The sequence below is a fragment of the Tachyglossus aculeatus genome, chromosome 5, assembly GCF_015852505.1.
Source record: "Tachyglossus aculeatus isolate mTacAcu1 chromosome 5, mTacAcu1.pri, whole genome shotgun sequence".
NCBI classification, from domain to species: Eukaryota; Metazoa; Chordata; class Mammalia; order Monotremata; family Tachyglossidae; genus Tachyglossus; species Tachyglossus aculeatus.
Genome location: NC_052070.1, coordinates 34,529,170 through 34,600,456, shown reverse-complemented (window position 1 = coordinate 34,600,456; position 71,287 = coordinate 34,529,170). Strand labels below are relative to the sequence as shown.

General features: G+C 51.3%; 2 protein-coding genes across 4 annotated transcripts in view; both read right to left on the bottom strand.

Moving 5' to 3' along the window:
* The window catches only part of LOC119928755 (vegetative cell wall protein gp1-like), a 16,809-nt gene extending 3,495 nt beyond the window's left edge, over window positions 1-13,314 (bottom strand). The window contains exons 1-5 of the mRNA XM_038747270.1: window positions 13,117-13,314; window positions 9,413-9,555; window positions 7,786-8,888; window positions 4,018-4,133; window positions 3,369-3,549 (exon numbers count right to left, since the gene is read on the bottom strand). Coding sequence (XP_038603198.1) covers window positions 3,369-3,549; window positions 4,018-4,133; window positions 7,786-8,888; window positions 9,413-9,555; window positions 13,117-13,314 — 1,741 coding nt within the window. The remainder of the gene's footprint in view (window positions 1-3,368; window positions 3,550-4,017; window positions 4,134-7,785; window positions 8,889-9,412; window positions 9,556-13,116) is intronic.
* Window positions 13,315-17,978: 4,664 nt separating this feature from the next.
* Window positions 17,979-67,239, bottom strand: SLC2A1 (solute carrier family 2 member 1). 3 transcript variants are annotated; one of them, XM_038746947.1, is made up of 10 exons: window positions 67,142-67,239; window positions 58,199-58,291; window positions 32,780-32,940; window positions 28,851-29,091; window positions 23,106-23,268; window positions 22,803-22,990; window positions 20,857-20,961; window positions 20,079-20,180; window positions 19,723-19,926; window positions 17,979-18,824 (listed from the first exon to the last, which is right to left on the bottom strand). In XM_038746947.1, exons 1-10 carry the CDS (start codon window positions 67,157-67,159, stop codon window positions 18,627-18,629), a joined length of 1,473 nt encoding a protein of 490 aa, XP_038602875.1. In that variant the 5' UTR covers window positions 67,160-67,239; the 3' UTR covers window positions 17,979-18,626. The 3 variants fall into 3 exon arrangements, with proteins under 3 accessions (XP_038602875.1, XP_038602874.1, XP_038602876.1); XM_038746946.1 differs by having other exon boundaries at window positions 58,199-58,294; window positions 67,142-67,236; XM_038746948.1 differs by lacking the exon at window positions 67,142-67,239 and adding an exon at window positions 60,610-60,650.
* Window positions 67,240-71,287: the final 4,048 nt, after the last annotated feature.

Here is a 71,287-nt window from a genome sequence, read left to right as displayed (position 1 = left end):
TTAGCTTCTCTGTGCCTCGGTTACCTCATCTGGAAAATGGGGATTAAGACTGTGAGCCCCACTAGGGTCAAGCTGGTCCCATTATAGCCGCCTCCAGCGCTTAGAACAGTGCTTTGCACATAGTAAGTGCTTAACAAATGCCATCATCATTATTATTCTTGCCCGGGCCTCAGTTCCCTCATCTGTAAAATGGAGATTAATACAGAGAAGCAGCGTGGCTCAGTGGAAAGAGCCCGGGCTTTGGAGTCAGAGGTCGTGGGTTCAAATCCCGGCTCCACCAACTATCAGCTGTGTGGCTTTGGGCAAGCCACTTAACTTTTCTACCAATCGTCAGCTGTGCGACCTTGGGCAAGTCACTTAGCTTTTCTGTGTCTCAGTTACCTCATCTGGAAAATGGGGATTAAGACTGTGAGCCCCACTTGGGACAACCTGATCCCCTTATAGCCGCCTCCAGCGCTTAGAACAGTGCTTTGCACATAGTAAGCGCTTAACAAATGCCATCATTATTATTATTCTTGCCCGGGCCTCAGTTCCCTCATCTGTAAAATGGAGATTAATACAGAGAAGCAGCGTGGCTCAGTGGAAAGAGCCCGGGCTTTGGAGTCAGAGGTCGTGGGTTCAAATCCCGGCTCCGCCAACTATCAGCTGTGTGACTTTGGGCAAGTCACTTAACTTTTCCACCAATCGTCAGCTGTGCGACCTTGGGCAAGTCACTTAGCTTCTCTGTGCCTCAGTTACCTCATCTGGAAAATGGGGATTAAGACTGTGAGCCCCACCTGGGACAACCTGATCCCCTTATAGCCGCCTCCAGCGCTTAGAACAGTGCTTTGCACATAGTAAGCGCTTAACAAATGCCATCATTATTATTATTCTTGTCCGGGCCTCAGTTCCCTCATCTGTAAAATGGAGATTAATACAGAGAAGCAGCGTGGCTCAGTGGAAAGAGCCCGGGCTTTGGAGTCAGAGGTCGTGGGTTCAAATCCCGGCTCCGCCAACTATCAGCTGTGTGACTTTGGTCAAGTCACTTAACTTTTCCACCAATCATCAGCTGTGCAACCTTGGGCAAGTCACTTAGCTTCTCTGTGCCTCAGTTACCTCATCTGGAAAATGGGGATTAAGACTGTGAGCCCCACTAGGGTCAAGCTGGTCCCCTTATAGCCGCCTCCAGCGCTTAGAACAGTGCTTTGCACATAGTAAGTGCTTAACAAATGCCATCATCATTATTATTCTTGCCCGGGCCTCAGTTCCCTCATCTGTAAAATGGAGATTAATACAGAGAAGCAGCGTGGCTCAGTGGAAAGAGCCCGGGCTTTGGAGTCAGAGGTCGTGGGTTCAAATCCCGGCTCCACCAACTATCAGCTGTGTGGCTTTGGGCAAGTCACTTAACTTTTCCACCAATCGTCAGCTGTGCGACCTTGGGCAAGTCACTTAGCTTCTCTGTGCCTCAGTTACCTCATCTGGAAAATGGGGATTAGGACTGTGAGCCCCACTTGGGACAACCTGATCCCCTTATAGCCGCCTCCAGTGCTTAGAACAGTGCTTTGCACATAGTAGGTGCTTAACAAATGCCATCATCATTATTATTCTTGCCCGGGCCTCAGTTCCCTCATCTGTAAAATGGAGATTAATACAGAGAAGCAGCGTGGCTCAGTGGAAAGAGCCCGGGCTTTGGAGTCAGAGGTCGTGGGTTCAAATCCCGGCTCCACCAACTATCAGCTGTGTGACTTTGGGCAAGTAACTTAACTTTTCCACCAATCGTCAGCTGTGCGACCTTGGGCAAGTCACTTAGCTTCTCTGTGCCTCAGTTACCTCATCTGGAAAATGGGGATTAAGACTGTGAGCCCCACTTGGGACAACCTGATCCCCTTATAGCCGCCTCCAGCGCTTAGAACAGTGCTTTGCACATAGTAAGCGCTTAACAAATGCCATCATTATTATTATTCTTGTCCGGGCCTCAGTTCCCTCATCTGTAAAATGGAGATTAATACAGAGAAGCAGCGTGGCTCAGTGGAAAGAGCCCGGGCTTTGGAGTCAGAGGTCGTGGGTTCAAATCCCAGCTCCGCCAACTATCAGCTGTGTGACTTTGGGCAAGTAACTTAACTTTTCCACCAATCGTCAGCTGTGCGACCTTGGACAAGTCACTTAGCTTCTCTGTGCCTCGGTTACCTCATCTGGAAAATGGGGATTAAGACTGTGAGCCCCACTTGGGACAACCTGATCCCCTTATAGCCGCCTCCAGTGCTTAGAACAGTGCTTTGCACATAGTAAGTGCTTAACAAATGCCATCATTATTATTATTCTTGTCTGGGCCTCAGTTCCCTCATCTGTAAAATGGAAATTAATACAGAGAAGCAGCATGGCTCAGTGGAAAGAGCCCGGGCTTTGGAGTCAGAGGTCGTGGGTTCAAATCCCAGCTCCGCCAACTATCAGCTGCGTGACTTTGGGGAAGTCACTTCACTTGTCCACCAATCCTCAGCTATGCGACCTTGGGCAAGTCACTTAGCTTCTCTGTGCCTCAGTTACCTCATCTGGAAAATGGGGATTAAGACTGTGAGCCCCACTAGGGTCAAGCTGGTCCCCTTATAGCCGCCTCCAGCGCTTAGAACAGTGCTTTGCACATAGTAAGTGCTTAACAAATGCCATCATTATTATTATTCTTGTCCGGGCCTCAGTTCCCTCATCTGTAAAATGGAGATTAATACAGAGAAGCAGCGTGGCTCAGTGGAAAGAGCCCGGGCTTTGGAGTCAGAGGTCGTGGGTTCAAATCCCGGCTCCTCCAACTGTCAGCTGCGTGACTTTGGGCAAAGTCACTTCACTTGTCCACCAATCGTCAGCTGTGCGACCTTGGGCAAGTCACTTAGTTTCTCTGTGCCTCAGTTACCTCATCTGGAAAATGAGGATTAAGACTGTGAGCCCCACTTGGGACAACCTGATCACCTTATAGCCGCTTCCAGCACTTAGAACAGTGCTTTGCACATAGTAAGTGCTTAACAAATGCCATCATTATTATTATTGTCTGGGCTTCAGTTCCCTCATCTGTAAAATGGGGATTAAAACTGTGAGCCCCCCGTGGGACAAACTGATCTCCATATAGCCACCTCCAGCGCTTAGAACAGTGCTTTGCACATAGTAAGCGCTTAACAAATGCCATCATTATTATTATTGTCTGGGCTTCAGTTCCCTCATCTGTAAAATGGGGATTAAAACTGTGAGCCCCCCGTGGGACAACCTGATCACCTTGTAACCTGAGCAGTGCTTTGCACATAGTAAGCGCTTAACACGTACCATTATTATTATTATTAGGGGAGACCCCGCAGATTCTAGGAGAACCTCTGGTCCCAGCCAAAGGATGAAAAGAAGGCACATACTCAGGCGTTTGAAGATGCCTGGGGCTTCTTTGCTCTTGCAGACGGGCAGGAATTCGGGTGGCAGGGAAGGGTGAGTGCAGACGGACAAGCCGGCGGTCCGGCTCTGCAGCTGGGCACCGGGGGCCTCCAGGAGATCAGCCAGCTTCTTCACGGCATCCAGTGGAAACTGGAAACCACTGTCCTGAGCCCGGGAGAGAGAAGATCTGTCAGGTACCTGGACCCCAAAGCCTCAGGATTTGGGCCTTTCACCAGTGGGGATAATGGGATGGGATGGGATGGGGTGGGATGGGGTGGGATGGGGGCCGGGTGGAGTGTGTCAGCCAATTTAGTGATGGCTTGAATATGTGGGAGGAAGAAGAGAGAGGAGTCAAGGATAATGCCAAGGTTATGGACTTATTCATTCATTCATTCAATCGCATTTATTGAGCGCTTGCTGTGTGCAGAGCACTGGACTAAGCCCTCGAGAAGTAATCAGAGGCCTGTGCAGTCTGGCTCAGAGTGACCACCCGCCACTCTGCTCTAGGAGCCACTCCGACAAATGTGCGTTTTCTAAGGGACATTTTCCATAGGAATAATGGTTTCAGCCAGATATTTCAGGGGCGAGCCTTCCGAGTGGACCCCGGTGTTCCTGCCTCCCAGCCGTCCCCACGGGCCCTGACGGATCGCACTGCGCCGACCGGATTGCCAGGCCCTGCCAGCCTTCTTCCTCTGCCCGGTGCCCACCCTGGGGACCCTCAGGGCCCTTCAGGGTGACGGATGGGGGGGCTAAAATGGATGCGGGGTCGGGGTTGAGGTGGGCAAGGGCTGGGACAGTCTAACCTCCTCACTGGGCCTCGTTCTTGCCTGTCATTCACTCATTCTATCGTATTTCATTCATTCATTCATTCAATCATATTTATTGAGCGCTTACTGTGTGCAGAGCACTGTACTAAGCGCTTGGGAAGTGCAAGTTGGCAACATAATAGAGACAGTCCCTACCCAGCAACGGGCTCACAGTCTTGAAGGGGGAGACAGACAACAAAACAAAACATGTGGACAGGTGTCAAGTTGTCAGAACAAATAGAAGTAAAGCTAGATGCACGTCATTAACAAAATCAATATTCATTCATTCAGTCAGTCACATGGATTGAGCGCTTACTGTGTGCAGAGCACTGGACTAAGCGCTTGGGAAGTACAAGTTGGCAATATAATAGAGATGGTCCCTACCCAACAGAGGGCTCACAGTCTAGAAGGGGGAGACAGACAACAAAACAAAACATATGAACCGAATAAAATAAATAGAATAAACATGTACAAGTAAAATAAATCAATAAATAGAGTTATAAATAAATAAAAGGCTGGGACGAACCCTTAGTTAGAAGTGGAATCCCTGCTACAGTCCTAGAATCTGTAAACTGCCAGGGTCCCATGGGAGTAAGTGAAATTAGGCACCTCAAACAATAATATCAATCAATCAATCAACCGTATTTATTGAGCGCTTACTGTGTGCAGAGCACTGTACTAAGCGCTTGGGAAGGACAAGTTGGCAACATATAGAGACAGTCCCTACCCAACAGCGGGCTCACAGTCTAGAAGGGGGAGACGGAGAACAAAACCAAACATATTAACAAAATAAAATAGAATAGAATAAATATGTACAAATAAAATAGAGTAATAAATCTGTACAAACATATATACATATATACAGGTGCTGTGGGGAAGGAAAGGAGGTAAGATGGGGGGGATGGAGAGGGGGAGGAGGGGGAGAGGAAGGAAGGGGCTCAGTGTGGGAAGGCCTCCTGGAGGAGGTGAGCTCTCAGTAGGGCCTTGAAGGGAGGAAGAGAGCGAGCTTGGCGGAGGGGCAGAGGGAGGGCATTCCGGGCCCCGGGGATGACGTGGGCCGGGGGTCGACATATGATAATAATATAATGATAATAATGATGATAATAATATGACATTAGATAGAGCTTCCCTTCCTTCCGTCCATGCCAAATTTTCTGTGACTGATTTCAGCTCTCTTCCTCCCTTCAAGGCCCTACTGAGAGCTCACCTCCTCCAGGAGGCCTTCCCACACTGAGCCCCTCCCTTCCTCTCCCCCTGGTCCCCCTCTCCTTCTCCCCCATCTTACCTCCTTCCCTTCCCCACAGCACCTGTATATATGTTTGTACAGATTTATTACTCTATTTATTTATTTATTTTACTTGTACATATCTATGTATTTTATTTTGTTAGTATGTTTGGTTTTGTTCTCTGTCTCTCCCTTTTAGACTGTGAGCCCACTGTTGGGTAGGGACTGTCTCTATATGTTGCCAATTTGTACTTCCCAAGCGCTTAGTCCAGTGCTCTGCACACAGTAAGCGCTCAATAAATACGATTGATGATGATGATGATGATATGATTTTTCGCCAGTGTACAGTCTGATGGTTAATTATTGAGCGCTCACTGTGTGCAGAGCACTGTACTAAGCGCTTGGGAAGTACAAGTTGGCAACTTAGAGAGACGGTCCCTACCCAACAACGGGCTCGACCCCCGGCCCACATCCTCCCCCTGGCCCGGAATGCCCTCCCTCCGCCCATCCGCCAAGCTAGCTCTCTTCCTCCCTTCAAAGCCCTACTGAGAGCTCACCTCCTCCAGGAGGCCTTCCCACACTGAGCCCCCTTTTCCCTCTCCTCCTCCCCTCCCTCTCCCCTACCCCCTTCCCCTCCCCACAGCACTGCTGTATATCTGTACAGACTTATTACTCTATTTTATATGTTGCCAACTTGTACTTCCCAAGCGCTTAGTCCAGTGCTCTGCACACAGTAAGCGCTCAATACGATTGATTGATTGATGATTAATGATGTGTATATACCTATAATTCTATCGATCTATTCCGATGGTATTGACACCTGTCTACTTGTTATGTTTTGTTGTCTGTCTTCCCCCTTCTAGACTGCGAGCCTGTTGTTGGGTAGGGAACGCCTCTATCTGTTTCTGAATTGTTCTTTCCAAGCGCTTAGTACAGTGCTCTGCACATAGGGAGTGCTCAATAAATACGATTGAATGAATGAATTCATTCTCCCCCTCCTCCCCCTCCCCATCCCCCCGCCTTACCTCCTTCCCCTCCCCACATCACCTGTATATGTGTATATGTATGTATTTATTACTCTATTGATTAATTTTACTTGTACATGTTTATTCTATTCTATTTTATTTTGTTAATATGTTTGCTTTTATTCTCTGTCTCCCCCTTCTAGACTGTGAGCCCACTGTTGGGTAGGGACTGTCTCTAGATGTTGCCAACTTGGACTTCCCAAGCGCTTAGTACAGTGCTCTGCACACAGTAAGCGCTCAATAAATATGATTGAATGAATGAATAGGAAGCGTTCACTAAATACAATTGAATGAATGAATTATAGGCGGGAGTGAGGAGGTGGGGCTGGGATGGGTGGGACTTGGGGGCAGGGTTGGTGGGAGGCCAGGGCTGGGATAAGTGGGAATAATAATAATAATAATAATAATAATAATAATAATAATAATGGTATTTGTTAAGCGCTTACTATGTGCCAAGCACTGTTCTAAGCGCTGGGGGAGATACAGGGTGATCAGGTTGTCCCACGTGGGGCTCACAGTCTTCATCCCCATTTGACAGATGAGATAATCGAGGCACAGAGACTATTAATGATGGCATTTGTTAAACGCTTACTATGTGCCAAGCACTGTTCTAAGCACTGGGAGGGTTACAGGGTGATCAGGTTGTCCCACGTGGGGCTCACAGTCTTCATCCCCATTTCATTCAATCGTATTTATGGAGTGCTTACTGTGGGCAGAGCACTGTACTAAGCGCTTGTTTCACAGATGAGGGAACTGAGGCACAGAGAAGGAAGTGAGTTGCCCAAAGTCACACAGCTGATAAGCGCTTAGTACAGTGTTCATCCCCATTTCATTCAATCGTATTTATGGAGCGCTCACTGTGGGCAGAGCACTGTACTAAGCGCTTGTTTCACAGATGAGGGAACTGAGGCACAGAGAAGGAAGTGACTTGCCCAAAGTCACACAGCTGATAAGCGCTTAGTACAGTGTTCATCCCCATTTCATTCAATCGTATTTATGGAGCGCTCACTGTGGGCAGAGCACTGTACTAAGCGCTTGTTTCACAGATGAGGGAACTGAGGCACAGAGAAGGAAGTGACTTGCCCAAAGTCATACAGCTGATAAGCGCTTCGTACAGTGCCCTGCCCACAGTAAGCGCTCAATAAATACGATTGAATGAATGGCAGTGTCAGGATTAGAACCCACGACCTCTGACTCTCAAGACCAGGCTCTTCTAGACTGTGAGCCCGCTGTTGGGTAGGGGCCTTCTCTGTATGTTGCCAACGTGTACTTCCCAAGCGCTTAGTACAGTGCTCTGCACACAGTAAGCGCTCAAAAAGTACGATTGAATGAATGAATGACCCACGCTGCTCCTCAGGCTGGAGGGAGGCGAGGCTGAGGCGGGAGGGGCCGGGATTGGTTGATCTTGGGGGCGGGGCTGAGGCGGGCGGGACCGGGATTGGTTGATTTTGGGGACGGGGGCTGAGGTGGGCGGGGCCGTGATTGGTTGATCTTGGGGCGGGGCTGGGATTGGCGGATTTTGGAGACGAGGCTGAAGTCGGCTGGGCCGGGATTGGTTGATTTTGGGGGCGGGGCTTGAGGTGGGCGGGATTAGCATTGGATGACTGGCGGCGGGGCTGAGGTGGGCGGGGCCGGAATTGGTTGATCTTGGGGAGGGGCTGGGATTGGCGGATCTTGGGGACGGGGCTGAAGCGGACGGGGCTGGGATTGGTTGAATTTGGGGCGGGGCTTGAGGCGGGCGGGACTGGCGTTGGATGACTTTGGCGGCGGGGCTGGGATTGGTTGATCTTGGGGACGGGACTGACTGAGGTGGGCGGGGCTGGGACTGGTGGATCTTGGAGAGGGACTGAGGTGGGCGGGGCTGGGATTGGTTGAACTTGGGGCGGGGCTGGATTGGTTGATCTTGGAGAGGGACTGAGGTGGGCGGGGCTGGGATTGGTTGATCTTGGGGAGGGGCTGGGATTGGCGGATCTTGGGGACGGGGCTGAAGTGGGCGGGGCTGGGATTGGTTGAACTTGGGGCGGGGCTTGAGGCGGGCGGGACTGGCGTTGGATGACTTTGGCGGCGGGGCTGGGATTGGTTGATCTTGGGGACGGGACAGGTGGGCGGGGCTGGGATTGGTTGATCTTGGAGAAGGACTGAGGTGGGCGGGGCTGGGATTGGTTGAACTTGGGGCGGGGCTGGGATTGGCGGATCTCGGGGCGGGGCTGAGGTGGGCGGGGCTGGGATTGGTTGATCTTGGGGAGGGGCTGGGATTGGCGGATTTTGGGGACGGGGCTGAAGTGGGCGGGGCTGGGATTGGTTGAATTTGGGGCGGGGCTTGAGGTGGGCGGGGCTGGCGTTGGACGACTTTGGCGGCGGGGCTGAGGTGGGCGGGCCTGGGGTTGGTTGATCGTGGGGAGGTACTGAGGTGGGCGAGGCTGGGATTGGTTGATCTTGGGGACGGGGCTAAGGTGGGCGGGGCCGGGATTGGTTCATTTTGGGGCGGTGCTGGGATTGGCGGATTTTGGGGACCGGGCTGAAGTGGACGGGGCTGGGATTGGTTGAATTTGGGGCGGGGCTGAAGTGGGCGGGGCTGGGATTGGATGATTTTGGCGGCGGGGCTGAGGTGGGCCGGGCTGGGATTGGTTGATCTTGGGGAGGGGCTGGGATTGGCGGATTTTGGGGACGGGGCTGAAGTGGGCGGGGCTGGGATTGGTTGAATTTGGGGCGGGGCCTGAGGTGGGCGGGGCTGGCGTTGGATGACTGGCGGCGGGGCTGAGGTGGGCGGGGCTGGGATTGGTTGGTTTTGGGGATGGGGCTGAGGTGGGCGGGGCTGGGATTGGTTGATCTTGGGGACGGGGCTGAGGTGGGCGGGGCTGGGATTGGTTGATTTTGGGGCAGGGTTGGGGGTTGGTGGATTTGGGGGACGGGGCTGCGGTGGGCGGGGCCGGGATTAGTTCATTTTGGGGCGGGTCTGAGGTAGGCGGGGCTGGGATTGGTTGATCTTGGAGCGGGGCTGGGATTGGCGGATCTTGGGGACGGGGCTGAAGTAGGCGGGGCTGGGATTGGTTGATTTTGGATTGGGGCTGAGGTGGGCGGGGCCGGGATTAGCGGGGTTTTTAAATGGGCGTGGCTGGAGGCGGGGCGGGAGCAGCTCCCCAGCTCAGCGTCCCTCGAAGACCCGGGCTTCTCTGAGGAGCTTCCGCTGAGGAGCTACGTTCCCCTAGCCGGGCCCTCCGACAGGATCCCGCGCTGAGGTGAGGCCTCGCCTACGTTCTTCCCAGCGCTTAGAACAGTGATTTGCTCGTAGTAAGCGCTTCACAAATACCATCGTCCTTATTCCCTCCCTCCGGCCCCTACCCCGGCTCCCCGCCGCGCTCGGGCGAGGCTGGAGGAGCCGAGCGGGCGCGCGCCCCCCACCCCGCTCACTGATTGGACAGAAATTAGGGGCGGGGCTTGTCAGGGCCAATCGGCAGGTGGGGCACCGCCCCCCGCTCCCTGATTGGACAGAAAATAGGGGCGGTGCTTGACGGAGGCAATCAGCAGGCGGGGCCGAACGAGCCGGGGAGCCGAGCGAGCGCGCGCCTCTCCCCGCTTTCTGATTGGACAGAAATTAGGGGCGGGACTTTCCGGGGCCAATCGGCAGGCGGGGCCGAACGAGCCAGGGAGCCGAGCGAGCGCGCCTCTCCCCGCTTCCTGATTGGACATAAATTAGGGGCGGGGCTTGACGGAGCCAATCGGCAGGCGGGGCCGAACGAGCCGGGGAGCCGAGCGAGGGCGCGCCTCTCCCCTATTCCTGATTGGACAGAAATTAGGAGCGGGACTTTCCGGGGCCAATCGGCAGGCGGAGCCGGGGAGCGGAGCGAGCGCGAGCCTCTCCCCGCTTTCTGATTGGGCAGAAATTAGGGGCGGTGCTTGCCAGGGCCAATGGGAAGGCGGGGAAGGGAGAGGGCGGGCTCCACACTGCCCCCTTCAGGCAACCTCGGAGACGGGCTGGGCCACCCGTTCATTCATTCATTCAATCGTATTTATTGAGCGCTTACTGTGTGCAGAGCACTGTACTAAGCGCTTGCCCACCACCATCACCACCACAAGGAGCCCAAGACTGGTCATGGCAGCCGTCCTCCTCCTCCCTTTTTTAATAACAATAATAATAATAATAATAATAATAATAATGATGGTATTTGTTAAGCACCTACTATGTGCCAAGCACTGTTCTAAGCGCTGGGGGAGATGCAAGGTAATCAGGTTGTCCCTCGTGGGGTTCACAGTCTTAATCCCCATTTGACAGATGAGGTCACCGAGGCCCGGAGAAGTGAAGTGACTCGCCCCAAAATCACACGGCTAAGTGGCGGAGCTGGGATTAGAACCCACGACCTCTGACTCCAAAGCCCGGGCTCTTTCCATCGAGGTCCGCGCAGGGTCAGGCCGCCGGAAAGACCAGCCGGACTGTGAGCCCACTGTTGGGTAGGGGCCGTCTCTATATGTTGCCAACTTGTACTTCCCAAGCGCTTAGTACAGTGCTCTGCACACAGTAAGCGCTCAATAAATACGATTGATTGGTTGATTGATTCAGGGGCTACCGACGTGGTGGCACCGTCTCCTCAGGGAGGGTGGCGGGTCTGAGGGATAGGCCTGTTCACTCAGTCACAGGCCTGCCTGGGTCTGCCCACCCTCCCTCCACCCACAAAGGTCATATTCACCCTCCATTCATTCATTCATTCATTCATTCATTCATTCAATCGTATTTATTGAGCACTAAGCGCTTGGGAAGTCCAAGTTGGCAACATATAGAGACAGTCCCTACCCAACAGCGGACCTACAGGTTGGTTGGTCACAGTCTTTTAGACTGTGAGCCCACTGTTGGGTAGGGACTGTCCCTATATGTTGCCAATTTGTACTTCCCAAGCGCTTAGTACAGTGCTCTGCACACAGTAAGTGCTCAATAAATACAATTGATGATGATGATGGTTCCCCCTGCTTAGTGGGAGCCAATCTCCCTACGACTCCGATCCCCCAGACCGTCTCTAGATGTTGCCAACTTGGACTTCCCAAGTGCTTAGTCCAGTGCTCTGCACACCGTAAGCGCTCAATAAATACGATTGATTAATTGATTGATATAGAGACGGTCCCTATCCAACAGCGGGCCCACAGGTTGGTTCCCCCTGCCTAGTGGGAGCCCATCTCCCTATGACTCCGATCCCCCGGACCGTCTCTAGATGTTGCCAACTTGGACTTCCCAAGCGCTTAGTCCAGTGCTCTGCACACCGTAAGCGCTCAATAAATATGATTGATATTAATTGATTGATATAGAGACGGTCCCTACCCAACAGCGGGCCTTACAGGTTGGTTCCCCCTGCCTAGTGAGAGCCAATCTCCCTACGACTCCGATCCCCCGGACCGTCTCTATATGTTGCCAACTTGGACTTCCCAAGCGCTTAGTCCAGTGCTCTGCACACAGTAAGCGCTCAATAAATACGATCGATATTAATTGATTGATATAGAGACGGTCCCTACCCAACAGCGGGCCTACAGGTTGGTTCCCCCTGCCTAGTGGGAGCCCATCTCCCTACGACCCCGATCCCCCGGACCGTCTCTAGATGTTGCCCACTTGGCCTAGTCCAGTGCTCTGCACACAATAAGTGCTCAATAAATACGATTGATATTAACTGATTGATATAGAGACAGTCCCTACCCAACAGCGGGCCTACAGGTTGGTTCCCCCTGCCTAGTGAGAGCCAATCTCCCTACGACTCCGATCCCCCGGACCGTCTCTATATGTCGCCAACTTGTACTTCCCAAGCGCTTAGTCCAGTGCTCTGCACACAGTAAGCGCTCAATAGATACGATTGATTAATTGATTGATTGATATAGAGACGGTCCCTACCCAACAGCGGGCCTACAGGTTGGTTCCCCCTGCCTAGTGAGAGCCAATCTCCCTACGACTCCGATCCCCCGGACCGTCTCTATATGTTGCCAACTTGGACTTCCCAAGCGCTTAGTCCGGTGCTCTGCACACCGTAAGCGCTCAATAAATATGATTGATATTAATTGACTGATTGTTATAGAGACGGTCCCTATCCAACAGCGGGCCTTACAGGTTGGTTCCCCCTGCCTAGTGGGAGCCCATCTCCTTACGACCCCGATCCCCCGGACCGTCTCTATATGTCGCCAACTTGGACTTTCTAAGCGCTTAGTCCGGTGCTCTGCACACGGTAAGCGCTCAATAAATACGATTGATTAATTGATTGATTGATATAGAGACGGTCCCTACCCAACAGCGGGCCTTACAGGTTGGTTCCCCCTGCCTAGTGGGAGCCCATCTCCCTACGACTCCGATCCCCCGGACTGTCTCTAGATGTTGCCCATTTGGCCTAGTCCAGTGCTCTGCACACAATAAGCGCTCAATAAATACAATCGATATTAATTGATTGATATAGAGACAGTCCCTACCCAACAGCGGGCCTTACAGGTTGGTTCCCCCTGCCTAGTGAGAGCCAATCTCCCTACGACTCCGATCCCCCGGACCGTCTCTATATGTCGCCAACCTGGACTTCCCGAGCGCTTCGTCCGGTGCTCTGCACACCGTAAGCGCTCAATAGATACGATTGATTGATTGATTGATTGTCTCGTCAGCCCGAGAGGGACCCTGAGCGTCTCCCCGAGCGGCAAGCCTGGCTCCGGGGGGCCTCACCTGGACGAAGACGGGCTGGGCCACCTGGGCCAGCAGCAGGATGCCCACCGCCACGGGGAGCCCAAGACCGGTCATGGCGGCCCCGTCGTCGTCCTCCCTTTTCCGCGTCTTTATCCTCAGCTTCCCGGGCCCAAAGTTTCCACCTCCGGGGCCGAAGCGCTTATAAACCTTCCAGGTAGGACTGTTGGGGTGATTCATTAACCCGCCCTGTCCTCTGCCTCCTCTTCCCACTCTCCTCTCCCCTCTTTCTGGGCCTTATTGCCCCTAATTTCGCAGGGAAGGGCCGATGGTTCTGGTGCCCTGGGAATGGACGGCCAAGGGCCTGGGAAACCACCCGGACACGGGTCTCCGAGGGTGGGAAGAGGCCGCTGCCTCAGTGGGCATCAGCGGCCTCGCCCACCCCTCGGTTCCCAGGGGTGGATTGGACCGGGCAAAGTCCCAGGCCGGGGATGGGGAAGCCGGGAGTGGGCGGAGGGGAAGTCTGGGGATGGGCACATTCCAGAGCGGGAGCGGAGGCCCTGGCTCCAAGGGTGCCCGAATAATCAATCAATCCATCAATCGTATTTATTGAGCGCTTACTGCGTGCAGAGCACTGGACTAAGCGCTTGGGAAGTCCAAGTTGGCCACATATCATCATCATCATCATCATCAGTCGTATTTATTGAGCGCTTACTATGTGCAGAGCACTGTACCGAGCGCTTGGGAAGTACAAATTGGCAACACATAGAGACAGTCCCTACCCAACAGTGGGCTCGCAGTCTAAAAGAATAATAATAATAATAATGATGGCATTTGTTAAGCGCTTACTATGTGCAAAGCACTGTTCTAAGCGCTGGGGGGATACAAGGTGATCAGGTTGTCACCCCCATTTTACAGATGAGGTCACCGAGGCTCAGAGAAATGCGGCTCAGTGGAAAGAGCCCGGGCTTTGGAGGCAGAGGTCGTGGGTTCAAATTCTGGCCCCGCCGCTTGTCGGCTGTGGGACTTTGGGACAGTCACTTAACTTCTCTGGGCCTCGGTTCCCTCACCTGGAAAATGGGGGTGAAGGCTGTGAGCCCCACGTGGGACAACCTGATTCACTTCTCTGGGCCTCGGTTCCCTCATCTGTCAAATGGGGATGAAGACTGTGAGCCCCCCGCGGGACAACTTGATCACCTTGTGTTCTCCCCAGTGCTTAGAACAGTGCTTTGCACATAGTAAGCGCTTAATAAATGCCACTATTGTTATTATTTTACAGAATTTATTTTAGAGAATTTATTTATTATCTAAATAAATACATTTATAAATAATAATAATAACAAATAAATTTATTTATTTTAGAGAAGCAGCGTGGCTCAATGGAAAGAGCCCGGGCTGTGGAGTCGGGGGTCATGGGTTCAAATCCCGGCTCCGCCAATTGTCAGCTGTGTGACTTTGGGCAAGTCACTTCACTTCTCTGGGCCTCAGTTCCCTCATCTGTCAAATGGGGATGAAGACTGTGAGCCCCCCGCGGGACAACCTGATCACCTTGTATTCTCCCCAGCGCTTAGAACAGTGCTTTGCACATAGTTAGCACTTAATAAATGCCATTATTATTATTATTATTATTATTATTACCGGGGTGTCGACGGATGGGCTGGGAATTCCTTCAGGGCTCCTGCGACTGACCCCTCTAATCGTCTGGGATGGTGGGGGGCAGCCTGAGGTCGGGGGATGGAGTGCATTGACACAACAGCGTGGCTCAATGGAAAGCGCCCGGGCTTGGGAGTCAGAGGTCCTGGGTTCTAATCCCAGCACCGCCGCTTGTTGGCTGTGTGACTTTGGGCAAGTCCCTTCACTTCTCTGGGCCTCAGTGACCTCATCTGGAAAACGGGGATGAAGACTGTGAGCCCCACGTGGGACAACCTGATTACCTTGTAATAATAATAATGGTATTTGTTAAGCGCCTACTATGTGCAAAGCACTGTTCTAAGCACTGTTCAGGTTACAAGGTGATCAGGTTGTCCCACGGTGGGGGGCTCACGGTTTTAAGCCCCACTTTGCAGATGAGGGAACTGTGGCACAGAGAAGTGAAGTGACTTGCCCAGAGTCACACAGCTGACAGTTGGCGGAGCCGGGATTTGAACCCTTGACCTCTGACTCCAAAGCCCGGGCTCTTTCCACTGAGCCACGCTGCTTGCATCCTCCCCAGCGCTTAGAACAGTGCTTGGCACGTAGTAAGGGCTTAACAGATGCCATCCTCTAGACTGTGAGCCCACTGTTGGGTAGGGACCGTCTCTATATGTTGCCAACTTGGACTTCCCAAGCGCTTAGTACAGTGCTCTAGCACACAGTGGGCGCTCAATAAATACGATTGATTGATCATCATCGACTCCCCCTTCTAGACTGTGAGCCCGCTGTTGAGTAGGGACCGTCGCTATATGTTGCCAACTTGGACTTCCCAAGCGCTTAGTACAGTGCTCTGCACACAGTAAGCGCTCAATAAATACGATTGATTGATTGATTGATCGACAGGCAGGCAGAGCTACAAGGTGGGACACTCAGCTCCAAGGTCCGGAGGGGAACCGGGTGTAGAGGTTGGGCAACTGGATGAACGCCACATCTCCCTGCCTGGCCGGACTCCCCTGGGCCCCAGGCTGCCGTCCGGCCCTGACTTACCCTTTTCATTCATCATCATCATCATCATCAATCGTATTTATTGAGCGCTTCCTGTGTGCAGAGCACTGTACTAAGCGCTTGGGAAGTACAAATTGGCAACATCTAGAGACAGTCCCTACCCAACAGTGGGCTCACAGTCTAGCGCTTAGCACATTGCTTTGCACATAGTAAGCGCTTAACAAATGCCATTATTATTATTATTCATTCATTCAATCGTATTTATTGAGCGCTGTGTGCAGAGCACTGTACTAAGCGCTTTCCACCCTCCGACCCCAAATCTAGGGGAGCTCTGCCCCCCCCCCCCCCACCATTAGCCCCTCTTCCCCTCAGCAGGGTTTTGGGGGTGGGCGGCTCCCCCTTCCCAGCCTCCCACCAATCAATCAATCGTATTTATTGAGCGCTTCCTGTGTGCAGAGCACTGTACTAAGCGCTTGGGAAGTACAAATTGGCAACATATAGAGACAGTCCCTACCCAACAGTGGGCTCACAGTCTAGCGCTTAGCACATTGCTTTGCACATAGTAAGCGCTTAAATGCCATTATTATTATTATTATTCATTCATTCAATCGTATTTATTGAGCGCTGTGTGCAGAGCACTGTACTAAGCGCTTTCCACCCTCCGACCCCAAATCTAGGGGAGCTCTGCCCCCCCATTAGCCCCTCTTCCCCTCAGCAGGGTTTTGGGGGTGGGCGGCTCCCCCTTCCCAGCCTCCCACCAATCAATCAATCAATCAGTCGTATTTACTGAGCGCTTCCTGTGTGCAGAGCACTGTACTAAGCGCTTGGGAAGTACAAATTGGCAACATATAGAGACAGTCCCTACCCAACAGTGGGCTCACAGCCTAGCGCTTAGCACATTGCTTTGCACATAGTAAGCGCTTAACAAATGCCATTATTATTATTATTATTCATTCATTCAATCGTATTTATTGAGCGCTGTGTGCAGAGCACTGTACTAAGCGCTTTCCACCCTCCGACCCCAAATCTAGGGGAGCTCTGCCCCCTCCCCATTAGCTCCTCTTCCCCTCAGCAGGGTTTTGAGGGTGGGCGGCTCCCCCTTCCCAGCCTCCCACCAATCAATCAATCAATCAGTCGTATTTACTGAGCGCTTCCTGTGTGCAGAGCACTGTACTAAGCGCTTGGGAAGTACAAATTGGCAACATATAGAGACAGTCCCTACCCAACAGTGGGCTCACAGTCTAGCGCTTAGCACATTGCTTTGCACATAGTAAGCGCTTAACAAATGCCATTATTATTATTATTCATTCATTCAATCGTATTTATTGAGCGCTGTGTGCAGAGCACTGTACTAAGCGCTTTCCATCCTCCGACCCCAAATCTAGGGGAGCTCTGCCCCCCCCCCCCCCCACCATTAGCCCCTCTTCCCCTCAGCAGGGTTTTGGGGGTGGGTGGCTCCCCCCTTCCCAGCCTCCCACCAATCAATCAATCAATCGTATTTATTGAGCGCTTCCTGTGTGCAGAGCACTGTACTAAGCGCTTTGGAAGTCCAAGCAGGGGCCCCGACCGACCGGCCGGCGTCCGGCTCCGCCGCGACCCTCCCGCCCGGGCCAACGCCCCCGGCAGATCACGGAGGGCTTTCTTTCTAAAGTTTATTTCAAGTGTGGTCGCGTAGACTTTTTTTTAAAACCAGACAAATAAATACAAAAAAAAAAATACGATTAAAACCGCGGCTCGCGCCTGGGGGTGGGGATCGATGCCGTTAGTGTCAGCGCTGCCCCGCGGGCAGACGGGAAGGCCGGTTTAGGGGCTGTAACATTAAACAGTCGGGAATTCAGTGCAACGGGGGGCGACTACAGTGCAGCCCAGTACCATACCACAGTCGTTCTACCTACACAAGCGGGGGCAGGACGGTTGCTATGGAAACGAAGCCTTTCTAGGGAAACTTAAGGCAATGTTACAGTGGAATAAGCACTCCCGCATCCTTCCGCAACAGCAGCCTGTTGGCGGGATGCCCTATAACTTAAGGACCAGGTGGGGCCCTGCCGGTCTCACACAAACACGCACACCCACGTACATAAATACCTTCCAGTCTGCAAGGAGGGAGGGAGGAAATCCGCCGCCCCGCTCGGAGAAAGTTGCCCGGGCTCGGAAAGAGGTGACCTGTGGACCCGTCCCCGTGAAAGGGGGCCGTTTCGGTCGCTCCCAAGTGGGTCTCCGACACCCCTGGGACCCCTCGGCTCTGCAGGTGTCACGGGGGGGGGGGGGGGGGGGGATCCACTAGGCTAATGATGACCACAGACTCCCCTAGTAGGGTGTGACGGGCGAGGAGAGGGAATAGCGTGGGGAGGAGGGTTGTAGACCCCCCAGAAGGTGATGGGGGGGATGTCGGCCTCCATCCCACCCTCTGCACGGGGGTAACGTGAGCCCAGATTGGGGCGCCTTGGGTCGTGGGGCCGGCCCGAACGGTCAGTGTCGGAGAGAGGCCCGGAGACGACTTCTCCACCCCAACGAGGTGCTGCTGCGGCCCACCACGCCGGACCACCGCGCCCCCGGCCCGGGTGAGTGGCGCCCAGGGAGAGGGCAGAGCCCTCAACGGGTCCACTAAAACGAAAAAATAAAGAGGAAACTCCGGTGCTGGCTTGTCAACTTCAACAACGGCTCTGTTCGCCGGAGGCTCCAGGTTCCAATGCGGTTTCGCCGTCGACGACCCCCCGTAACGAAAGGGAGCCCTCCGTTCTGCTCCGACAGTCTGACGGGGCCCGGAGAGGGTCGGTGGAGGCGGGGACCGGCTCCCCGAAAGGCAGGTCCGCGCGCCCCGGCCCGTGGGGACGCCGGGAGCCCAGGCCCGGCCCCGGGCGGCTCCTTCCGCCCGACTCCTTCCTCGAGCCCGGCCCGGCCCGGCCCGGCCCGGCCTACACCTGGGAGTCGGCCCCCAGGCTGTGGAACTCGTCGGGGGTCTTGTCGCCGGGGCCACCCGCCCCTTGGCGGAAGCCCGAGGCGATCTCGTCGAAGGTCCGGCCTCGCGTCTCGGGGACCTTGAAGTAGGTGAAGATGAAGAAGAGGATGAGCAGCACGGTGAAGATGATGAAGACGTAGGGGCCACAGAGTTGCTGAAAGACAAAAAGCCGGTTCACATTCATTCATTCGTGAGCACTTACTGCGTGCAGAGCACTGTACTAAGCGCTTGGGAAGTACAAGTTGGCAACACAGAGAGACCGTCCATGCCCAACAGCGGGCTCACAGTCTAGAAGGGGATCAGGTATTTATTGAGCGCTTATTCTGGGTAGAGCACTGTCCGCTCCCAGGGAAGTGGTGGGGGTCGGTCGGGACAGCCTTTGGATCACAGCAAGGATGGGGAGACCACACGCGCCCCGGAAGCACAAAATAGGAGCCCCTACGCACCAGGACGTTAAGAGCCCCAGTTGGGGATCAGGTACCGTGTCTGACCTGCTTCTTCTGTTCCTGCGCTGATGCTTAGGCCCAAGGTTTGGCACCTAATGAACACCGTGTCGACGGACTTAGACCCCCCCAAGGGGCAGAAGGACCGCAAAGGGTAGGGTGATATTTCACACTTGGAGTGCCTCTTCCCAATCCACCCGCTCCCCAGCCCTCCCACAGTCAGGTGAACCGGAGGGAGGGAGAGATCCCGCTCCCAACGCTCATCCCGCCTATCTGCAGTGGGACCCCTCGCCCCAATCTCCAGCCCACGGCCCAGCCCAGCAGAAGGCTCAGATTTGGGGCCACGGGTTCCTTTCGCACCCAGATAGGCCCCGATCCTCCCCAGGCTCAGACGCAGGGGCCCAGACACAGTCCAAGACCACGGCTGCGGACGGAGGGGGACGGGGGCCACCCCATGTCCTTGGCCCCTTGCGCTGCCATCCTTCCAGGGAACCAAAGGAGCCCGCTGACCCCAAGGTGCCAGCCCTGCCCGGGCTGGACACTCCTCTGCCCCGAAAGGCCAACGTGACGGGGGCCCAGGGAGACGGGGGCAAGGGAAGGGTCCGTCACCTCGATGTACTGAAAGCACATCCCCACGATGAAGTTGGAGGACCAGTTGGACAGGCCGGCCACGGCGAAGGCGGCCGGCCGCGGCCCCTGGCTGAACAGCTCGGCCACGATGAACCACGGGATGGGGCCCGGGCCGATCTCAAAGAAGGCCACGAAGCCAAAGATGGCGATGATGCTGATGTAAGACATCCAGGGCAGTTGGTCCTGTGCCGGAGAAAGGGAAGCGGGTCAGGGATGGGGAGCGGGGGCTTGGAGAGGGTCCCCACAACGATCCCCTTGTTTCCAAGAAGAAGCAGCTGGTTGAACGGACCGGACCCGCCCCCCCCCCCGCCCCTTTTCGCCCCTCCAAAGCTCACCAGAAGCGTGAGAGCGACGGTCATCAGCACGGTGCAGCCTGCCATGCCGGCCAGGCCGATGAGATGCAGGGTCCGGCGCCCGGCCCGCTCCACCACGAAGAGCTGGAGGAGGCATTAAGAATGACGGTATTTTGGAGACGTTAATGATGACCATATTTGTTAAGCGCTGGGGTAACAGTACTAATAACAATTGCGGTATTTGGTAAGCGCTTACTATGGGCCAGGTACTAAGCGCTGGGGTGGATACAAGCAAATCGGGTTGGCCACAGTCCCTGTCCCACGTACAGACTAATTAAGTTGGACCCGATCTCTGTCCGTCTGGGGCTCACAGTCTTAATCTTCATTTTACAGATGAGGTGACAGGCCCGGAGAGGTGAAGTGACTTCCCCAAGGTCGCACAGCAGACACAGTCATCAGAGCCTGCACCTTTTCCTCTCCTCCCGCCCCAGGAAGGCTGGGGCCCGCTGGTGGGGGAGTTTCAATCAATCAATCAATCAATCAATCGTATTTATTGAGCGCTTTCTGTGTGCAGAGCACTGTACTAAGCGCTTGGGAAGTACAAGTAGAGACAGTCCCTACCCAACAGCGGGCTCAGTCTAGTTTCAGATGTGGTTGAGCACTTTCCGAACAGCGACGAGGGGCCCGTTCACGGGGAGGTGGCTGTGGTGGCCGCTCCCTTGGTGTGTGTCGGTTTCGGGTCTGGGGTCCCGGGGGCCTCCGCTCCGCCCGCACCCCCAAGTTGAGGGGAGGACCCGGGCCGGGGGCGGGGGGTACTCACAGACACGACTGTGAAGGCTGTGTTCACCACCCCGGACCCGATGGTGGCATAGATGGGTTGCTCCACCCCCGACTTCTCAAAGATGCTGGTAGAGTAGTAGAAGACCTGCGGGAAAGACGGGACGGCTGAGTCGTCCAGCGCGGGCCGCGCGGCTCCGGGGCCGTCGGGGCGGGCTGCTTCCACCCCCGGGGTAATCATAATACTACTAATAATGGCGTTTATTAAGCGCTTACTATGTGCAAAGCACTGTTCTTAGCGCTGGGGAGGTTACAAGGTGATCAGGTTGTCCCACGGGGGGCTCACAGTTTTCATCCCCGTTTTACAGATGAGGGAACTGAGGCCCAGAGAAGTTGAGTGGATTCAAATCCCGGCACTGCCAACTGTCAGCTGTGGGACTTTGAGCAAGTCACTTCACTTCTCTGGGCCCCAGTTCCCTCATCTGGAAAATGGGGATTAAAACTGTGAGCCCCCCGTGGGACAACCTCATCACCTTGTAACCTCCCCAGCGCTTAGAACAGTGCTTTGCACATAGTAAGCGCTTGACAAATACCATTATTATTATTATTATTATTAAGTGACTTGCCCAAAGTCACACAGCTGACAAGTGGCGGGGCCAGGATTTGAACCCATGACCTCTGACTCCAAAGCCCATACTCTTTCCACTGAGCCACGCTGCTTCTCCAGCCGGGTGTGTGGGTACCGAGCTGGAACCCCAGTCTGGGAGCTGGGCACTGGGCCCGGGAGGGCTCTGCCCCGGCTTTTCATTCATTCAATCGTATTTATTGAACGCTTACTGTGTGCGGAGCACTCTACTAAGTGCTTGGGAAGTACAAGTTGGCAACATCTAGAGACGGTCCCTACCCATGAGCGGGCTCACAGGCTAGAAGGGGGAGACAGACAACAAAACATATTCACAGAATAAAATAAATAGAATAAATATGAACAAGTAAAATAGAGTAATAAATCTGTACAAACATATATACATATATGTATATATACATGTTCATATATACACACACATATGTTTATATATACACACATATATGTTTATATATACATATATGTGTGTATATATATAAACATATATATGTGTGTATATATACACACATATATGTGTGTATATATAAACATATATGTATATATATGTGTTTATACATACACATATATATGTGTATATATGTGCATATATAAACATATATACATATATGTATATATATGTTTATATATACACACACATATGTGTTTATATATACACGTATATATGTTTATATATACACACATATATATGTTTATATATACACGTATATATGTCTATATATACACACATATATATGTTTATATATACATATATATGTGTGTGTGTATATATATATATATATATATATATATATATATATATATATATATATATATATATATATATATATATATATATATACATACAGGTGCTGTGGGGAGGGGAAGGAGATAAGGCAGGGGGGATGGGGAGAGGAAGGAGGGGGCTCAGTCTGGGAAGGCCTCCTGGAGGAGGTGAGCTCTCAGTAGGGCCTTGAAGGGAGGAAGAGAGCTAGCTTGGCGGATGGGCAGAGGGAGGGCATTCCGGGCCCGGGGTTCGATGGCGGGACGGGCGAGAACGAGGCCTAACGGTGAGGAGATCAGCGGTGGAGGAGCGGAGGGTGCGGGTTGGGCTGGAGAAGGAGAGAAGGGGGGTGAGGGAGGAGGGGGCGAGGGGATGGACGGCCTGGAAACTGAGAGTGAGGAGTTTTTGCTTGATGCCTAGGTTGACAGGCAGCCACTAAAGATTTTTGAGGAGGGGAGTAACACGCCCAGAGCGTTTCTGCACAAAGACGATCCGGGCAGCGGCGTGAAGTATGGATTGAAGTGGGGAGAGACAGGAGGCCTTGCAGGGCCGGGCCGGTTCTGGCCCCCCGGGGAGCGACACTCACGGCATTGATCCCCGAGAGCTGCTGGGACAGCTGCAGCACCACGGCGATGAGGATGGGCTGTCGGTACATGGGGGAGCGGAACAGCTCCAGAATGGTCACTTTCTTCTCCCTCATCATCTGCCGGCTCTCCTCCTTCATCTCCTGCAGGTCGCTGCTGACGTCCGTGGTCCCCCTCAGCTTCTTCAGCACTGAGGGGGAGAAGGGATGTGGAGGCGGTCCGGGGCGGGGAAGCTCGGGACGCGGGGTGGGGAAAGGCCAGCGAGGGATTGGGGAGAGGAGGATGAGAGGCAGCAGGGGCCTTACCGTTCTTGGCTTTATTCTCCTCGTTGCGATTGATGAGGAGGAAGCGGGGGCTCTCGGGACAGAAGGGCAGCAGGACGCACTGCAGCAGGGCGGGGGCGAAGGTAAAGCCCAGGAGCAGGGGCCACAGAGCCTCGTTCCCCATGATGGAGTCCAGACCGAACACCTGGGGGAAGTGGGAAAGAAGCAGGGGGGAGTGAGGGGTGGGGTCCCCGCCCCCCCCGAGGACTTCAGTCAATCAATCAATCAATCAATCAATCAATTGGGGATGGGGATGAAATCAATAAAATGGGGATGAAGACTGTGAGCCCCACGTGGGGCAACCTGATCACCTTGTATCCCCCCAGCGCTCTGCACATCAATCAGTCAATCAATCGTATTTATTGAGCGCTTACTGCGCGCAGAGCACTGGACTATAAGCGCTTAAGACTAGGACTTCCTGGTTCCTTCCTGTGACGGTGGAGTTGTTCCCAAGCGCTTAGTCCAGTGCTCTGCACACAGTAAGCGCTCAATAAATACGACTGATTGATTGATTGATTGGTGGCCCCACCTTGGCTTTCCTCCCCTAACAAGCCAGCCCCCCGCGCCAAAACCGCTTGACGTTTCCGTAGCGTGGTGGCTATCACGTTCACCGGACACACGGCAGGTCCCTGGTTCACAACTGGTCGGAAACACTAAAACTTTATAATAATAATCATAATAATAATGATAGTATTCGTTAAGCGCTTACTATGTCCTTTGAATAATCATAATAATAATGATGGCGTTTGGTAAGCGCTTACTATGTGCAAAGCACTGTTCTAAGCGCTGCCCACGGTTTCAGACTGTGAGCCCACTGTTGGGTAGGGACTGTCTCTATATGTTGCCAACTTGGACTTCCCAAGCGCTTAGTACAGTGCTCTGCACACAGTAAGTGCTCAATAAATACGACTGATTGATTGATTGGACATAATAATAATAATAATGATGGTATTTGTTAAGCGCTTATTATGTGCAAAGCACTGTTCTAAGCACTGGGGGGGATATAAGGTGATCAGGGTGTCCCACTGTGGTCTTAATCCCCCTTTTACAGATGAGGTCACTGAGGCCCAGAGAAGTGAAGTGTCTTGCCCAAAGTCACACAGCTGACGATTGGCAGAGTAGGGATTTCCTCTCTTCCTCCCTTCAAGGCCCTACTGAGAGCTCACCTCCTCCAGGAGGCCTTCCCAGACTGAGCCCCTTCCTTCCTCTCCCCCTTGTCCCCCTCTCCATCCCCCCCATCTTACCTCCTTCCCTTCCCCACAGCACCTGTATATATGTATATATGTTTGTACATATTTATTACTCTATTTATTTATTTTACTTGTGCATATCTATTCTATTTATTTTATTTTGTTAATATGTTTGGTTTTGTTCTCTGTCTCCCCCTTTTAGACTGTGAGCCCACTGTTGGGTAGGGACTGTCTCTAGATGTTGCCAATTTTGTACTTCCCAAGCACTTAGTCCAGTGCTCTGCACACAGTAAGCGCTCAATAAATACGATTGATGATGATGATGATGATTTGAACCCATGACCTCTGACTCCAAAGCCCGGGCTCTTTCCACTGAGCCACGCTGCTTCCCACATGCTTGGGAGCTCACTGTTGGGTAGGGACCGTCTCTATATGTTGCCAACTTGTACTTTCTGAGCGCTTAGTACAGTGCTCTGCACACACTAAGTGCTCAATAAATACGATTGATTGATTGATTGATTGGGAGCTCTGTACCAGGACTCCTCCCTCCTCGGGGCCCCTCCTACCCCCTTCCCTGGGGACTAGCCTAAGAGTCTGACAGCCTGTGAAATCAATCAATCAATCAATCGTATTTATTGTGCGCTTACTGTGTGCAGAGCACTGGACTAAGCGCTTGGGAAGTCCAAGTTGGCAACATCTAGAGACGGTCCCTACCCAACAGCGGGCTCACAGTCTAAAAGGAAAGACTTGGCTGCTTTCACTAAGGAGCAATTAGAGGAATTTGGATCATCATCAATCGTATTTATTGAGCGCTTACCGTGTGCAGAGCACTGGACTAAGTGCTTGGGAAGTCCAAGTTGGCGACCTATAGAGACGGTCCCTACCCAACAGTGGGCTCACAGTCTAAAAGGAAAGACTTGGCTGCTTCCACTAAGGAGCAATTAGAGGGATTTGGATCATCACCAATCGTATTTATTGAGCGCTTACTGTGTGCAGAGCACTGGACTAAGCGCTTGGGAAGTCCAAGTTGGCAACATATAGAGACGGCCCCTACCCAACAGTGGGCTCACAGTCTGCCCCTTCCTTCCTCTCCCCCTCGTCCGCCTCTCCATCCCCCCCGCCTTACCTCCTTCCCTTCCCCACAGCACCTGTATACATGTATATATGTTTGAACATATTTATTACTCTATTTATTTATTTATTTTACTTGTACATATCTATTCTACTTATTTTATTTTGTTATTATGTTTGGTTTTGTTCTCTGTCTCCCCCTTTTAGACTGTGAGCCCACTGTTGGGTAGGGACTGTCTCTATATGTTGCCAATTTTGTACTTCCCAAGCGCTTAGTCCAGTGCTCAGCACACAGTAAGCGCTCAATAAATACGATTGTGATGATGATGATAAAAGGAAAGACTTGGCTGCTTTCACTAAGGAGCAATTAGAGGGATTTGGATCATCATCAATCGTATTTATTGAGCGCTTACCGTGTGCAGAGCACTGGACTAAGCGCTTGGGAAGTCCAAGTTGGTGACCTATAGAGACGGTCCCTACCCAACAGCGGGCTCACAGTCTAAAAGGAAAGACTTGGCTGCTTTCACTAAGGAGCAATTAGAGGGATTTGGATCATCATCAATCGTATTTATTGAGCGCTTACCGTGTGCAGAGCACTGGACTAAGCGCTTGGGAAGTCCAAGTTGGCAACCTATAGAGACAGGCCGTACCCAACAGCGGGCTCACAGTCTAAAAGGAAAGACTTGGCTGCTTTCACTAAGGAGCAATTAGAGGGATTTGGATCATCATCAATCGTATTTATTGAGCGCTTACCGTGTGCAGAGCACTGGACTAAGCGCTTGGGAAGTCCAAGTTGGTGACCTATAGAGACGGTCCCTACCCAACAGCGGGCTCACAGTCTAAAAGGAAAGACTTGGCTGCTTTCACTAAGGAGCAATTAGAGGGATTTGGATCATCATCAATCGTATTTATTGAGCGCTTACCGTGTGCAGAGCACTGGACTAAGCGCTTGGGAAGTCCAAGTTGGCAACCTATAGAGACAGGCCGTACCCAACAGCGGGCTCACAGTCTAAAAGGAAAGACTTGGCTGCTTTCACTAAGGAGCAATTAGAGGGATTTGGATCATCATCAATCGTATTTATTGAGCGCTTACCGTGTGCAGAGCACTGGACTAAGCGCTTGGGAAGTCCAAGTTGGCAACCTACAGAGACAGGCCGTACCCAACAGCGGGCTCACAGTCTAAAAGGAAAGACTTGGCTGCTTTCACTAAGGAGCAATTAGAGGGATTTGGATCATCATCAATCGTATTTATTGAGTGCTTACCGTGTGCAGAGCACTGGACTAAGCGCTTGGGAAGTCCAAGTTGGCGACCTATAGAGACGGTCCCTACCCAACAGCGGGCTCACAGTCTAAAAGGAAAGACTTGGCTGCTTTCACTAAGGAGCAATTAGAGGGATTTGGATCAACATCAATCGTATTTATTGAGCGCTTACCGTGTGCAGAGCACTGGACTAAGCGCTTGGGAAGTCCAAGTTGGCAACCTATAGAGACGGTCCCTACCCAACAGCGGGCTCACAGTCTAAAAGGAAAGACTTGGCTGCTTTCACTAAGGAGCAATTAGAGGGATTTGGATCATCATCAATCGTATTTATTGAGCGCTTACCGTGTGCAGAGCACTGGACTAAGCGCTTGGGAAGTCCAAGTTGGCAACCTATAGAGACGGTCCCTACCCAACAGCGGGCTCACAGTCTAAAAGGAAAGACTTGGCTGCTTTCACTAAGGAGCAATTAGAGGGATTTGGATCATCATCAATCGTATTTATTGAGCGCTTACCGTGTGCAGAGCACTGGACTAAGCGCTTGGGAAGTCCAAGTTGGCAACCTATAGAGACGGTCCCTACCCAACAGCGGGCTCACAGTCTAAAAGGAAAGACTTGGCTGCTTTCACTAAGGAGCAATTAGAGGGATTTGGATCATCATCAATCGTATTTATTGAGCGCTTACCGTGTGCAGAGCACTGGACTAAGCGCTTGGGAAGTCCAAGTTGGCAACCTATAGAGACGGTCCCTACCCAACAGCGGGCTCACAGTCTAAAAGGAAAGACTTGGCTGCTTTCACTAAGGAGCAATTAGAGGGATTTGGATCATCATCAATCGTATTTATTGAGCGCTTACCGTGTGCAGAGCACTGGACTAAGCGCTTGGGAAGTCCAAGTTGGCAACCTATAGAGACAGGCCGTACCCAACAGCGGGCTCACAGTCTAAAAGGAAAGACTTGGCTGCTTTCACTAAGGAGCAATTAGAGGGATTTGGATCATCATCAATCGTATTTATTGAGTGCTTACCGTGTGCAGAGCACTGGACTAAGCGCTTGGGAAGTCCAAGTTGGCGACCTATAGAGACGGTCCCTACCCAACAGTGGGCTCACAGTCTGCCCCTTCCTTCCTCTCCCCCTCGTCCCCCTCTCCATCCCCCCCATCTTACCTCCTTCCCTTCCCCACAGCACCTGTATAAATGTATATACGTTTGTACATATTTGTTACTCTATTTATTGATTTATTTTACTTGCACATATCTATTCTATTTATTTTATTTTGTTAGTATGTTTGGTTTTGTTCTCTGTCCCCCCCTTTTAGACTGTGAGCCCACTGTTGCGTAGGGACTGTCTCTAGATGTTGCCAATTTTGTACTTCCCAAGCGCTTAGTCCAGTGCTCTGCACACAGTAAGCGCTCAATAAATATGATTGATAATGATGATGATAAAAGGAAAGACTTGGCTGCTTTCACTAAGGAGCAATTAGAGGGATTTGGATCATCATCAATCGTATTTATTGAGCGCTTACCGTGTGCAGAGCACTGGACTAAGCGCTTGGGATGTCCAAGTTGGCAACATATAGAGACAGTCCCTACCCAACAACGGGCTCACAGTCTAAAAGGAAAGACTTGGCTGCTTTCACTAAGGAGCAATTAGAAGGATTTGGATCATCATCAATCGTATTTATTGAGCGCTTACCGTGTGCAGAGCACTGGACTAAGCGCTTGGGAAGTCCAAGTTGGCGACCTATAGAGACGGTCCCTACCCAACAGCGGGCTCACAGTCTAAAAGGAAAGACTTGGCTGCTTTCACTAAGGAGCAATTAGAGGGATTTGGATCATCATCAATTGTATTTATTGAGCGCTTACCATGTGCAGAGCACTGTACTAAGCGCTTGGGAAGTCCAAGTTGGCAACCTATAGAGACGGTCCCTACCCAACAGCGGGCTCACAGTCTAAAAGGAAAGACTTGGCTGCTTTCACTAAGGAGCAATTAGAGGGATTTGGATGAGACTACTGTCATCATCATCATCATCAATTGTATTTATTGAGCGCTTACTGTGTGCACAGCACTGTACTAAGCGCTTGGGAAGTACAAACTGGCAACATATAGAGACAGTCCCTACCCAACAGTGGGCTCACAGTCTAGTACCATACGGGATGGTGACGGGGCTGCGGAGGGAGGGTGGGGGGGGGGTGCGGACCCCGGCTCACCTGGGCGATGAGGATGCCGATGACGATGCCCAGCTGGTGCAAGGTGCCCAGGGCGCCCCGCAGAGCGGTCGGGGCCACCTCGCCCACGTACATGGGCACGAAGCCCGTGGTCAGGCCGCAGTAGAGGCCGATGACGAAGCGGCCGAGGATCAGCATCTCGAAGGAGTAGGCCATCTTGGAGAAGCCCAGGAGGACGGCGGAGATGAAGGCCAAGGAGTTCACCATCAGCATGGAGTTCCGCCTGCCGGGGCGAGAAGAGACGGGGCCCGGTGCCCAACACGCTCTCCCCGGCGCTTAGTTCAGCGCCCTGCCTACGGTACGACCTCAACAGACACCATCGATTAATTGATTGATCGGGGCTACGGCGCAACACGCTGTCCCCGGCGCTTAGTTCGGCGCCCTGCCTACGGTAAGAGCTCAATATCCGCCGCTGATTAATTGACTGGTTTCTAGACTGTCGGGGAGGGACCGTCTTCAGGCGCTCAGCACAGTGCTCTGCGCACGGGGAGCGCTCGATGAATACGACCGAGTGACTGAGGGAGAGAGGAGGGGGCCCGGTCTCGAGCGGGTCTGCTGGGAGGCCGGGACAGATGGTAAGGTAGGAAGTGTTTATAATAATAATGATAATGATGATGATGATGGCGTTTATTAAGCGCTTACTATGGGCCAAGCACTGGGGAGGTTACAATAATATAATGATAATAATGACGGCCTTTATTAAGCGCTTACTATGGGCCAAGCACTGTTCTAAGCACCGGGGAGGTTACAATCATATAATAATGAATAATATAATAATATTAATAATAATGAGTACAGTGTACTAAGCGCTTAATAATAATGAAGTGCTTAGTACAGTGCTCTGCACACAGTAAGCGCTTAATAAATACGATTGATGATGATAATAATAATGGCGTTTATTAAGCGCTTACTATGGGCCAAGCACTGTTCTAAGCACTGGGGAGGTTACAATAATAGAATAATAATAATGATGGCGTTTATTAAGCGCTTACTGTGGGCCAAGCACTGTTCTAAGCACTGGGGAGGTTATAATAATATAATAATAATAATGATGGCCTTTATTAAGCGCTTACTATGGGCCAAGCACTGTTCTAAGCACTGGAGAGGTTACAATAATATAATAATAATAATGATGGTGTTTATTAAGCGCTTACTATGGGCCAAGCACTGTTCTAAGCACTGGGGAGGTTACAATAATATAGTAATAATAATGATGGTGTTTATTAAGCGCTTACTATGGGCCAAGCACTGTTCTAAGCACCAGGGAGGTTACAATAATATAATAATAATGATGGTGTTTATTAAGCGCTTACTATGGGCCAAGCACTGTTCTAAGCACTGGGGAGGTTACAATAATATAGTAATAATAATGATGGTGTTTATTAAGCGCTTACTATGGGCCAAGCACTGTTCTAAGCACTAGGGAGGTTACAATAATATAATAATGATGATGGTGTTTATTAAGCACTTACTATGGGCCAAGCACTGTTCTAAGCACTGGGGAGGTTACAATAATATAATAATAATAATGACGGCATTTATTAAGCGCTTACTATGGGCCAAGCACCGTTCTAAGCACTGGAGAGGTTACAATAATATAATAATAATAGTGATGGTGTTTATTAAGCGCTTACTATGGGCCAAGCACTGTTCTAAGCACTGGGGAGGTTACAATAATATAATAATAATAGTGATGGCATTTATTAAGCGCTTACTATGGGCCAAGCACTGTTCCAAGCACTGGGGAGGTTACAATAATATAATAATAATAATGATGGCGTTTATTAAGCGCTTACTATGGGCCAAGCACTGTTCTAGGCACTGGGGAGGTTACAATAATATAATAATAATGATGGTGTTTATTAAGCGCTTACTATGGGCCAAGCACTGTTCTAAGCACCGGGGAGGTTACAATAATATAATAATAATAATGATGGCCTTTATTAAGCGCTTACTATGGGCCAAGCATTGTTCTAAGCACCGAGGAGGTTACAAGGTGATCAGGCTGTCCCACGGCGGGCTCACAGCCTTTGTCCCCATTTTCCAGATGAGGTAACTGAGGCCCAGAGAATCTACCCCAGGGTTAAGAACGGTGCTTGGCACATAGTAAGTGCTTAGCAAATACCGTAGTTACCATTAGTGGAAAGAGCCCGGGCTTTGGAGTCGGAGGTCATGGGTTCAAATCCTGGCTCCGCCACATGTCTGCTGTGTGACTTTGGGCAAGTCACTTCCTTCTCTGGGCCTCAGTTCCCTCATCTGTAAAATGGGGATGAAGACTGTGAGCCCCCCGTGGGACAACCTCATCACCTTGTGACTTGCCCAAGGTCACCCAGCTGACAACTGGCGGGGCCGGGATTTGAGCCGATGACCTCTGACTCCAAAGCCCGGGCTCTTTCCGCTGAGCCACGCTGCTTCTGTTCGGCACAGTGATCTGCACATTGTAAGCACTCAATAAACACTCCATGATCGATCAATCAATCAATCAATCGTATTTATTGAGCGCTTACTGTGTGCAGAGCACTGGACTAAGCGCTTGGGAAGTACAAGTCGGCAACACATAGAGACGGTCCCTACCCGACGGTGGGCATTGACTGATTGAGGGCGGAGGGGAGAGAGAAGAGGAGGAGGAAGGCAAGGTCCTGGGACTGGAAAAGACTCCCGCCCGACCGAGGATCAACGAGGAAATCTTTCCTCTGGCTCCCATTTCTTGTCTCGGGCCTAAAATGGCTTTCACAGCTTTCCCCTTGGCCTAGGATGGCGGGATTTTGCGTCCGGGATGAATGAATGAATGATGGCATTTATTAAGCGCTTACTATGTGCTTAGTACGGTGCCCTGCATCATCATCATCAATCGTATTTATTGAACGCTTACTATGTGCAGAGCACTGGACTAAGCGCTTGGGAAGTACAAATTGGCAACATCTAGAGACGGTCCCTACCCAACAGTGGGCTCACAGTCTAAAAGGGGGAGACGGAGAGCAAAACCAAACATGCTAACAAAATAAAATACATAGAATAGGTATATACAAATAAAATAGAGTAATAAATATGTACAAATCAATCAATCAATCATATTTATTGAGTGCTTACTATGTGCAGAGCACTGTACTAAACGCTTGGGAAGTACAAATTGGCAACATCTAGAGACAGTCCCTACCCAACATTGGGCCCACAGTCTAAAAGGGGGAGACAGAGAAAAATGAAACCAAACGGACTAACAAAATAAAATAAATAGAATAGATATGTACAAGTAAAATAAATAGAGTAATAAATCTGTACAAACATATATACATATATACAGGTGCTGTGGGGAATCAGTCAATCAATCAATCGTATTTATTGAGCGCTTACTATGTGCAGAGCACTGTACTAAGCGCTTGGGAAGTACAAATTGGCAACATCCAGAGACAGTCCCTACCCAACAGTGGGCTCACAGTCTCAAAGGGGGAGACAGAGAACAAAACCAAACATACCAACAAAATAAAATAAATAGGATAGAAATGTACAAGTAAAATAAATAAATAAATAGAGTAATAAATATGTACAACCATATATACATATATACAGGTGCTGTGGGGAAGGGAAGGAGGTAAGATGGGGGGGATGGAGAGGGGGGCGAGGGGGAGAGGAAGGAAGGGGCTCAGTCCGGGAAGGCCTCCTGGAGGAGGTGAGCTCTCAGTAGGGAGGAAGAGAGCTAGCTTGGCGGAGGGGCAGAGGGAGGGCATTACGGGACAGGGGGAGGACGGGGGCCGGGGGTCGATGGCGGGACGGGCGAGAACGAGGTAAGGTGAGGCACATAGTAAGCGCTCAATAAATACGATTGATGATGATGATGCGCAAAGCACTGTTCTAAGGGTGCAGGCCTGCAGGCTGGGGCCCTTTCCCCCGTCGTCACTGAGCACGGGACTCACCGGCCGAAGCGGTTGACGAAGAGTCCCACGGAGAAGGAGCCCATCATGCCCCCGACGGAGAAGATGGCGACCGACAGGGACCAGAGGGTGGTGAGTGTACTGGTTGGGATGGGCTCCCGGTAGCGACTCTCCCAGGTGTGGTTGTAAAATTCCTCGATCACCTGTGGGGAGGAGAGGGAGTCCAGATGAGCCCGCTGTCGGGTAGGGACCGTCTCTGTATGTTGCCAACTTGTCCTTCCCAAGCGCTTAGTACAGTGCTCTGCACGCAGGAAGCGCTCAATAAATACGGTGGATCGACACGAGGAGAGAGGCCCCCGAGGGCCGGGAAGGTGATGATGATAATAATAATAATTGGCATTTGTTAAGCGCTTACTATGTGCAAAGCACTGGGGAGGATACAGGGTGATCGGGGAGGGGGCTCACAGTCTTCATCCCCATTTGACAGATGAGGGAACTGAGGCCCAGAGAAGTGAAGTGACATGCCCAAGATCACACAGCTGACATGTGGTGGCGTCGGGATTCGAACCCATGACCTCGGACTCCAAAGCCCGGGCTCTTTCCACTGAGCCACGCTGCTTCATGATGATGATGATGGCATTTGTTGAGCGCTTACTATGTGCAAAGCACTGTTCTAAGCGCTGGGGAGGATACAGGGTGATCAGGTTGTCCCATGGGGGGCTCACAGTCTTCATCCCCATTTTACAGATGAGGGAACTGAGGCCCAGAGAAGCGAAGTGATTTGCCCAAGATCACACAGCTGACATGTGGTGGAGTCGGGATTCGAACCCATGACCTCTGGCTCCAAAGCCCGGGCTCTTTCCACGGAGCCACGCTGCTTCATGATGCTTCATGATGATGATGATGATGGCATTTGTTAAGCGCTTACTATGTGCAAAGCACTGTTCTAAGCGCTGGCGGGGGCGATGCAAGGGGAGCAGTTTGTCCCACGGGGGGCTCACAGTCTTCATCCCCATTTGACAGATAAGAGAACTGAGGCTCAGAGAAGTGAAGTGACTTGCCCAAGGTCACACAGCAGACAGGTGGCGGAGCCGGGATTTGAACCCACGACCTCTGACTCCAAAGCCCAGGCTCTTTCCACTGAGCCATGCTGCTTCTAATAATAATAATAATAATAATAATAATAATGGCATTTATCAAGAGCTTACTCTGTGCAAAGCACTGTTCTAAACGCTGGGGAGGTTACAAGGTGTTCAGGTTGTCCCATGTGGGGCTCACAGTCTTCATCCCCATTTGACAGGTGAGGGAACTGAGGCTCAGAGAAGTGAAGTGACTTGCCCAAGGTCACACAGCAGACAGGTGGCGGAGCCGGGATTCGAACCCACGACCTCTGACTCCAAAGCCCGGGCTCTTTCCACTGAGCCGCGCTGCTTCTAATAATAATAATAATGGCATTTATCAAGCGCTTACTCTGTGCAAAGCACTGTTCTAAGCGCTGGGGAGGATACAAGGTATTCAGGTTGTCCCACGTGGGGCTCACAGTCTTCATCCCCATTTGACAGATGAGGGAACTGAGGCTCAGAGAAGTGAAGTGACTTGCCCAAGGTCACACAGCAGACAGGTGGCGGAGACGGGATTCGAACCCACGACCTCTGACTCCAAAGCCCGGGTTCTTTCCACTGAGCCACGCTGCTTCTCTGTGGGAAGGGTTCACTGGGGATACGGGAGCAATGTCTGCTCCCTCTCTCGTATTGCATTCCCCCAGCTGCTCACAGTAAGCGCTCAATAAATAATAATAATGATAATGATAGCATTTGTTAAGCGCTTACTATGTGCAAAGCACTGTTCTAAGCGCTTGGGAGGATACAGTGGGATCAGGTTGTCCCACGTGGGGCTCAGTCTTCATCCCCATTTTACAGACGAGGTAACTGAGGCACAGAGAAGTGAAGTGACTTACCCAAAGTCGCCCAGCTGACAAGTGGCGGGGCCGGGATTTGAACCCATGACCTCTGACTCCTAAGCCTATGATCTTTCCACCGAGCCACGCTGCTCCTCACCATTGAAGCATGTGGCCAACTTGTACTTCCCAAGCGCTTAGTCCAGTGCTCTGCACACAGTAAGTGCTCAATAAATACGATTGATTGATTGATTGATTGAAGACGATTGATGAGGGCTCCACGGGTGGCTGGGGTAGAAAGGAGTATTGTTATATTGGACTCTCCCAAGCGCTCAGTACAGTGCTCTGCACACCATAAGCGGCGAAGCAGCGTGGCTCAGTGGAAAGAGCCCGGGCTTGGGAGTCGGAGGTCATGGGTTCGAATCCCGGCTCCGCCACATGTCTGCTGTGTGACCTTGGGCAAGTCACTTCTCTGAGCCTCAGTGACCTCATCTGTAAAATGGGGATGAAGACTGTGAGCCCCACGGGGGACAACCTGATCACCTTGTATCCCCCCCACCAGCTCTTAGAACAGCGCTTTGCATATAGTAAGCGCTTAACAAAACGCCATCATCATCCTCCAACTTGTACTTCCCAAGCGCTTAGTACAGTGCTCTGCACACAGTAAGCGCTCAATAAATCCGACTGCATGAATGAATCATCATCATAAACGCTCAATAAATCCGACTGAATGAAGGAATCATCATCATAAACGCTCAATAAATCCGGCTGAATGATTGATGGAGATGGACTTTGAGGACGGGGGTAATGGAGCACTGACACGTGGCCCAGTGGCCTTGGGAGTCAGAGGACGTGGGTTCGAATCCTGGCTCTGCCGCTTGTCGTTCCTTCAATCATACTTATTGGGCACTTACTCTGTGCAGAGCACTGTACTAAGTGCTTGGAAAGTACGATTCAGCAGTAGAGACAAACCCTGCCCAATCGAGCTAACAGTCTAGAAAGGGGGAGGCAGACAGAAAATCAAGAAAACAGGCATCAATATAAATGAATAGAATTATAGATATAGACGCATCAAGTAAACAGGCATCAATATAAATGAATAGAATTATAGATATAGACGCATCAAGTAAACAGGCATCAATATAAGTAAATAGAATTATAGATATGGACGCATCAAGTAAACAGGCATCAATATAAATAAATAGAATTATAGATATAGACGCATCAAGTAAACAGGCATCAATATAAGTAAATAGAATTATAGATATAGACGCATCAAGTAAACAGGCATCAATATAAATAAATAGAATTATATAGACGCATCAAGTAAACAGGCATCAATATAAATGAATAGAATTATAGATGTAGATGCATCAATCAATCAATCAATCAATCGTATTTATTGAGCGCTTACTGTGTGCAGAGCACTGTACTAAGCGCTTGGGAAATACCAGTTGGCAACAGATAGAGACAGTCCCTACCCAACAGTGGGCTCACAGTCTAAAAGGGGGAGACAGAGAACAAAACCAAACATACTAACAAAATAAAATAAATAGAATAGATATGTACACAGGCATCAATGTAAATAAATAGAATTGTAGATATAGATGCATCAAGTAAACAGGCATCAATATAAATGAATAGAATTATAGATATAGATGCATCAAGTAAGCAGGCATCAATATAAACGAATAGAATTATAGATATAGATGCATCAAGTAAACAGGCATCAATATAAATGAATAGAATTATAGATATAGACGCATCAAGTAAGCAGGCATCAATATAAATGAATAGAATTATAGATATAGATGCATCAAGTAAACAGGCATCAATATAAATAAATAGAATTATAGATATAGACGCACCAAGTAAACAGGCATCAATATAAATGAATAGAATTATAGATATAGACGCATCAAGTAAACAGGCATCAATATAAATAAATAGAATTATAGATATAGATGCATCAAGTAAACAGGCATCAATATAAATAAATAGAATTATAGATATAGATGCATCAAGTAAACAGGCATCAATATAAATGAATAGAATTATAGATATAGACGCATCAAGTAAACAGGCATCAATATAAATGAACAGAATTATAGATATAGACGCACCAAGTAAACAGGCATCAATATAAATGATATTTATATTGATATAAATCACTGTTGGGTAGGGACTGTCTCTATATGTTGCCCACTTCTACTTCCCAAGCGATTAGTACAGTGCTCTGCACACATCGCCCCCCCGCCTTACCTCCTTCCCCTCCCCACAGCACTTGTATATTTTTGTACATATTTATTACTCTATTTACTTCGTGAATGACGTGCACATAGCTTTAATTCTATTTGCTCTGACAATTTTAACACCTGTCTCTATGTTTTGTTTTGTTGCCTGTCTCCCCCTTCTATTCATTCATTCATTCAATCGTGTTTATTGAGCGCTTACTGTGTGCAGAGCACTGTACTAAGCGCTTGGGAAGTCCAAGTTGGCAACACATAGAGACGGTCCCTACCCAACAATGGGCTCACAGTCTAGAAGGGGGAGACAGACGACAAAACAAAACATATCAACAAAATAAAATAGAATAAATATGTACAAATAAATAGAGTAATAAATCCGCACAAACATATAGACATATATACAGGTGCTGTGGGGAGGGGGACCTTCTGGACTGTGAGCCCACTGTTGGGTAGGGACCGTCTCTCTATGTTGCCCACTTGTCCTTCCCAAGCGCTTAGTCCAGTGCTCTGCACACAGTCAGCGCTCAATAAATACGATCGAATGAATGAATGAAAATAAGCGCTGAATAAATACGACTGAATGGATGACTAGCATTGTTATTAAAGGGGCGGCAGCAGGGGGCGCTAGAGTTCCCGCCTTCTGCTCCTGCAGGGCTTCCTGCGTCCGGGAGGTGGCGCTGCGGGGAGGGCCCGGGCGGCCCCGCTACGGATGACGTCAGCGGCCAGCCCTCCTTTCCCTCCCCCTCCTCTTCTCCCTCCCTTCCTCTTCTCCCTCCCTTCCTCTTCCTCTTCTCCCTCTTCCTCCACTCCTCTCCTTCTCTTCTCCCTCCCCTCCTCTCCCTCTTTTCCCTCCCCTCCTTCCCCTCTTGTCCCTCTCCCTCCCCTCCCTCTTTTCCCTCTCCTCCTTCCCCTCCTCTTCTCCCTCTTCCTCCCCTCCTCTCCTTCCCCTTCCTCTCCCTCACCTCCTTCACCTCCTCTCCCTCTTCCTCCCCTTCTCTCCTTCCCCTCCTCTTCTCCCTCCCCTTTCCCCTCCTCTTCCTCTTTTCCCTCCCCTCCTTCCCTTCCTCTTCTCCCCCTTCCTCCCCTCCTCTCCCTCCTTCACCTCCTCTCCCTCCCCTCTTCTCCCTCTTCCTCCCATCCTCTCCTTCCCCTTCTCTTCTCCCTCCCCTTTCCCCTCCTCTCCTTCCTCTTCTCCCTCCCCTCCCCTCCTCTTCCTCTCTTCCCTCCCCTCCTTCCCCACTTCTCCCTTCCTCCCCTCCTTCCCCTCCTCTTCTCCCTCTTCCTCCCCTCCTTCACCTCCTCTCCTTCCCCTCTTCTCCTTCTTCCTCCCCTCCTCTCCTTCCCCTTCTCTTCTCCCTCCCCTCTTCTACCTCCCCTTTCCCCTCCTCTCCTTCCTCTTCTCCCTCCCCTCCTTCCCCTCCTCTTCCTCTTCTCCCTCCCCTCCTTCCCCTCCTCTTCTCCCTCTTTTTTTTTAGCATTTATTAAGCGCTTACTATGTGCAAAGCACTGTTCTAAGCGCTGGGGAGGTTACAAGGTGATCAGGTTGTCCCATGGGGGGGCTCAGTCTTCATCCCCATTTTACAGATGAGGGAACTGAGGCCCAGAGAAGTGACGTGACTTGCCCAAAGTCACACAGCTGACAATTGGCGGAGCTAGGATTTGAACCCATGACCTCTGACTCCAAAGCCCAGGCTCACTTCCACTGAGCCACGCTGCTTCTCTTCTTCCTCTCCTTCCTCTCCCTCCCCTCCTTCACCTCCTCTCCTTCCCCTCTTCTCCCTCTTCCTCCCCTCCTCTCCTTCCTCTCCCTCCCCTCCTTCACCTTCACTCATTCATTCAATCGTATTTACTGAGCGCTTCCTGTGTGCAGAGCACTGTACTAAGCGCTTGGGAAGTCCAAGTCGGCAACATCTAGAGACGGTCCCTACCCAACAGCGGGCTCACAGTCTAGAAGGGGGAGACAGACAACAAAACAAAGCATATTAACTAAATCAAATAAATAGAATAAATATGTACAAGTAAAACAGAGTAATAAATACATACATATACATATATACAGGTATATATGTATATACCTATACATAGATAGATAGATAGATAGATAGATGCACAGGTATACAGGTATATATATATATATACAGGTATATAATAGAGAAGCAGTGTGGCTCAGTGGAAAGAGCAGGGGCTTTGGAGTCAGAGGTCATGAGTTCAAATCCTGCCTCTGCCAATTGTCAACCTTGTGACTTTGGGCAAGTCACTTCACTTCTCTGGGCCTCAGTTCCCTCATCTGTAAAATGGGGATGAAGACTGTGAGCCCCCCTTGGGACAACCTGATCACCTTGTAACCTCTGCAGCGCTTAGAACAGTGCTTTGCACATAGTAAGCGCTTAATAAATGCCATTGTTATATGCAGGTGTGTGTATATATATATATATATATATATACACACACCTGCATATAACAATGGCATTTATATATAGAGAGGTATATATATAGGTATATATATACATATATACCAATGCACATACATATATGTGTGTATATGTATATATACCTATATATACACATATATGTGTACATATACACATATATGTGTATATATAGGGGTATATATATATATATATACCAATGCATATACATATATGTGCGTATATGTATATATATACATATATATACACATATATGTGTACATATATACATATACATACATATATTGTGGCTCAGTGGAAAGAGCCCGGGCTTGGGAGCCAGAGGCCATGGGTTCGAATCCCGGCTCCACCACACGTCTGCTGTGTGATCTTGGGCAAGTCACTTCACTTCTCTAAGCCTCAGTTCCCTCATCTTACGATTGTGAGCCCCATGTGGGACAACCTGATCACCTTGTATCCCCCCCCCCCCCCCCCCCAGCGCTTAGAACAGTGCTTGGCACATAATAAGCGCTTACCAAATGCCATTATTATCAAGCGCTTAGTACAGTGCTCTGCACATAGGAAGCGCTCAATAAATACGATTGATGATATATATATACCTGTATACCTCTCCTTGCCCTCCTTCCTCTCCTCTCCTTCCTCTCCCTCCCCTCCTCTCCTACTTCTCCCTCCCCTCCCAGCTGTGGCTGATGCAACCGTGGGACGGGTTTTTCCAGCCTCAGTTCCCCGAGGGCCATGCCAGGCCCAACCCAAGGGGCAGCTCCCCTTCCCCAGGGCCCAGGAAAGCCTGGTCACTCGGCCAGGGGCCCTGCCAAGCGGGGTCACCCCACCCCCAGTTCCTCCAGGAGCCCACAGTCGGTTGTCCGTTTGGCGGCCGACGACGACGACGGTACTTGTGAAGCACCTACTATAAATAATAATCATAAAGATGGCATTTATTAAGCGTTTACTACGTGCCAAGCACTGTTCTAAGCGCTGGGGAGGTTACAAGGTGATCAGGTTGTCCCCCGGGGGGCTCGCGGTCTTCGTCCCCATTTTACAGGTGAGGGAACTGAGAGGCCCAGAGAAGTGAAGTGACTTGCCCAAAGTCACCCGGCTGACAATCGGCGGAGCTGGGATTTGAACCTGTGACCTCTGACTCCAAAGCCCGGGCTCTTTCCGCTGAGCTATGTATGTGCCAGACACTGTTCTAAAGCGCGCAGGGTAGATGATGATGATGATAATAATAATAATAATAATAATAGTGGCATTTATTAAGCACTTACTATGTGCAAAGCACTGTTCTTAGCACTGGGAGGATACAAGGTGATCAGGTTGCCCCACGTGGGGCTCACATTCTTAATCCCCATTTTACAGATGAGGGAACTGAGGTTCAGAGAAGTTAAGTAACTTGCCTAAGGTCACACAGCAGACGTGGTGGAGCCGGGATTCGAACCCATGACCTCTGACTCCAAAGCCCGAGCTCTTTCCACTGAGCCACGCTGCTTCTCTAGATGCAAGAGATACAAGGTCATCAGGTGGGGCTAACAGGCTTCACCCCCATTTTACAAGTGAGGGAACTGAGGCCCAGAGAAGTGAAGTGACTTGCACAAGGTCACACAGCAGACAAGGGGCGGAGCCAGGATTAGAACCCAGGTCCTTCTGAATTCCAGGCCCAGGCTCTTTCCACTAAGCCACGCTGCTGCTGCTGATGGCTCCCAGACTGAGCCCCCTCCTTCCTCTCCCCCTCCTCCTCCCCCCCCCGCCTTACCTCCTTCCCCTCCCCACAGCACCTGTATATTTGTATATATGTTTGTACGGATTTATTACTCTATTGACTTATTTTACTTGTACATATTTATTCTATTTATTTTATTGTGTTGATATATTTTGTCTTGTTGTCTGTCTCCCCCTTCTAGACCTGTATATATGTATATATGTTTGTACATATTTATTACTCTATTTATTTATTTATTTTACTTGTACACATCTATTCTATTTATTTTATTTTGTTAGTATGTTTGGTTTTGTTCTCTGTCTCCCCCTTTTAGACTGTGAGCCCACTGTTGGGTAGGGACTGTCTCTAGATGTTGCCAATTTGTACTTCCCAAGCGCTTAGTACAGTGCTCTGCACATAGTAAGCGCTCAATAAATACGATTGATGATGATGATGATGATGATTGTGAGCCCGCTGTTGGGTAGGGACCGTCTCTCTATGTTGCCAACTTGCACTTCCCAAGCGCTTAGTCTAGCGCTCTGCACACAGTAAGCGCTCAATAAATATGATTGAATGGATGAATGAATGAATGTGCCAAGCACCGTTCTAAGCGCCAGGGTATGTACAAGGTCATCAGGTTGTCCCACGGTGGGCTCACAAGTCTCAATCCCCACTTTTTAGAGATGAGGTAACTGAGGCCCAGAGAAGTGAAGGGACTTGCCCACGGTCACACAGCAGACAAGTGAGCCCACTGTTGGGTAGGGACCGTCTCTAGATGTTGCCGACTTGGACTTCCCAAGCGCTTAGTCCAGTGCTCTGCACGCGGTAAGCGCTCAATCAATACGACTGACTGGATGAATGAACAAGTGCTGGAGCCGGGATTCGAACCCATGACCTCTGACTCCCAAGCCTGTGCTCTTTCCACCAGGCCACGCTGCTTCTACGGGAAGGCCGGCCCGTCGGTGGGAGCTGGGGCCCGGTTGCGCCCGCTGTTGGGAAGGGACCGTCTCTATATGTTGCCGACTTGGACGTCCCAAGCGCTTAGCACAGTGCTCTGCGCACAGTAAGCGCTCAATAAATACGACTGAATGAATGACACGGCTGTGCTGGGCCTGGCACACGCCGCGGCGGCAGGTGACGCCTGGGCAGACCCGATCCCGGCTCGGGCTCAAGGAGATCCGCAGCAGCAGTCGAGGCAGCGTGGCTCAGTGGAAAGCGCGCCGGCTTGGGAGTCAGAGGACGCGGCTTCTAAATCCCGGCTCTGCCACTTGTCTGCTGTGTGGCCTTGGGCAAGCCGCTCGACCTCTCTGCGCCTCAGTTCCCTCATCTTTCAAATGGGGGTTAAGACCGTGAGCCCCACGTGGGACAACCTGATCACCTTGTATCTACCCCAGCGCTTAGGACAGTGCTTGGCACATAGTAAGTGCTTAACAAATATTCATTCATTCATTCAATCGTATTTATTGAGCGCTTACTGTGTGCAGAGCACTGTACTAAGCGCTTGGGAAGTACAAGTTGGCAACATATATCATCACAGACTGAGCGTGACCACAGTCGCACTACTAAGGCAGAAGCAGCGTGGCTCGGCGGAAAGAGCACACGCTTTGGTTCAAATCCCGGCTCCGCCAATTGTCAGCTGTGTGACTTTGGGCAAATCACTTAACTTCTCTGGGCCTCAGTTACCTCATCTGTAAAATGGGGATTAAGACTGTGAGCCTCCCATGGGACAACCTCATCACCTTGTAACCTCCCCAGCGCTTAGAACCATCATCATCAATCGTATTTATTGAGCGCTTACTGTGTGCAGAGCACTGTACTAAGCGCTTGGGAAGTACAAGTTGGCAACATATAGAGACGGTCCCTACCCAACAGTGGGCTCACAGTCTAAAAGGGGGAGACAGAGAACAAAACCAAACATACTAACAAAATAAAATAAATAGAATCGACATGTACAAGTAAAATAAATAAATAAATAGAGTAATAAATATGTACAAGCTTAGAACGGTGCTTTGCACATAGTAAGCACTTAATAAATGCCATTAACAAAAAGGCAGATGCACAACTACTCACAAGACATCCCTAGCCACACTTTCATTGTATTATGCTAACTCTCCATTCATTCATTCATTCAATCGTATTTATTGAGCGCTTACTGTGTGCAGAGCACTGTAGTAAGCGCTTGGGAAGTACAGGTTTGCAACATGTAGAGACGGTCCCTACCCAACAGCGGGCTCCATCATAATTAATAATGACAGTAATAATAATGGTACCTGTTCAGCACTTACTACATGTCAGGCACTGTACTTAGCAATGCCATCTTTATTATTATTATTATAGTAATACAGACAAATCGGATTGGACAGTCCCCGTCTCAAGTGGGGCTTACAGTCGCAATCCCCATTTTTACAGATGAGGTAACTGTGGCACAGAGAAGCTAAGTGACTTGCCCAAGGTCACACAGCACACAAGTGGCAGAGTTGGGATTAGAACCCATGACCTTTTGACTTCCGTCACCATCAAGCTGCATCATCATCCTAGACTGTAGGCCCGTTGTTGGGTAGGGATTGTCTCTGTTGCCAAACTGTACTTTCCAAACAGTACAGTGCTCTGCACAAATATGTCTGAATGAATCTCTCTCTCTCCCTCCTTTGTACTTTCCAAACAGTACAGTGCTCTGCACAAATATGACTGAATGAATCTCTCTCTTTCTCCCTCCTTTGTACTTTCCAACACTTAGTACAGTGCTCTGCACAAATATGACTGTATGAATCTCTCTCTCTCTCACCCTCTTTTGTACTTTCCAAACACTTAGTACAGTGCTCTGCACAAATGACTGAATGAATCTCTCTCTCCCTCCTTTGTACTTTCCAAACCCTTAGTACAGTGCTCTGCACAAATATGACTGAATGAATCTCTCTCTCTCCCTCCTTTGTACTTTCCAAACCCTTAGTACAGTGCTCTGCACAAATGACTGAATGAATCTCTCTCTCTCCCTCCTTTGTACTTTCCAAACAGTACAGTGCTCTGCACAAATATGACTGAATGAATCTCTCTCTCTCTTTCTCTCTCTCTCCCTCTTTTGTACTTTCCAAACCCTTAGTACAGTGCTCTGCACAAATATGACTGAATGAATCTCCCTCTCTCTCTCCCTCCTTCGTACTTTCCAAACAGTACAGTGCTCTGCACAAATATGACTGAATATCTCTCTCTGTTTTTCTCTCTCTCCCTCTTTTGTACTTTCCAAACATTCAGTACAGTGCTCTGCACAAATATGACTGAATGAATCTCTCTCTCTCCCTCCTTTGTACTTTCCAAACACTTAGTACAGTGCTCTGCACAAATATGACTGAATGATTATCTCTCTCTCTCTCTCTCTCTTTCTCTCTCTCTCTCCCTCCTTTGTACTTTCCAAACCCTTAGTACAGTGCTCTGCACAAATATGACTGAATGAATCTCTCTCTCTCCCTCCTGTGTACTTTCCAAACCCTTAGTACAGTGCTCTGCACAAATATGACTGAATGAATCTCTCTCTCTCTCCCTCCTTTTGCCACAGGGGCTGAGGTTGGTCCGTCATCCATCCCTCCTTTCGTCCTCCAGCGGGGTCGGGTGAGTGGCTCATGTGAGCACCAGGTCTCAGGTGTACGGGGAAGCAGCTGATGCCTTTTACGCAGATGTGTTCTCTGGCCTCTCTCCATTGGGCCCCACGGAGGTGATCCCGCCTTGGAAACCGCTCTGCCAGCCCCACAACCGGGGGTCCGAACAGGTCGCTCTGCTCAGCAGGGGCCTCCGCTCCCTTGGAAACCGCCGCGGGAGCACCACGTCCCCAGCCAGGAGCCGGAGGCCTCGGCGGCGCTGTGCCTCTGGGCTCCGCCGCCAATGGAAAATCCCCGGGATGCTGCCTGCTTAGGAGGCCGCTTGGACTGAGGCCGTCTTGAGCCCAAATAGCCCCGCTGCCCACACTCTCTTCTCACCTCCCAAGCAAAAAAAAATCCCAAGGGAGGGTTGGAATCCCTCTGTTCCACTCCAGGTAACCACCAATGACTCAGCCAAGGAGGTTTGCCAGACCGGCCCACCCAAATCAGGAAAAAGCCGGGCTTGCTGGGATGGGGGAAGCTGAGTGACTGAGCCTTTGATCAGAGTTGGGATAGGATCATATATATATGTATGTCTGTCCACCCATTTATCTACACACACTCACTGTCTCCCTTTCTCTCTCTTCCTGCCAGAGCAGGAGGGGGAAGTTGGGTGCAGATTTTAGATTCACGCTCAGCACCTTTAGGAGAGGGTCAAGGGGGACCAGCTTTCTGGTTGTGAGGAAGAACAGAGCCAACCATCCCCCTTTGCTCAGGCCCAGAAGGGTTGAGAGGAGCTTGGCAGGTGGAAGTCAGGGCTGGCGGAGACGGCGGGCGGAGATTCCTGTGATTCTGGTGGTCTGTCTTAAGCTTTCCGTGTCAGTGACGGTTCAGAGAGCAGACAAGGAGGTCTCAGCTGGGAGCCCGGGCTGAAGCTAGCTTCCCTCCCAACCAAGCCTGGAGCAGCTCTGCCCGAGGCTCTTGTCACCGCAGGTTCAGCCTGGGTGACGCTCCCGTCTGGCTCAGGGAGCTGGGGTAGAGGGGTCTCGGGGTGGGCAGAGGGGAAGGTCTCGGCCCCGGGGCGGGACTGCCCAGATGAAGCATGGCATGGGCTTCTGATTCCACACCCATAGATGAGGTTGCCCTGCACGCCTGGTCTCCGAGCCACCCCCGTGCTCACCCCTGCGGCTGAAATCACGTTGCTGGGCCAGAAAGATAACTGGCCTCAGCAGATAGCAGCCCGAGAGTGGGTGTGCGGGAAGGGGTGGGGGGAATTCTTGATCAGTCTTTGGAAAAGGCCTTTTGCAGATGATTTCCCCAGATTGCGGCCAGGGGAGGCTGCAGAGAGCGGGGGGTGAGAGAAGGGGCCAGGAGGTGACCTGGGGAGTCCAGGGAGGGCATAAATCAATCAATGCATGGTATCTACTGAGTGTGCACTTTGTGCTTGAAAGCCGGGATTCAAGCCAGTTGTGAGGTGACCCCCATCTTGCGACTCCTGCCCTGCGGCTTCCCCCAGTCCCTCTCAGCTGCCCTCCCCCAGCTTCTCATCCCTTCCCCACCGGGAACCAAGGAGGTGGCGGGTGGGCCCTTAGGCACAAGGCCACAGAGGGGCTGCCTCATGGAGAAAACTCCAAGCCCTTCCGGAGAGCGGGCAGGGCAAGGGACGAGGGCAGAATCCCCTCCGCCGCCTGCCGTCTCCTGAGCCTACCTCCGACCCCTCTTCCTCTTACATCCACAGTCGGAGCACAGTCTCTCCCTCGGGATGCACGGGGAGGGGAGCGGTCTCCAACCGGGGGAAGCCGAGGGGAAACGGCTGAGAGGGGAAGAGATGATGATGATCATCATCATCAATCGTATTTATTGAGCGCTTACTATGTGCAGAGCACTGTACTAAGCGCTTGGGAAGTACAAATTGGCAACATATAGAGACAGTCCCTACCCAACAGTGGGCTCACAGTCTAAAAGGGGGAGATGGAAGCAAAGGTTCTGCCTTAGCTCCTCTGTCCCAACTGGGGAGCACAGGAAGGGTCCATCTCTCCCCAGCCTTTCCTTGGGTGCTTTCCTCGAGCCCCCACTTCTCCTCCCCCAAATCCCTGCCCAGAGCTAAGCAAATCCCACGCGGTGAGACCGGCACATTCCCTCATTCCTCCTCCCCACCCGTTGGCATCTCCCTTGGAGGCTGGAATTTCCAAAGGTGCCAAGGCAGGGGGGCATGGATAAAGACCAGGCTCTACCCACGCTCTGTTGATGCCCAGGCTGCCCAGACGGAGCGTGTCCCTCGGCAGTCTGCTTGTCCTGCCAGGCCGGGGCTCTGAGATCCACACTGACTTCAGCTTCAAAACTCCCAGGCTCCCCGGTTAAGCGGTTCATCATCATAATGGCATTTATTAAGCGCTTACTATGTGCAAAGCACTGTTCTAAGCGCTGGGGAGGTTACAGTGTGATCAGGTTGTCCCACGGGGGGCTCACAGTCTTAATCCCCATTTTACAGATGAGGTAACTGAGGCACAGAGAAGTTAAGTGACTTGCCCAAAGTCACACAGCTGATAACTGGTGAAGCCGGGATTTGAACCCATGACCTCTGACTCCAAATCCCATGCTCTTTTGCACACAAACGCTCAATAAACACAACTGAGTGAATGAATAGTAATAATGATGGTATTTGTAAGTGTGAGCTTGTTGTGGGCAGGGACTGTCTCTCCTTACTGCTGTACTGTACTTTCCAAGCGCTCAGTACAGTGCTCTGCACACAGTAAGCGCTCAATAAATATGACTGAATGAATGAAAGTGCTTACTGGGTGCCAGGCACTGTACTAAGTGCTGGGATGGACAAAAGCAAATTGAGTTGGACACAGTCCCTGTCCCACGTGGGGCTAACAGTCTCAATCCCCATTTTACAGTTGAGCTCAATACAGTAAGCGCTCAATAAATACGATTGAATGAATGAATGGATATATGTTTGTACATATCTATTACTTTAGTTGTATATGTTCTCTTTATTTTATTTTGTTAATATGTTTTGTTTTGCTGTCTGTCTCCCCCTTCTAGACTGTGAGCCCATTGTTGGGTAGGGACCGTCTCTAGATGTTGCCAACTGGTACTTCCCAAGTGCTTAGTACGGTGCTCTGCACACAGTAAGTGCTCAAAAAATATGAATGAATGAATGAGGTAGCTGAGCACAGAGAAGTGAGGTGACTTGCCCAAGGTCACACAGCAGACAAGTGGGGGAGTCAGGATTAGAACCCATGACCCGGTGGCTCCCGGGCTTGTGCTTTATCCCCTAGGCTGTGCCGCTGCTGTCCAAAGGACGCGGTCTGAGCTGAAGCCCTCGGGCTCCTCGGCCTGTGGAACGGGGCCCCGGGCCAGACCGGTGCCAACCCAAACAAAGAGGATTTGGCCAAAATCAGCCAGGCCGGGCCTGCCGGGCATCCAACCGCTTTGGTCGGTTGCATTCAGCTCTGGGTAACCCCTGCAAGCCAGGGGCTTCCTTGGCCGGTCTCGGAGCTGGCGAGGCTGGCGAGGCTGGCGAGGCTGGCTCCCTGGGTCCAGAGGGCCATTTCTAGGCTGCGGGTCTCCACCCCTACTTCCTAAAGGTTCCTTTCACCCAGCTGTGTGTCTTTGGGCAAATCACTTAACTTCTCCATGCCTCAGTGACCTCATCTGTAAAATGGGGATGAAGACTGTGAGCCCCCCGTGGGACAACCTGATCACCTTGTAACCTCCCCAGAGCTTAGAACAGTAAGGGGCTGGGACCGAGGGTGTGCCCCCCAGCTGGCTCCAATCCACCCAGGGTACCGGACTCTCTCCGGGTGAGGCGGAGTGGCCGAGGCGGGGGCTGTGATGAGGGCTGGCTGAACGCCCCCCCAAGCCCCGAGGACCACCCTCCCCAACTCCCAGGGCAGCCCTGGGGCTGATGGACTCTAGCAGAACTTCCTCCCCACCCTGGGGACCTTTAGGGTAGCAAGGCCCCTCGGCCTCATGATCCGTACCTCACGGGGAGGAAGGGGCAGCCACCCCCGTCACCGTCAAGCACACGGGTCCCGGCCCCGTGCCCAACATCTTAAGCAGGGCAGCATTATTTGTGAGTGTTCAGCCATGAGTGCTCCCTTTGGCTTCTAGACTCTGTAGGGGACGAGGACACAGGATGTCCTAAATACTCGCCGCCGTCTTGAGCTCCACAAAAAGGGTTAAACAGCCGTGGCTAGAAACTGCTTCCGAGTCCCTCCTGATCGAGTCTCAATCCAGATCCCTACTTCGCCAACATCCCCTCGGATGACCTGGCTCCACTCCTAAGCCACTCTCCTTAAGACGGAGCACAGGGTCCCGAGGTCTAATCCCAGCTCCTCCGCTCGCCCGGCTGGGTGACTCTGGGCACAATGCTTCACTTGATGATGATGATGGTATTTATTAGGCGCTCGCTCTGTGCAAAGCACTGTTCTAAGCGCCGGGGAGGTTACAAGGGGATCAGGTTGTCCCACGGGGGGCTCACAGTCTTCATCCTCATTTTCCAGATGAGGGAACTGAGGCACAGAGAAGTGAAGTGACTTGACCAAAGTCACACAGCTGACAAGTGGCGGAGCCCCCTTCTTACCTCCTTCCCTTCCCCACAGCACCTGTATATATGTATATATGTTTGTACATATTTATTACTCTATTTAGTTTACTTGTACATATCTATTCTATTTATTTTATTTTGTTAGTAGGTTTGGTTTTGTTCTCTGTCTCCCCCTTTTAGACTGTGAGCCCACTGTTGGGTAGGGACTGTCTCTATATGTTGCCAATTTGTACTTCCCAAGCGCTTAGTACGGTGCTCTGCACATAGTAAGTGCTCAATAAATACGATTGATGATGATGATGATGATGATTTGAACCCGTGACCTCCGACTCCAAAGCCTGGGCTCTTTCCACTGAGCCACGCTGTTTCTCTGTGCCTCACTTCTCTGTGCCTCAGGTTTCTCGGCCTCAAGACGGGGGGAAAACCGTGAGCCTGGGTGGGAAAGGGGCTGGGTCTGATCGGATTACCTTGTATCGGCCGCAGTGCTTGGTACAAAACAAGCGCTTAATACCGTCATCGTTATCATTATTATTATTATTACGGCCTTCCTCACATCGGGGGCCCATGCCTCCATATCCAAACGGGAGGCTGGGCATGTGTCGGGGGGATACCTTGTGTGGGGTTAAGCCACCCTGCTTCTCCTGGCCTTTCCCAACCCCCAAAGGTCCATCTGACCTCAACTGTACCCTGACCCCTGGCCCTGCTCCCCGTCCCACGCACGACTCTTCCCGTTCGGACACATTTGTCTCAAAGAAACCGACTGGAATTTCTCGACCGCCCTGCCCGGTCTGGTATCTCCCTCAGCCTCCCCGAGTTCATTCTCTCAGGTTGACAGCGACGCGGCCAGACTGCAGCTCACTGTCATTCTCCCCCCAACCATCCACTTGCCAGAAGGACCGCCCTTCAAGGCCCTACTGAGAGCTCACCTCCTCCAGGAGGCCTTCCCAGACTGAGCCCCTTCCTTCCTCTCCCCCTCGTCCCCCTCTCCACCCCCCCATCTTACCTCCTTCCCTTCCCCACAGCACCTGTATGTATGTATATAGGCTTGTCATCCCCCGGGCCTGGAATGCCCTCCCTCTGCCCATCCGCCAAGCTAGCTCTCTTCCTCCCTTCAAGGCCCTGCTGAGAGCTCACCTCCTCCAGGAGGCCTTCCCAGACTGAGCTCCTTCCTTCCTCTCCCCCGCATCCCCCTGTCCATCTCCCCCATCTTACCTCCTTCCCTTCCCCACAACACCTGTATATACGTATATATGTTTGTACATATTTATTACTCTATTTATTTATTTTACTTGTACATATCTATTCTATTTATTTTATTTTGTTAGTATGTTTGGTTTTGTTCTCTGTCTCCCCCTTTTAGACTGTGAGCCCACTGTTGGGTAGGGACTGTCTCTATATATTGCCAATTTGTACTTCCCAAGCGCTTAGTACAGTGCTCTGCACACAGTAAGCGCTCAATAAATACGATTGATGATTTGTTACTCTATTTATTTATTTATTTTACTTGTACGTATCTGTTCTATTTATTTTATTTTGTTAGTATGTTTGGTTTTGTTCTCTGTCTCCCCCTTTTAGACTGTGAGCCCACTGTTGGGTAGGGACTGTCTCTGTATGTTGCCAACTTGGACTTCCCAAGCGCTTAGTCCAGTGCTCTGCACACAGTAAGCACTCAATAAATACGATTGATGATGATGATGATGACCTCCCCCAAACCAGGAACTGCCCAAGAGGAGACACGCAGGCAGCCCATTCTCCACCCCTATAAACTCGCGTGTCGAGCAGAGAGTCCACAAACCGCCCTTCGGCTGGTGGACAGATTTCTATTAAGGCCTCGTCAGGGCTAACAATAATAATAATAATAATAATAATGGCATTTATTAAGCACTTACTATGTGCAGAGCACTGCTCTAAGCGCTGGGGAATTTACAAGGTGATCAGGTTGTCCCACGTGGGGCTCACGGTCTTCATCCCCATTTTACAGATGAGGGAACTGAGGCCCAGAGAAGTTAAGTGACTTGCCCAAAGTCACACAGTTGACAAGGGGTGGAGCCGGGATTTGAACCCATGACCCCCGACTCCAAAGCCCGGGCTTTTTCCACTGAGCCACGCTGCTTCTCTAATGCCACTGTACACCTCCAAGCAGCGAGGGCGGTCCTCTAAAAACCCAGCAGGCGATCAATAAATAGCGACTGATTGAGAAGAAGTGTAATCTATTGGGAAGAACACGGGCTTAGGCTTCAGAGGACCTAGGTTCTCATCCCAGCTCTTCCAGTTGTCTGCTGTGTGACCTTGGGCAGGTCACTTAACTTCTCTGGGCTTCATTTTCCTCACCTGTAAAAGGGATTTGGGGTTTTTTGTCCAGCGTGGCTCGGTGGAAAGGGCATGGGCGTTGGAGTCCGAGGTCATGGGTTCAAATCCCTGCTCCGCCAATTGCTAGCTGTGTGACTTTGGGCAAGTCACTTATCTTGTATGCACCCAGCGCTTAGTACAGTGCCTGGCACATAGTAAGCGCTTAACAAATGCCATCATTATTATTATTATTATTTCGCTTCACTTCTCTGGGCCTCAGTTCCCTCATCTCTAAAATGGGGTATGAGACTGTGAGTCCCACATGGGACAGGGACTGTGTCCAACTCTGCTTGTATCCACCCAGCGCTTAGTACAGTGCCTGGCACATAGTAAGCGCTTAACAAATGCCATCATTATTATTATTTCGCTTCACTTCTCTGGGCCTCAGTTCCCTCATCTCTAAAATGGGGTATGAGACTGTGAGTCCCACATGGGATAGGGACTGTGTCCAACTCTATTTGCTTGTATCCACCCAGCGCTTAGTACAGTGCCTGGCACATAGTAAGCGCTTAACAAATGCCATTATTATTATCTTCTCTGGGCCTCAGTTACCTCATCTGTAAAATGGGGATTAAGACTGTGAGCCCCCCGTGGGACAACCTGATCACCTTGTAACTTCCCCAGCGCTTAGAACAGTACTTTGCACATAGTAAGCGCTTAATACATGCTATTATTATTTTTTTCTTGTTTTTAATGGTGTTTGTTAAATACAGATTTATTACTCTATTTTACTTGTACGTATTTACTATTTATTTTGTCAATGATGTGCTTCTAGCTTTACTTCTATTTATTCTGATGACTTGACACCTGACCACATGTTTTGTTTTGTTGTCTGTCTCCCCCTTCTAGACCGTGAGCCCGTTGTTGGGTAGGGACCGTCTCTAGATGTTGCCACTTGTACTTCCCAAGCGCTTAGTACAGTGCTCTGCACACAGTAAGCGCTCAATAAATACGACTGAGTGAATGAACTAACTAATGATGGTATTTGTTTAGCACTTACTATGTGCCAAGCACTGTTCTAAGGGCTGGGATAGGTACAAGGCTATCAGGTTGTCCCACGTGGGGCTCACAGTCTTTATCCCCAGTTTACAGAAGAGCTGAGGCCCAGAGAAGTTAAGTGACATATTTATTACTCTATGTATTTATTTTGCTCGTACATTTCTATCCTATTTATTTTATTTTGTTGGTATGTTTGGTTTTGTTCTCTGTCTCCCCCTTTTAGACTGTGAGCCCACTGTTGGGTAGGGACTGTCTCTGTGTGTTGCCAATTTGTACTTCCCAAGCGCTTAGTACAGTGCTCTGCACATAGTAAGCGCTCAATAAATACGATTGATTGATTGATTGATTGATTGATTGACTTGCCCGAAGTCACACAGCTGACAAGTGGCAGAGCCGGGATTAGAACCCACGACCTCTGACTCCCAAGCCGTGCTCTTACCACTAAGCCACGCTGCTTCTCTCTTTGTATTTGTTAAGCACTTACTATGTCCTAGACACTCTGCAAAGCACTGGGGTCGATACAAGCTAATCGGGTTGGACACAGTCCATGCCCCACGTGAGACTCACGGTCTTAATCCCCCAGGTAACTGAGACAATGAAAATTTAAGTGATTTGTAGTAATAACTATGGTACTTATTAAGCGCTTACTACGTGCCGAGCACTGTTCTAAGCACTGGGGTAGATACAAGGTAATCAGGTGGGGTCCCAAGTGGGGTTCACAGTCTTAATCCCCATTTTACAGATGAGGGAACTGAGGCCCGGAGAAGTTAAGCGGCTTGCCCAAGGTCACACAGCGGACAAGCGGTGGAGCTGGGATTAGAACCCACGTCCTCTGACTCCCGAGCCTGGGCTCCTTCCATTAAGCCACGCTGCTTATGCTTAGTATCAATATTATGATACTTATGCTTATGATACTTATGCTTAGTATCAATATTAGTATCAATATTATGCTCAATAAATACGATTGATGATGATAGTATCGTGCTTGGTACATAGTAAGCGCTTAACAAATACCACCACTATTATTATTGTGGATGACGGACACTGGATCACCCCAGCCTCCCCAGGAGAAGGAGTCTGAATAGATTTGAATTTATCTGCACCTGGATGTGTGAGTGAACTTATCCTTGCCTGTACATTCACGTTTGGGTGTGCGCATTTGTGCGTCTACGCCTGTGTCGGATAATAATAATAATAATGGCACTTATGAAGCGCTTACTCTGTGCCAAGCACTGTTTTAAGCGCTGGGGAGGTTACAATGTGATCAGGCTGTCCCACGGGGGGCTCACAGTCTTCATCCCCATTTTACAGATGAGGGAACTGTGGCACAGAGAAGGTACGTGGCGTGCCCAAAGTCACACAGCTGACAAGCGGCGGAGCCGGGATTTGAACCCATGATCTCTGACTCCAGAGCCCGGGCTCTCCGGGTCCAGGTGTGTGTCCGGAATCTGACCACTCTGGTATTTGTCGCTTCTCTTCCTGGGAAACCGTGAGGCAGCCGTGACCTTTGAAACACGGAAACTCCGAGCCCCACTTTCAATGATCGCTGACGGAAGACTCGGGATTTCTGACTCATGTAGTGACGAAAACGCCAACTTTTGGCCCGATTCTCCCCCGTCTCTGGGTCCGGGTAGATGATGATGATGATGGCATTTATTAAGCGCTTACTACGTACAAAGCACTGTTCTAAGCGCTGGGGAGTTTGCAAGGTGATCAGTTTGTCCCATGTGGGGCTCACAGTCTTCATCCCCATTTTACAGATGAGGGAACTGAGGTGCAGAGAAGTGAAGTGACTTGCCCAAGGTCACACAGCTGACAAGTGCCAGAGCTGGGATTTGAACCCATGACCTCTGACTCCAAAGCCCGGGCTCTTTCCACTGAGCCACGCTGGTAGACCCTCAGGGCTACCTTCCTTGGGCCTAAAAAGAAACTCCGGCTGGGCCGAGTCGCCCCGAGCTTGTTATACTGTAATACTGTGGTAAGTGCTTACTATGTGCCAGGCACTGTACTAAGCGCTGGGGTGGATACCAGCAAATCAGGAGGGACACAGTGTCTGTCCCAAGTGGGGCTCACAGTCTTAATCCCCATTTTAAATGAGGCAACTGAGGCCCAGAGAAGTGAAGCGACTTGCCCAAGGTCACACAGCAGACAAGTGGCGGAGTCAGGATTAGAACCCATGACCTTCTGATTCCCAGGCCCGTGCTCTATCCACTGTGCCATGCTGCTTTCCATACTGTAATAATAATAATAATGGTATTTGTTAAGTGCTTACTATGTGCAAAGCACTGTTCTAAGCGCTGGGGAGGTTACAAGGTGATCAGGTTGTCCCACTGGGGGCTCAGAGCCTTAATCCCCATTTTACAGATGAGGGAACTGAGGCCCAGAGAAGTGAAGCGACTTGCCCAAGGTCACACAGCAGACAAGTGGCGGAGTCATGATTAGAACCCATGACCTTCTGATTCCCAGGCCCGTGCTCTATCCACTATGCCATGCTGCTTTCCATACTGTAATAATAGTAATAATAATAATGATGGTATTTGTTAAGTGCTTACTATGTGCAAAGCACTGTTCTAAGCGCTGGGGAGGTTACAAGGTGATCAGGGTGTCCCACCGGGGGGCTCACAGCCTTAATCCCCATTTTACAGATGAGGGAACTGAGGCCCAGAGAAGTGAAGTGACTTGCCCAAAGTCACACAGCTGACAGTTGGCGGAGCCAGGATTTGCACCCGTGACCTCTGACTCCAAAGCCCGGGCTCTTTCCACTGAGCCACGCTGCTTCTCAACAGTTTTGAGAGTTGTACTCTCCCAAGAGTTTAGTGCAGTGCTGTGCACACAGCAAGTGCTCAATAAATACGACCGACTGAGCGAGCTAGGGGGAAGCAGCGTGGCTCAGTGGAAAGAGCACGGGCTTGGGAGCCAGAGGTCATGGGTTCGAATCCCGGCTCCGCCACTTGTCAGCTGTGTGACCTTGGGCAAGCCACTTAACTTCCCTGGGCCTGTTACCTCATCCGTAAAATGGGGATGAAGACTGTGAACCCCAAGTGGGACAACCTGATCACCTTGTATCCCCCCCAGCGCTTAGACCAGTGCTTTGCACATAGTAAGCGCTTAATAAACGCCATTATAAATGCCATTATAAGAGGCCTGAGATGTCTGTATTGCTCTGTAACCAAGGCCAAGTTGTTTGCCCGCTTCCAGCCTGAAAACACCCACGCTCCTACTCCGCAAGCAACTTAAGAAATGGCATTCCGGCAACTGGGGGCACTTCCTCCCCCTTCTCCCACACGAAAAGAAGGAGCTGAGCCCAGGACAGAAAGTGCTAGCCTTTCCCTTGGGCGTCTGTCTCCCAGACTCTCCTCATTGTCTTCGTCTGTCTGTCTCCACGGCTCAAGCCGAGCCCCCACCCGCCTCCTTTTCTGACTCCAATGGGGTTCGGCCCAAGAGAAAGGGATGTAGGATGTCGGAGAGAGGACAATAGAATGATTTACACCGTCACGAGACAAGGGACGGGCTCATGGAGCCGAGGAGATGGGGACTGGAGCGACCGATTGCTTTCGGGTTTAAGGGAGCCATCTTAAATCGAAGGTCAACTTGACTTCAGAGCAACACGGGAGTCCAAGAATGCAGGCCAGGACCCAGCTGGTGTTCTGACTGAAAAGGCCTGTGCCTATTTGGCCAAATTCACCAGGTAATGGCTCTGCTTCACTCTTTCCTCCAGGCGGGATCTGACCTCTGGCCTTTTCGGTCGGGAAAAAGCTCCATTCCTGGATTCCTGCTGCATCGGGCTTTGCCCGGGACCCCCGCTCAGGTGGAGCCGCTCTGAGCTCCAACTTCCCGCTGGGTCCAGCTAACCTAACGGCCCGGCTCCCGCCCATCCCTGCAGGGTCTGGTCGCCGAGGCCTTGCCGTTGTTCTCCCTCTTCCTGCTGGGCCTGTTGGTCCTCTTTGGGTAAACCAACCAATCCCTCTAGACTGAAAGCTCGTTGTGGGCAGGGAACGCGTCCATCTATTGTATTCCCCTCAAGCACTTCATATAGGGCTGTGTACACAGTAAGCACTCAATAAATACCATTGATTGATTGCCTCCAGATTCCTACACCCTCTCCCCACCCACAACTCCAACTCCTTCTGTGGAGACTTTAGATAGGGACAAGAAAGCTTGTTCCTCTGGGCTCTTCCAGGTTGAGGAGGCTGGGGCTGTAGGAAGGACCTTCCTTTTCTCCTCAAATGCCCAGCTGGCACCCAGGCAGGCCCCCCGCTCCCCTCAGACCTCTGGTGCCCGCCTCAGCCATCTTGTGTTAGTCCTCCCCAGGGCAAGTGGAAGAAGGTATGTTGGAAGGTGAGGGGGAATCTCAGACTCTAGCAATCAATCATTCAATCGTATTTATTGAGCGCTTACTGTGTGCAGAGCTTGGGAAGTCCAAGTTGGCAACATCTAGAGACAGTCCCTACCCAACAGTGGGCTCACAGTCTAGAAGGGGGAGACAGAGAACAAAACCAAACATGTTAACAAAATAAAATAATTAGAATAGATATGTACAAGTAAAATGAATAGAGTAATAAATATGTACAAACATATATACAGGTGTCGTGGGGAAGGGAAGGAGGTAAGACGGTGGGGATGGAGAGGGGGGACGTGGGGGAGAGGAAGGAGGGGGCTCAGTCTGGGAAGGCCTCCTGGAGGAGGTGAGCTCTCAGTAGGGCCTTGAAGGGAGGTGGTCCTAGCACTGACTACCGTTGCCAGATAGGCCAGGGACTTGCCCCAGGACCCACCTCAAGGCAGTGGCGGCATCAGAACGGGGGAGCCCTCTCCGCCACCCACCCTCCTATCTCCCCTCCCCTGGGAGCTTTCACCCACTTTGCCACACCAGCAGGCAAGCAGGTAAGACAAAGGAAACAGACATTTTCTAGTTTTCTCCCCGGATTAACAGGGGCTGGAATGTCCAGGCCCATCCCCTCCCTGCGGGTAATGCTTTCCCTGCAGGAGAGTGACTCAGCTGCCCCGGGACTCAGGTGATCGACATGTGGGCAGAAGGTGTGGCCTGCTGGCCCCAACCAGCTGGGCTCAGGAGGCGGGGGGCTGGGGGGTTGGGGGAAGCTGGCACTGGCGATTGGGCTCCAGGAGCCGCCCAAATGCGCCTCCAACTAGAAGCGGCCGGCTTTCGGGGCCCAAATCGAAAGGAATCCTGATCGGCATCAGTGGATCCCAAAGGCCAGGCCTATGGGGCTGCCTCGGCTCTGCTTCTGCAGATTCATCTGGGCATGGCCCCACTGGGAAGCATCCTCCCCATCAGTGGGATCCCAAAGGCCAGGCCTGTGGGGCTGCCTCGGCCCCGCTTCTGCAGATTCATCTGGGCACGGCCCCGCTGGGGAGGCATCCTCGCCCCCAGCTATGGAGTGTAGACACACAGGACACAGGAACAGGAGGCGGGATGGGCAGGAGAGGGAACAGAATTCAGGCAAGTGGGGCATCCTAAACCCAGTTCGGAGGCCCAGACCTCGTTTTCCTTCCGGTCGGGACGCACTGTGCCAGACGCACGCTGGAGGAAGGAGGAGGCACCGGACCAGCCGGGGTGGACCCACCCATTTCCCCAGGCGGTGGGTCCCGGCGTGGGAGGCAGAGCTGGCCGAGGGTGGGTCGGAGCGCGTGATTGTGAGCCGGTTGGCCGGCAAAGGGGAGGCTGGACGGCAAGCTGGCCTTGGGGGGGGGTCTTACCTTCTGCGGAGCGTTGATCACCCCGGTGTTATAGCCAAACTGCAAAGAGCCGAGCACCGCCACTCCAACCGCCAGCATCAGGGGAGCCGTCATCTGCTGGGAGGGAACACAGGTGAAGAGGGTCAGGGGCTCGGTCGCAAGGGAGCCAGAGAGACAGTATCCCGCCCAGCTTTCCCTGTTGCCCAACCGCCCCGGAACCCATTCCCGCCTCACCCTTGGGGACCCAGCTATTGCTGGCCCTAGGCTACCCAGAGGTGGCCCTCTGGGTCCCAGGCCTTGGGGCAACAAGAGGCAACCCCAGACACGCGTGCCGGAGAACCCGAGTCTCTGCCTTCTCCCCGCTCCTGCCCACTCAGGTCAGGCCAGGCTCCTCTCTGGCTTCATGTGGCCTACGGAGCAAGAAGTGGAGGGAGAAAGCCAAGGGGAGCCAGGGTGGGGGGGAAGGGGCAGAGACAGTCTGGCAAGGAGGGAGCTGCAGTCTGTTTATCCAAGTGTGGGTGTTATTAGGGAGTGCCACCTTTCTGGAGAAAGGCAGGGGAATCTTTTCCGGCTTTTAATTGAGGAAGTAAAGGACAGACTGAAGCCAACGTATATTTAACTGCTCGAGCCCAGAGGGGATAAAAAGAGCCGGTGACATTTTGGGGACTCAATGTCCATCCAGCCCTCCTCCTCCCCACCCAGTGAGCGCTCAGGAAATATCGTCGAAGGAGGGGATGATCACGCTCTGTAATCCTCCCAAGCAGCCGGAGCACTTATTACAAAATCTTCGGGCCGCTCCCCAGACTATAGCGCTGTACGAGTATCTGTTCTGGAAGTTCTCAGTTCGAATCCTATCACCCATTTCTCTCATTCACGCCCGTCTTGATTCCTCTCCCTCAGCCTCCCACGGTGCCCAGACAGATTTAAACCGATCTGTTTTCCACCTGATCCCTCTATTGTCTCAAAAGCCTCATCCACTTTGGGCCATTTTTGCCTCTAAGCACCTGGGGAGTGCAACCCACTAGGCAGCAGAACTGACAAGACAGAAAACCTCACTTTTTCAAACTTTTTTTAATGCTACTTGTTAAGTGCTTACTAGGTGCCAGGCACTGAACTGAGCGCTGGTGTAGACACAAGCTAATCAGATTGGACACAGTCCAGGTCCCGAATGGGGCTCAGAGTTTTAATCCCCATTTTACAGATGAAGTCACTGAGGCACAGAGAAGCGTCACACGGCAGATAACTGGAGGAGTCGGCATTAGAACTCAGGTCCTTCTGAATCCCAGGCCTGTGCTCTTTCGACACTGCTTCTCGAACTTTCTTTGTAGCTGTAAATCACTAGCTTCAGAAACCTGTCTGAGACTTTCCCTCCACACTGCCCATCACATCAAAGTCTGGGTATTTGTGAAGGTCTGATCCCTACCGTCAGCCAGTCAATAATTCCACTAACCTCAGTCAGTCGGTAATTCCTCATTATCCCTGGCCATGGACCCACTGGGTTCTCCGACATCAGTGCCAGAGGAACTTTAGGAGCATCTGTTCTGTATCCCCATCACTGCTGCTGCCTGATCACCATTTCTCCCGTTTATTCCCTTCTCCCTGCCAGGAATACCCCGTTAGCCCACAAATCCCAGTTCAGCCAACAGCTTAGCCTTCTGATGGGCTGAGGATTGGATAATTCATAAATCACTGCTCTCTCCGGAGGGCTCTGTCTAGCCCACGAGTCTGATTCTGACCCACTTGTGGACCTCACGAATCTGGGCCAGGCCCGGACTTGGCTCAGACTTGGTGCTGGGGGGGGGTTTCTGGGCTGGGTTAGGGGTGTCCAGGACCGGGACAATCCCGGATACAAAGTGCATCCTGATCAGCCTCTGTGGAATCCAGCGTTGACTGCACTTTTCCCTTCCCACTAGGCAGCTTTGTCAATTTTCTGGGGGGCGAGTCCCCAAACTGGGGTCCAAAATGTGACCCCCTAGCAGGGAGACTGGTTTTCTGGGGGATTCCTTCCTGTCTTCCCTTCTCAGTCAACCTGTCCCTGACCACGTGGCCTTGAGCTCCAGAACTGGGCAAAGAGTCATCCTGGCCCCACTCTTCTTCCCTCGGCGGGCTGTTGAATATTGAAAGGACTTCAAGCTCCTGGAAAGGCAGAAAGGGGCCAGAGAAACACCAAGTACAGTACAGGACTGTTCTCTTCCCTCTCTCGTCGCATCGTGCAAAGACAAAAAAAAAATATCACATGGCTGCGAGAGGAAAACAGAAGGTCTTGAGGTGGGAGTCTGAACCTCCTGCCATCCCGGTTCTGGCTCGGAGGCCTCTGTAGTCCAAATCCTCCCGCCTGCTGAGCTCACAGAGAAAACGGCCGCCTCGGAAGAATGCCACCAGCAGCCCCTGCCCGCCCTCCTCCTCTTCCTCCACACTCTCCTGCCACTCACCCCAAAGAGGAGATGAGACGAGGGGCTGAGAGGGTGGAAAGAAAATCCAGGGTCCCCTTCCCCGGAGCTGAGAGGAAGGTCGCCTCAGCCCGGCTCCGAGTCTGCTTGCTCGGGGCCCACGTCAGGGCTCGGTTTGGTTACCAAACCCAATCCCAATGTTTATGCAACCATTCCCTGCCCCCACGAGCTGGCAGCTTCTCCCCCCTTGTCTGGCCAGCCTAAGCCGCGAGGTAACAATTGGCGATCTGTTTTGGTGGCCTGGTCGGTGGCGGGACACCTCCCTCAATGAGCTCATTATCTGGTTCCTAACGGCTCAGCCTGACGACCTGGGCCCGATTTTTTTTACAAGTTACTAATCAGCTTTGTAACATTCACGTCAGGGTAAAGCCCCGGCTCCCGCCTCGGCTGCCCTCGGCGGCGGTGCGTGCCGAACTGGGCAGGACGGGCTGTAGAAACAGCCACAGGAATGTGTCTAATCCGTGGCAGAGTCCGGGTTAAGGGGAACCAGCTCTCTCCCGGGTGCCAGGCGCCACGGGCTGTTGGGTTTTTCCCCTCGTGCCGTTCCCCCCAGGACTCGGGGCAAAGCTCCGCGGAGCCTGGTCACGGGGTTGGATTCCCTTGGAAAGGCTGTTCACCCCCTTTATTATCCTGCTCGGGGCAGGGCCGGCTCCGACACTGGGGGTTGGACCATGGGGGACAAGGCCACATTCAGTCTGAAATGCCCAACTTCCCACTCCTCCTCCTCCTCCGTCCCAAGAGTGGGACGGATTATCTGCCTCCCGGCGGATTCAGAGAGCCGGGGGCAAAGCCGGACGGGAACTATCCAGCTGCAGGGAAATTTTGTCAGGAAGGCTCTTCCTTCTGGTCAGGCTCCCCGCCCCGGCCTGAGCTCACCAACGCTGCATCCTTTGGACTCTCCCTCGGTGCCCAACCAAATATCCGATCTGCATATAGTGCATTTACCCCGGCGCTTGGAAGAAGTAATGGTAAACGACTTCCGTATTTTTACCAAGAAAACTGGATACTGTGAGCCCACTGTTGGGTAGGGACTGTCTCTATATGTTGCCAATTTGTACTTCCCAAGCGCTTTGTACAGTGCTCTGCACATAGTAAGTGCTCAATAAATACGATTGATGATGATGATGATGGATACGCTACCAGATCGATTGCAGATGGAGAGAGTTGTCCATGGAGTCGTGTAAGACAAGCATAAGACAATATAAGACTCCAGCGCTTAGTACAGTCCTAGGCTCACAGTAACAATACCCCTATTATCATCATCATTATGCCCCCAAGCCCTCCTTCTGAGTAAGACTCTAGCAGTCTTTTCCGCCTTCTGGCCTTGGGATAAGCAAACCTGCTTTCCCCAACTGTGGAGCAGCCAGGTGCCCAGGAAAGTTGCTTTCTAAGTTCCTAGAAAGCTCCCAACACTTCTGGGGATCAGTGACCTGCCAACTAACTGGAGGCGACCGACCGCAGGCTCCAGTGGGTTTTTGAAATCCAGGCTCCATGAAGGACGGCGAGGCCACCGGGGCTTGGCTCGGCCTCCACTGATGGCCTGAGGACCAGCACCGCCCCGGGAAGCGCTGCCCACCCATCCATCCGCTGATCCGGAGCGAGGCTGCAAAATGGGGATGAGAGAATTCGCCGGGCGGCCTTCCTCGGGGTGGGGTGTTGGAAGGGAGAAGCTAATTTTCCCGTAGTGCTTTGAGGTCACTGAGGGGAAGGAAGGTGGGAGATGGGGGTCAGAGGAGCACGGGGAGATGGGTTTCTGGCAACCAGGTCACCTGTCTCCAGTCCAACTCTTGAGTAGCAACTCTTCCTGCTACTGGGACACAACACATTTGCCCTCAGGGTAGTTTCAGTCACAGGCGGCAACGGCTCAACCAACTTGCCAAACTTATCCTGGGTCGGCCTGGGCTCGACCCGGCAGCGGACACTGCCGCGAAGAACACACCTGGGCAATAAATACATTTCTTTTCCCCGGTATGTTTGGCTGAATTAGGCTCAGGATCCCAGCTCTCGTGAGAAGCAGCGTGGCCTGGTGAAAGGAGCGCACACCAGCCTGGGACTCAGAGGTCCTAGTTCTGCCATTTGTCTGCCGTGTGACCTTGGATAAGTCACTTAATATCTTTGGGCCTCAGATCCCTCATCTGAAAAATGGGGATTCGATACCTGTGCTCCCACCTACTTAGAGTGTGCACGCCATGTGGGACCTGCTTATTTTGTATCTTCCCGAGCGCTCAGTTCAGCGCTTGGCACGTAGTAAGTGCTTAACGATATAATAGAGAAGCAGCATGGCTCAGTGGAAAGAGCGCGGGCTGGGGAGCCCCAGGTCACGGGTTCTAATCCCAGCTCTACCACTTGTCAGCTATGTGACCTTAGGCAAGTCACTTAACTTCTCTGGGTCTCAGTTTCCTCATCTGCAAAATGGGGATAAAGACTGAGCCCCACGTGGGATAACCCGATTACCTTGTATCTACCCCAGCGCTTGGAACAGTGCTTGGTGCATAGTAAGCGCTTAAAAAATACCAACATTGTGGTATTTGTTAAGCATTTCTTTCATTCAATTGTATTTATTGAGCGCTGTGTGCAGCGCACTGTATTAAGCACTTGGGAAGTACAAGTTGGCAACATATAGAGACTGTCCCTACCCAACAGCGGGCTCACAGTCTCAATCGTATTTATTGAGCGCTTACTAAGTGCAGAACACTACGCTAAGTGCTTGGAAAGGATAATTAGGCAACAGATAAGAGACAGTCCCTATGTGCACTTAAATGCCACAGTTATTATGAAGCAGCGTGGCTCAGTGGAAAGAGCCCGGGCTTTGGAGTCAGAAGTCATGGGTTCAAGTCCCGGCTCCGCCAATTGTCAGCTGTGTGACTTTGGGCAAATCACTTAACTTCTCTATGCCTCAGCGACTTCATCTGTAAAATGGGGATGAAGACTGTGAGCCCCCCGTGGGACAACCTGATCACCTTGTAATAATAATAATTATGATAGCATTTATTAAGCGCTTACTATGTGCAAAGCACTGTTCTAAGCGCTAGGGAGGTTACAAGGTGATCAGGTTGTCCCACGGGGGGTTCATAATAATAATAGCGTTTATTAAGCGCTTACTATGGGCAAAGCACTGTTCTAAGCGCTAGGGAGGTTACAAGGTGATCAGGTTGTCCCACGGGGGGCTCACAGTCTTCATCCCCATTTTACAGATGAGGTCACTGAGGTCCAGAGAAGTGACTGGCCCAAAGTCACACAGCAGACAATTGGCGGAGCTGCCGGGATTTGAACCGTCAGCTGTGCGACTCTGGGCAAGCCACTTCTCTAGGCCTCAGTGACCTCATCTGGAAAATGGGGGTGAAGACCGTGAGCCCCCCGTGGGACAACCCGATCACCTTGTCCCCAGGGCTTAGAGCAGTGCTCTGCACATAGTAAGCTCTTAATAAACGCCATTATTATTAATATTAGCAGGCTGTTCTGCCCAGGCCTGCATAGGGGAGCAATGGACGCCTGCGGCCATCCCCACTAGGGAAGGGTCGGCCTAGGCCCTTCCACCTCCTCATCCACCTCCACCTGTATATATGTTTGTACATATTTATTACTCTATTTATTTATTTTACTTGTACATATCTATTCTATTTATTTTATTTTGTTAGTATGTTTGGTTTTGTCCTCTGTCTCCCCCTCCTAGACCGTGAGCCCACTGCTGGGTAGGGACCGTCTCTAGATGTTGCCAACTTGGACTTCCCAAGCGCTTAGTCCAGTGCTGTGCACACAGTAAGCGCTCAATAAAGACGATTGATTGATTGATTGATTGATGATTGAGTTTTCGGGCCGGGAGAGGCCAAGCCAGGCCCGATTTTTCTGGGGCCGATGGCCTCCTTCCGTCCCCTTTGTCTGGGCCGCGCTGGGCCGGGAATGGAGGGCTCCTCACCGCCCGCCCCGCCCCCCACCCCGCCTGAGGCGACGGCCGACACCGGCGCGAGACCGAACGGCGGCCGAGGCCTCGCGCGCGCGCGCCACCCCAGTAGGGGCGGGGCCTGGGGCTCCCCCGACCAATCAGCACCGCCGCTCGGGCACCGCCCCCGCTTAGGGGCGGGGCCTGGGGATCCCGCGACCAATCAGCGCCGCCGCTCCGGGGCCTCCACCCGCCCCACTAATGGGCGCGAGGGGCCGCCCCCGCGAGCCGTGAGGCCGTGAGGGACGTGCCGCCTCCGCCAAGGGGGAGCGGCGTGCTTCCCGCCCCCCGCCCCCCGCCATGTCCAATCAATCAATCGTACTTATTGAGAGCTTAACTGTGTGCAGAGCCGTCGGTCTCTCTACGTTGCCAAGTTGTACTTCCCAAGCGCCTACTACACTGCTCTCTGCACACACTAAGCGTCCAATAAAGACGATTGAACGAATGACGGTCCAGGCGGCCGGAAGCGGCCAAGGGGGCCTTCGTCTCCTCAGGCCGCCGGTCCTTCCGGGCCGTGAGGGGACAATCAATCAATCAATCAATCAATCGTATTTATTGAATGTGTACTGGGTGCAGGGCACTGTACTAAGCGCTTGGGAAGTACAAGTTGGCAACATAGAGAGACGGTCCCTACCCAACAGTGGGCTCATAGCCTAAACTGGGACCCTCTCCGGGATGGGGTTCAGGAATAACGAACGCCATCGTTATTACCTCAAGTTTTCCCAAAAGCCTGAAGGACTCTGAGGAAGGGGCCTCGCTAACGGCCCTTTTTTCCAAGTCACTTCTGACAGGGCTCCCCGGAACAAGCCTCCCTCAGTCCCCGGGCTGCTCCATTTTCCCCCCAGATGGCGGCTGCCGTCCCGCTGCCCTTCCCTCACACTCCCCGCAACGATCCCCATCCCTTCCCGGCCAAGGAATGGCGCCGGGCCCGCAAACGGGGACCATCATCGTCATCAATCGTATTTATTGAGCGCCTACTGTGTGCAGAGCACTGTACTAAGCGTTATTCGTGAGGAGCGGTGGATGGGGACGGTTTTCATGGGGGATAAAACTTCTCCCGGCCGGAATGGCCCAGCATGTGAAGTCTGTAACTCGCAGCCACCGTTAATTCATCAATAAATAGTATTTGGGGGCAAGCAGCGTGGCTCAGTGGAAAGAGCCCGGGCTTGGGACCCAGAGGTGGTGGGTTCTAATCAATCAGTCAATCAATCAATCGTATTTATTGAGCGCTTACTGTGTGCAGAGCACTGTACTAAGCGCTTGGGAAGTACAAGTTGGCAACATATACAGTCCCTACCCAACAGTGGGCTCACGGTCTAGAAGGGGGAGACAGAGAACAAAACCAAACATACTAACAAAATAAATAGATATGTACAAGTAAAATAAATACATAGAGTAATAAATATGTACAAACATATATACATATATACAGGTGCTGTGGGGAAGGGATGGGGGGATGGAGAGGGGGACGAGGGGGAGAGGAAGGAAGGGGCTCAGTCAGGGAAGGCCTCCTGGAGGAGGTGAGCTGTGGGACTTTGGGCAAGTCACTCTGGGCCTCAGTCGCCTCATCTGTAAAATGGGGATGAAGACTGAGAGCCCCAAGTGGGACAGCCTGACTACCTTGTTTCGACCCCAGCGCTTGGCACATAGTAAGCGCTTAACAAATACCAACATTATTATTAGGAAGCGCTTGGGAGAGTGCACCCTAACCGACTCGGGAGTCCCCTGCCCTCCACGACACCACAGCACGCGTGGCTCAGCGGAAAGAGCCCGGGCTTTGGAGTCAGAGGACACGGGTTCGAATCCCGCCTCCCCCACTTGTCAGCTGGGTGACTTTGGGCAAGTCCCTTCACTTCTCTGGGCCTCCGTGCAAAATGGGGATGAAGACTGTGGGCCAACCTAATCACTTCGGGGCCTCAGTGACCTCATCTGGAAAAAGGGGATGAAGACTGGGGGCCCACCTGATCCCCTTGTAACCTCCCCGGCGCTCAGAACAGTGCTCTGCACATAGTAAGCGCTTAATAAATGCCATCATTATTTCGTGTGCGCCCACCGTTGGGTAGGGACCACCTCTATATGTTGCTAACTTGGACTTCCCAAGCGCTTAGCACAGTGCTCTGCACACAGTAAGCGCTCAATAAATACGATTGATTGATTGATGTGTGGGGAAGATGCCAGGCGAGGAACTTGCCCATCCGAGGCAAGGGGCAACTACTTCTCCGGCGGTACCCTCCGCTGCCCCAGGGGGAGGGGTCAAAGGTCACCTCCAAGGGCCCACCCGCCTTGTTCCGCGGGCACCCGGTGCCACCTGCGGCCCAACCGGTGCTGGCGTGGGCAACCAACCAATCAATCAATCAATCGTATTTATTGAGCGCTTACTAAGTGCAGAGCGCTTGGGAAGTACAAGATGGAAACATCTAGGGCCAGTCCCTGCCCAACGGTGGGCTCACAGTCGGGCACCAGGCCAAAGGGGGGCTGGAGGCCTCCCGCCTTTTCTCCCTCCCAAAGTGGCCTGCTCCATCCATCCATCATCCATCCCCGGTGCCCCCCGAATGCCCACCCCGGGCGAGTTACCTTGGTTCCCGCCTCCATGCTGCTCCTCCTCCTCCCCGAGTCGGGATGCCCGCTTTCCCGGCTCCCGTGGTGGCCCCGGTGCCCAGGCTGCGAAATGATCCGTGTGCGACCGGGCCGGTTTATAGGGGTGTGCCCGGGGCGGGGCAGGGGGCCGGGGGCGGGGCATCCCGGTGCCCCGCCACCTCCCCCCCCCCCCGCACCCCGCCGAGCCCGGGGGCACCGAGGCCTCGGACCCCGCACTGGAAGAGCCCCCCGCCACCCCCTGTGTGCACAGCGCTGCCCTAAGCGCTCGGAAACTACAACAAATTGATGATGACACTGGCAACGCACTGTCCTAATCAATCAATCAATCAATCAATCGTATTTATTGAGCGCTTACTATGTGCAGAGCACTGTACTAAGCGCTTGGGAAGTACAAATTGGCATCACATAGAGACAGTCCCTACCCAACAGTGGGCTCACAGTCTAAAAGGGGGAGACAGAGAACAGAACCAAACATACCAACAAAATAAAATAAGTAGGATAGGAATGTACAAGTAAAATAAATAAATAAATAAATAAATAAATAGAGTAATAAATATGTACAACCATATATACATATATACAGGTATATACATATATACAGGTCCTAAGCGCTGGGGCGGCTACAAGCTGATCAGGTTGCCCCACGTGGGGCTCCCACTCTTCATCCCCATGTTCCAGATGAGGTCGCTGAGGCACAGAGATTAATAACGTAGGCTATTCCTCTGTGCAAAGCACTGTTCTAAGCGCCGGGGAGGTTACCAATCAATCAATCAATCGTATTTATTGAGCGCTTACTATGTGCAGAGCACTGTCCTAAGCGCTTGGGAAGTACAAATTGGCAACACGTAGAGACAGTCCCTACCCAGCAGTGGGCTCACGGTCTAAAAGGGGGAGACAGGGAACAAAACCAAACATACCAACAAAATAAAATAAATAGGATAGAAATGTACAAGTAAAATAAATAAATAAATAAATGAATAGAGTACTAAATATGTACAAACATAGATACAGCTATACAGGTGCTGTGGGGAAGGGAAGGAGGTAAGGTGGGGGGATGGAGAGGGGGACGAGGGGGAGAGGAAGGAAGGGGCTCAGTCTGGGAAGGCCTCCTGGAGGAGGTGAGTGCTCAGCAGGGCCTTGAAGGGAGGAGGTTACCAGGTAGGTTGCCCCACGTGGGGCTCGCAGTCTTCATCCCCATGTTCCAGATGAGGTCGCTGAGGCACGGAGAATAATAATGTAAGCTATTACTCTGTGCAAAGCACTGGTCTAAGCACTGGGGAGGTTACCAGGTAGGTTGCTCCACGTGGGGCTCGCAGTCTTCATCCCCATGTTCCAGATGAGGTCGCTGAGGCACGGAGAATAATAATGTAAGCTATTACTCTGTGCAAAGCACTGGTCTAAGCGCTGGGGAGGTTACCAGGTAGGTTGCCCCACGTGGGGCTCGCAGTCTTCATCCCCATGTTCCAGATGAGGTCGCTGAGGCACAGAGAATAATAATGATGGCATTTATTAAGCCATTACTCTGTGAAAAGCACTGTTCTAAGCGCTGGGGAGGTTAGCAGGTAGCTGAGGCACAGAAAATAATAATAATGGCGTTTATTAAGCTATTACTCTGTGAAAAGCACTGTTCTAAGCGCCGGGGAGGTTACAAGCTGATCAGGTTGCCCCACGTGGGGCCCACAGTCTTCATCCCCATGTTCCAGATGAGGTCGCTGAGGCACAGAGAATAATAATGATGGCATTTATTAAGCCATTACTCTGTGAAAAGCACTGTTCTAAGCGCTGGGGAGGTTACCAGGTAGCTGAGGCACAGAGAATAATGATGATGGCATTTATTAAGCCATTACTCTGTGAAAAAGCACTGTTCTAAGCGCTGGGGGGGTTGCCAGGTAGCTGAGGCACAGAAAATAATAATAATGGCGTTTATTAAGCTATTACTCTGTGAAAAGCACTGTTCTAAGCGCCGGGGAGGTTACAAGCTGATCAGGTTGCCCCACGTGGGGCCCACAGTCTTCATCCCCATGTTCCAGATGAGGTAGCTGAGGCACAGAGAATAATAATGATGGCATTTATTAAGCGCTTACTCTGTGAAAAACACTGTTCTAAGCGCTGGGGAGGTTGCCAGGTAGCTGAGGCACAGAGAATAATGATGATGGCATTTATTAAGCCATTACTCTGTGAAAAGCACTGTTCTAAGCGCTGGGGAGGTTACCAGGTAGGTTGCCCCACGTGGGGCTCACAGTCTTCATCCCCATTTTACAGAGGAGGTCACTGAGGCTCACAGAATAATAATGTAAGCTATTACTCTGTGAAAAGCACTGTTCAAAGCGCTGGGGTGGCTACAAGCTGATCAGGTGGCCCCACGTGGGGCTCACAGTCTTCATCCCCATGTTCCAGATGAGGTCGCTGAGGCACAGAGAATAATAATGTAAGCTATTACTCTGTGAAAAGCACTGTTCTAAGCGCTGGGGAGGTTACAAGGTGATCAGGTTGTCCCACGGGGGGGCTCACATTCTTCATCCCCATTTTACAGATGTGGTCACTGAGGCCCAGAGAAGTTAAGTGACTTGCCCAAAGTCACAGAGCTGACAAGTGGCGGAGCTGGGATTTGAACCCATGACTTCTGACTCCCAAGCCCGGGCTCTTTCCACTGAGCCACGCAGCTTCTCTATAGTAGAGACCGTTCTATAAGTTGCGGATTTGTACTTCCCAAGCGCTTAGTACAGTGCTCTGCACACAGTAAGCGCTGGCCTTCCCACACTGAGCCCCCTCTTTCCTCTCCCCCTCCTCCCCCTCCACATCCCCCCTCCTTACCTCCTTCCCCTCCCCACAGCACCTGTATATAGGGATATATGTTTGTACAGATTTATTACTCTATTTTACTTGTACATATTTATTCTATTTATTTTATTTGGTTTATATGTTTTGTTTTGCTGTCTGTCTCCCGCTTCTAGACTGTGAGCCCGCCGTTGGGTAGGGACCGTCTCTATATGTTGCCAACTTGTACTTCCCAAGCGCTTAGTCCAGTGCTCTGCACACAGTAAGCGCCCAATAAACACAATTGAATGAATGAATGAATAAACATGATTGATTGAATGAATGAATGAAGAGAGACAGTCCCTGCCCACATCGGGGTTCATTCATTCATTCAATCATATTTATTGAGCGCTTACTGTGTGCAGAGCACTGGACTAAGCGCTTGGGAAGTACAAGTTGGCAACATATAGAGACTGGTCCCCACCCAACAGTGGGCTCACAGTCTAGAAGGGGGAGACAGAGAACAAAATGAAACATATTAACAAAATAAGATCAATAGAATAAATATGTACAAGTAAAATAAATAAAGAGTAATAAATATGCACAAACATTCATTCATTCATTCAATCGTATTTATTGAGCGCTTACTGTGTGCAGAGCACTGGACTAAGCCCTTGGGAAGTCCAAGTTGGCAGCATATAGAGACGGTCCCTACCCAACAGCGGGCTCACAGTCTAGAAGGGGGAGACAGACAACAGAACAAAACATATTAACAAAATAAAATAAATAGAATAAATATGTACAATTAAAATAGAGTAAATAAAATAAATACTCTCCAAGCACTTAGTAAAGTGCTCTGCACACAGTAAGCGCTCAATAAATCCTATTGAATGGGTTACAGTCTAGAAGGAGGTGAGGGGGACAGACATCAATACAGCATGGCTCAGTGGAAAAGAGCCCGGGCTTTGGAGTCAGATGTCATGGGTTCAAATCCCGACTCTGCCAATTGTCAGCTGTGTGACTTCGGGCGAGTCGCTTAACTTCTCTGTGCCTCAGTTCCCTCATCTGTAAAATGGGGATTAAGACTGTGAGCCCCCCGTGGGACAACCTGATCACCTTGTAACCTTCCCAGCGCTTAGAACAGTGCTTTGCACATAGTAAGCGCTTAATAAATGCCATTATTATTATTATTAAGTCAACAGGCATCAATATTAATAAATAGAATTACTGTTGGGTAGGGACCGTCTCTATATGTTGCCAACTTGGAACTTCCCAAGCGCTTAGTACAGTGCTCTGCACACAGTAAGCGCTCAATAAATACGATTGAATGAATGAATGAATTATAACTAGATACATGTACACAGA

Excerpts from the sequence above, each read along its gene's own strand:
- SLC2A1 (XM_038746946.1), bottom strand. Across the intron at positions 32,941-58,198 it reads TGATCAACGCTCCGCAGAAG|GTGATCGAGGAATTTTACAA; the intron begins GTAAGACCCCCC and ends TCCTCCCCACAG. Across the intron at positions 18,825-19,722 it reads TGTGCTTTCAGTACATCGAG|CAACTCTGTGGCCCCTACGT; the intron begins GTGACGGACCCT and ends TTTGTCTTTCAG.